The sequence below is a fragment of the Malus sylvestris genome, chromosome 11 (assembly GCF_916048215.2).
Source record: "Malus sylvestris chromosome 11, drMalSylv7.2, whole genome shotgun sequence".
Classification (NCBI taxonomy): Eukaryota; Viridiplantae; Streptophyta; class Magnoliopsida; order Rosales; family Rosaceae; genus Malus; species Malus sylvestris.
Genome location: NC_062270.1, coordinates 30577308 through 30649396, shown reverse-complemented (window position 1 = coordinate 30649396; position 72089 = coordinate 30577308). Strand labels below are relative to the sequence as shown.

General features: G+C 37.2%; 4 protein-coding genes, 1 non-coding gene and 2 pseudogenes across 5 annotated transcripts; 1 reads left to right on the top strand and 6 right to left on the bottom strand.

Moving 5' to 3' along the window:
* Positions 1 to 12444: 12444 nt before the first annotated feature.
* Positions 12445 to 12547, bottom strand: LOC126591672 (small nucleolar RNA R71). The gene has a single exon (XR_007612480.1). It is a non-coding gene; the product is annotated as a small nucleolar RNA R71 (small nucleolar RNA).
* Positions 12548 to 16179: 3632 nt separating this feature from the next.
* Positions 16180 to 18326, bottom strand: LOC126588174 (cytochrome P450 71AU50-like). The gene is made up of 2 exons (XM_050253242.1): positions 17346 to 18326; positions 16180 to 17078 (listed from the first exon to the last, which is right to left on the bottom strand). Exons 1-2 carry the CDS (start codon positions 18228 to 18230, stop codon positions 16464 to 16466), a joined length of 1500 nt encoding a protein of 499 aa, XP_050109199.1. The 5' UTR covers positions 18231 to 18326; the 3' UTR covers positions 16180 to 16463.
* A 5951-nt stretch (positions 18327 to 24277) lies between these two features.
* LOC126591667 (small nucleolar RNA R71) lies at positions 24278 to 24383 on the bottom strand (annotated as a pseudogene).
* Positions 24384 to 24465: 82 nt separating this feature from the next.
* LOC126588182 (uncharacterized) lies at positions 24466 to 27549 on the bottom strand. The gene is made up of 4 exons (XM_050253252.1): positions 27381 to 27549; positions 27191 to 27267; positions 26968 to 27075; positions 24466 to 24753 (listed from the first exon to the last, which is right to left on the bottom strand). Exons 1-4 carry the CDS (start codon positions 27517 to 27519, stop codon positions 24739 to 24741), a joined length of 339 nt encoding a protein of 112 aa, XP_050109209.1. The 5' UTR covers positions 27520 to 27549; the 3' UTR covers positions 24466 to 24738.
* A 6256-nt stretch (positions 27550 to 33805) lies between these two features.
* On the bottom strand, positions 33806 to 35055 carry LOC126588177 (uncharacterized; annotated as a pseudogene).
* Positions 35056 to 37014: 1959 nt separating this feature from the next.
* On the bottom strand, positions 37015 to 39249 carry LOC126588175 (cytochrome P450 71AU50-like). The gene is made up of 2 exons (XM_050253243.1): positions 38161 to 39249; positions 37015 to 37887 (listed from the first exon to the last, which is right to left on the bottom strand). Exons 1-2 carry the CDS (start codon positions 39043 to 39045, stop codon positions 37273 to 37275), a joined length of 1500 nt encoding a protein of 499 aa, XP_050109200.1. The 5' UTR covers positions 39046 to 39249; the 3' UTR covers positions 37015 to 37272.
* A 2329-nt stretch (positions 39250 to 41578) lies between these two features.
* On the top strand, positions 41579 to 48551 carry LOC126590379 (uncharacterized). The gene is made up of 4 exons (XM_050255850.1): positions 41579 to 41694; positions 42531 to 43122; positions 48286 to 48399; positions 48504 to 48551. The coding sequence occupies exons 2-4, from the start codon at positions 42535 to 42537 to the stop codon at positions 48549 to 48551; spliced, it is 750 nt and encodes a 249-aa protein (XP_050111807.1). The 5' UTR covers positions 41579 to 41694; positions 42531 to 42534.
* Positions 48552 to 72089: the final 23538 nt, after the last annotated feature.

The window sequence follows — 72089 nt, the reverse complement described above, 5'->3', positions numbered from 1 at the left end:
GAAATCTTTCAATTTTTTAAATCCTTTAAAATAAATTCTGATTTAATACACCATGAGTTTATAGACTTCTTTAACATCTTGATTGAATACCTTTAAACTTTCATGGATTTATTTAAAATTGTTTGAGTATGTTTTTATCTTTCAAATTTCAAAATCTCAAATCTTTGATAAAATTTGTTTTTAAATAGTTAATGAAGGATTAGTTTAAGTACAAATTATTTAACATCTTTGTGGACAATGATCTCGCATGAGCAAGTATACTACAATTATCTTGTACTCTTGCAAGTATTTGAGTGCATTTAACCCTATTTGTGCAGCTATTAAAAATTCTATTAAGAAATTGGCGTCGCTACCTATGATTGTTTTAAATAAGCCTGTGGAAAGTTACTTCTTCAAAAGCAAAAGTATCTCATATCATATATTCTCCATTTGCTTCTCCTTATCCTTGTTGCTGTTTACGACACAAGTAGAAGGAGAACAATCAACCGGAAGCCGAAGTCGAACCTCCGATCCAGGTTGCTTGCTTGGAAGTCTGATTGCTTACCTTGTCTGTTACCTCTTTCGGCAAATCTCTTAGCTCGGCGACTTGGGGGACTCCTACTATAGGGTTTTGTATCGCACTTAACCAAGCCCAAAACTACAAGTAAGCTTCAAGTGAAATTGATACATTACCTTGTGCATCTTCATCGGTTAAAGATACCACCCCTGGATAGAGGAAAAGTACTTCCAGAGAAGATGCCACATCTATGTATGAGACAGATAAGGCAAGTGAAAATGATACCACACTTCGGTACTTAAAAGTTTCGTGATTACTTAATGGCTTGGATCTTGCAAGTCCCCAACCGAAGAACTTCCCTTACTCGGGAACTTAGGGGAGCACTGTTTGTACCATACTTGACCAATCCCGAAACTACTGAGCACCGATCAACGTTATATCGTCAAGGACCCAGAAGAGTTTCCCTCCAACCAGGAGGGCAATCACAGCGCAACACGTGTCGACATCAGAAGCCAATCATAGCACGACACGTGTCAACATCAGAAGCCAATCACAACACGACACGTGTCAATGTCAAAATGAAACTAGAAACTCTCTTCTATAAATAAAGATCATTCTCTCACAATATTTCCTAATGTCATTTGTACTAAATCATTCACTAGTACTCACTAAAGGAGAGCTTGAACCTATGTAATTGTGTAAACCCTTCACAATTAATGAGAACTCATCTACTCCGTGGACGTAGCCAATCTAGGTGAACCACGTACATCTTGTGTTTGTTTCCCTGTCTCTATCCATTTACATATTTATCCACACTAGTGACCGAAGCAATCTAGCGAAGGTTACAAACTTAACACTTTCTGTTGTACCAAAGTTGGAACAACGTAAATCCGACCGTGAATCTGCAAGAAATGTAAATAACACAAGATGTATCGTGGTTCACCCCAAGGTTTGGGCTACGTTCATACTGATTATTGTATTTCTCTGTTTGTGAGGGAGAAAGATGGAGAGAGCTTCTGAGAGTTAGAGAACCCTTTCATGGCCTAAGAAATTGGCCTCCCCTAATTGTGAGGGTGAGGGGTCCTTTTATAGAATAAGGGTTTCTCACTTATTACATATTTGCCCCTTCCTTTATTACATAATTATATTTGAGTCCCCCGAGTATTTATACGAGATATAAATACGGAGGTCCTAAGTATGGTATAAACAGTATCAACTGTTCTGAAATATTTGCCGAAAGGATTCGTGACCTTGACAACAGTTGAGGATGAGTACTCGAGAGCAATGCTAGGTGAGCAACCAGGCAAAGGTTTTGGGCAATCAGTTACAGATCGGAAGTTTGATTTCAGGTTCTGACTGATTGCTTTCTTTCTCCTTGTCTTACAGGTAAGAGTAAGGGCAAAGGAAAAGATAGGGAAAAAGCATGATATGAGATCCTTTTACTTTTAACCTTGATGATATGAGATACTCTTGCTCTGGTGTGGCTTGTTTGCAGAGGTATTATCGGGGGGAAAAGAAGTTGAGTATTTCGAAAGACTCTGCTGAGAGTGCCCTCTCGGATGTGAAGAAAAGTTGAGCATTTTTTTATTTGCAGGCCTGCCTGGCTGTGGAGGATGAAGGTTGACATAGATAAGAATTGTCCCAACAACGAGTAGTAACGATGTTCCTTTACCCTTTTCAATCATAGCAATGTAGTAGGAGCTGCAAGATTCACGTGTTTTAACTTTGTCAAAGCACTTTGAAAAAGTGGTCTGTGGTATCTGGAAAGCTGATGTTGTGTGTGAAGATTGCAGACAAGCTTTATCCAAGGAAATCTGGCTTTCAAAGTTTTAAGAGCGGTGCCTCTTCGGTTTTCGAACAAGCAATCATGTCGGGGATCAGGCTCTCGAGATTCGGAGAACGGTGCCTCTTCAATTTTGAGAAAGTAATCCTATTGAGAGTCTGGCTTTCGAGATTCGGATAGCGGTGTCTCTTCGATTTTTGAGAAAATAATCCTGTTAGGAGTCTAGCTCTCGAGATTCGAAAAACGGCGCCTCTTCGATTTTTGACCAAGTAATCCTATTAGGAGTTTGGCTCTCGAGATTCGGAGAGCGGTGCCTCTTCGATTTTTGAGCAAGCAATCCTGTTGGGAGTGTTTTCTCGAATGTGAGTAAATTTTGGGCATTTTTGCTAGTCTGCCTTGCCATAGAGCACGAAAGTTGACACACATAGGGACTTTCCAGTTATCAAGCAGTGGTGCCGTTCCTTTACCCTTATGGGTAATAGTAGTAGTTGGACCTTCAAAATTTATGTGTCTAAACTTTGTTAGAGATCTTTGGCAAAGTTATCTGTGGTACCCGAGGAGCTGATGTTACGTGTGGAGATTTTCGACATATTTTACTCAGGAAAATCTATTTCTCGAAATCCGAATAGTGGTTTCTCTTTGATTTTTGAACTAACGGCCATGTTGCCCTTTCTTATATAGGGGCTCCAATTCTGTGCAAGAAGTACGTTCAGAGAGTTATTTCTTGTAAGAATTTTCCCTTTATTTTTGTACTTCAGAGATTTATTGGATCTCATTTCTCCTTCATCATTTCTAAATGTTTTGCCCATCCGACCGTCGTTTTGACTTGAACTTTGGTGAAGAGGCAGGCATGCCTCTTCAAGATAACATATGGCTCTCATCCTTCTTATCCCCTACTGGTCCTCTTACCGTTGGGGACTCTGTGATGAAGAATGATATGACTGCTGCGGTGGTGGCCAGGAACCTTATCACTCCCAAAGATAACAGACTACTTTCCAAACAATCTGATGAGTTGGCTATTAAGGATTCTCTGGCTCTCAGTGTTCAGTGTGCAGGTTCTGTGTCTAATATGGCCCAACGCCTATTTGCTCGAACCCGCCAAGTTGAATCATTGGTGGCTGAAGTGATAGTCTCAAATAGAATATTAGAGGGCTCAAGCATGAGAGTAAATAGTTGCTCAGGCTCGCACATGACTATGCTACAAATATGAAGAGAAAGCTTGACCAGCTGCAGGAATCTGATGGTCAGATTTTACTTAATCATCAGAGGTTTGTGGGTTTGTTCCAAAGGCATTTATTGCCTTCATCTTCTGGGGCTGTACCACTTAATGAAGCTCCAAATGATCAACCTTCGGTGCCTCCTCCTTCTGGGGTTCTGCCCAATACTGAGGCTCCGAATGATCACTCTCCGGTGCCTTCTCTTTCTGGGGCTCTGCCGACTGTTGAGACTTTTCCTAAGCAACCTTTGTGAAGACTCTATCTTGTTTGTTTATTTTGATTCATGTATATGTACATATTTGTAACTTATCGAAGATATCAATAAATAAGCTTTGCTTCATTTCAACGTATTGTGTTAAATACACCAAGGCCTCATTCACTAAGTTCTTTGAATTTTGTCTTTTGTTGAAGCTTATATGTTGAAGCTTTGTGAGTGAAGCATGTAGGTTGAGGTGATGCTCCCTTAATTTCCCGAGTGAGGAAACTTCTCGATTGGAGACTTGAAAAATCCAAGTCACTGAGTAGTCGTGAGACTTCCAAGTGCTTTAAAAAACAAAAGTATCTCATATCATCTATTTTTCTTTTTCTTCTCTGTATCCTTCTTGTTGCCTGCAAGATAGGGAGAATGAAAACAATCAGTCGAAACTCGAAATCAAACTTATGATCTAGGACTGATTGTTGGAACTCTGATTGCTTACCTTGTATGTCCCAAATTTCGGCAGATCTCTTCACTCAAAGACTTGGGGGACTCCTACTATATGGGTTGTATCGCGCTTGACCAAGTCCGAAACTACAAGTAAGCCTCAAGTGAAATTGATACATTACCTTGTGCATCTCCATCAGTTAAAGATACCACCCCTGGATGGAGGAAAATTACTTCAAGAGAAGATGCCACATCTACCTATGAGACAAATAAGGCAAGTAAAAACAATACCACACTTCGGTACTTAGAAGTTTCGTGATTACTCAACGACTTGGATCTTGCAAGTCCCCAACCAAAAAGCTTCCCTCACTCGGGAACTTAGGGGAGCACTGTTTATACCATACTTGACCAATCCCAAAACTACTGAGCACCGGTCAACATTATACCGTCAAGGATCCACAAGAGTTTCCCTCCAACCAGGAGGCCAATCACAGCGAGACACGTGTCAACACCAAGAGGCCAATCACAAGGCGACACGTGTCAACACCAGAGGCCAATCACAGCATGACACGTGTCAAGGCCAAAACAAAGCTAGAAACTCTCTTCTATAAAAGGAGATCATTCTCCCACAATAATCTATAATGTCAAGTGTACTAAATCATTCACTAGTACTCACTAAATGAGAGCTTGAACCTATGTACTTGTGTAAACCCTTCACAATTAATGAGACCTCCTCTACTCCGTGGGCTTAGCCAATCTGGGTGAACCACACATCTTGTGTTTGCTTTCCTATCTCTATCCATTTACATACTTATCCATACTAGTGGCCGAAGCAATCTAGCGAAGGTCACAAACTTAATATTTTTTGTTGTACCAAAGTCCTCACTGATTTTGTGCATCAACAAAATTGAATGTTGTTGGTACCATATTATATTGGGCCTCGTTACTTGGGCTTTCAGACATTGAGCCCATGATTTATGTAAAAGGGGAAGAGCCCTTAGTCTATAAAAGGGACTCCTCACCCTCACAATCCTAAAGCCTCACATCCCCAAATGGAGGCTCTCATATTCAGAGCAACCCTCTCACAAACAGGAAAACTCTCTCAAACTCTCTCTTTCTCTGGGGGACTCCCCCTCACACTTGTAATCCATACATTCATATAGAGAAATACAATTAACATCAGTGTGGACGTAGCCCAAACATTGGGGTGAACCACGATACATCTTGTATTCTTTACTTTCTTGCAAATTCACGATCGAATTTATGTTGTTCCAAGACCCCTCCAGTTTTATGCATCAACATTTGGTCATTGAAGAGAAAGCCCGATGAAAGTTAACAACTTAACAGTGTTTGAATAGTTGTACGTGTGTCAAATCTTAAGGGCGGTACAAATCTGGTACACGGTATTGGGTACAGGGTATTTGAATCCTATCCATCTCCCCACCTAATCATTCATCGTTTCCGTGAAACCGCCAACACAACTAAAATCTCTCTTCGTCTTCTCATGGAGGCAGCAACCATGGCGTCGCTCACTTCGGTGATCTCCAGTAATCCCGGCCATGTGCTCTCCCCCAACATATTGGCTCACGACGCCAAGCCCAGGAAGATCTGCTACTCTCAATGTTCTACATTCTTTCTCCCTCGTTACCACTCTCCCATTTGCAGTCCTTTTTATCGTTCTTCACAGACTACACAATATCGAAGCATGTGGTGTTGGGGTTGATGAGGTCGGCGAGTCTGCAGCTGGGCACGTACAGGATACGCGTCAACTGTGTCACACCGGGACCGGTGGTAACACCGTTACTATGCTCACTTTTCAAGGTGGAGGCTGAGGATGTTGCGAAAATGTTCAAGTCGCACTTTGGGTTGTACAGGATGAATAGGCAGCCGCAGGAGCCGACGAAGCAAAAAGTTACCACCGTCGATTCGATTAAGTTCGAATCCAGAGAATCCAACAACAAATCTACCAGGTCGGTGAAAAGGAAGATGAAGATGTCATGTTTGCTCTTTCCTTCTACAGAGACCCCGAGGAGGCCAAGGAAAAGGAAAAGATGCTTCTACAAATGGTATCATCTTGCTTTTACAAACGAGAAGTGGATGAGCTGGCTGCTTTCCAAAGTGGAAAGGAACAGTGTCATCAACTGGAAGCTAGATCTCTGGCAAGTCGGTACAGTCCGGCAATAAGATTCCACGACAAACTGTAAATAAGATATTAATGCTTAATTGGTGCACCATGCATGACAGCAGCGTAAAGACAGAGACAGGGAGAGAGGCGCAGTGGAAAAAGAAAAGAAAAAGGAAAACTCTCCAGTACTCAGGCGCAGTGCGCACCAACCATCTGCAACTGTCGACCACCCACATGAAAAAAGATAAGCACTTTATCTTTGGGCTGATTTGTTTAAAATTATCATTGTTTATTTGACTAATTATAAAATAATAATTTTATTATTTTTATGTCATGATGACTTATGATTAAATAATAATATTTCTGATATCACATAATTACTACCAGGTATTGATTTATACAACATGTGATTTATCAAACAACTGAATAAATCATTTATTCATGATTATATATATACACACACATTTAGGCAATAGCTAATATATTGTTGATTTATGCAGCATGTCATTTATCAAACAACTGAATAAATCATTTATTCATGATTATATATATATACACACACATTTAGGCAATACCTAATATATTATTGATTTATGCAGTCATTTATCAAACAACTGAATATATCATTTATTCATAATTATATATATATACACACGCATTTAGGCAATACCTAATATATTGTCGATTTATGCAACATGTCATTTATCACACAACAGAATAAATCATTTATTCACAGAAGGCACATAATACAATATTGCCTTGACAAACTTTGTCAATTTGATTTATTCATTATACGGTCGTACTTATCCTGTCATTTATTGTCAGTAATTATTGAGCAACTAGATCCACTGATCAACATTGTTGCTGATTAAAGAAGTCTACCAACTTGTAGACTGATGAGCCATGTGCTCATGGTGATCTCTTGTCTGACCGGACACCTACTTGCTTATCATCAATCAGGTGATCGAAAGTACGTCCAATACTCCAAAATTATTCAGTAGCCTACCGCTATTATCACCAACTAGGTGATCAAAAGTACGTCCAGTACTCCAAAATTATTCAACAGTCTGACGCTATGATCACCAACTAGGTGATGAAAAGTACGTCAAGTACTCCAAAATTATTCAGCAAGCCTGCCGCTATTATCACCACTAGGTGATCAAAAGTACGTCTAGTACTCCAAAATTATTCAGCAGCCTGCCACTATTATCACCAACTAGGTGATCAAAAGTACGTCCAGTACTCCAAAATTATTCAGCAACATACCGCTGTTATCACCAACCAGGTGATCAAAAGTACGTCCAGTACTCCAAAATTATTCAGCAGCCTGCCATTATTATCACCAACCAGGTGATCAAAAGTACGTCCAGTACTCCAAAATTATTCGGCAGCCTGCCGCTATTATCACCAACCAGGTGATCAAAAGTACGTCCAGTACTCCAAAATTATTTGGCAGTCTGCCGCTATTATCACCAACTAGTTGATCAAAAGTACGCCCAGTACTCCAAAATTATACATGAGCATCACTCATGTCAACATCCATGAGCATCACTCATGTTAATCAACATAAACATTCATGAGCATCACTCATGTTAATCAGCTTCGAAAGCTTCATTTACAAAGCTCCAGCTTCGAAAGCTTCATTTACAGAGCTCTAGCTTAGAAAGCTTCATTTACATAGCTCCAACTTCGAAAGCTTCATTTGCATAGCTCCAGCTTCGAAAGCTTCATTTATAAAGCTCCAGCTTCGAAAGCTTCATTTACAAGAGCTCCAGCTTCGAAAGCTTCATTTACAAAGCTCCAACTTCAAAAGCTTCATTTACAAAAGCTCCAGCTTCAAAGCTTCACTTTCAAAGCCTCACATATAAAACTTCACTTTCAAAGCTTCACCTACAAAGCTTCAGTGCATGATATACAAAGACCGCCTCCGAACAACCGCTACTTCGGCCCATACATAGATTGAATTTGAAGTCTCCAGCCAACAAACCCTATTAACTGAAGACTTGGAGGATTACACTATGTACCATATATTGAGCTTCCGCAATTGGGCCTCATGAAAAATACTTGGGGGACTTAGCCCATTATTTATGTACTGAGGAGCGAACCCTTATTCTATAAAAGGGACTCCCTCACCTTCATTAGAGAGCATCGCCGCCAGTTGAGCAACTGCCTCGCCGCGAACATCACTCATAACCCATCACTTATGTATTAAGGAATGAGCCATTATTCTATAAGGGACTCATTCACCATCATTAGAGAGCATCGCCACCTGCTGAGCAACCGCCTCGCCGTGAGCAACAACTCTAACCCATCATTTATGTATTGAAGAGCGAACCCTTATTTTATAAAAGGGACTCCCTCACCTTCATTAGAGAGAGACTTTTAGCCCATCACTTATGTATTGAGAAGCGAACCCTTATTCTATAAAAGGGACTCCCTCACCTTCATTAGAGAGCATCGCCGCCTGCTGATAGGAGCACATTTATGCGACTTAGTTGGCTTGTTCTTGTGCATTTATGTCGTGTTTCCTTAGTTATTTTAATGTTTAAAGTCATTTTCGTGTGTTTTCAGATTTTATGGACAAAGTATGCAAGAAGATGCATTTTGGAGGCCTTTGGAGCATGTTTCGGGCTTGGAATGGATAGCAAATGCATGGGCCAAGTGGATGGACGAATTTGAGAACTAAAGAGGCCAAGAATATGAAGAATTATGGTCCAAAAGATGAAGAAAACAGCCCAAAAATCTGTCACCCCAACTTGCATTCCTTGCCATGCAAACCACATAGAATTCCCTTTGGATTCCATGCCATGCTTGATCACTCTTGTCCCCTACGTAATTTCTAATTTCATGCTTCAATTCATTTAATTATTACACTCAATTGCTTGATACCTCTTGTTCCCTTCACTCATTATATTTTAGACAACATTTACATCCATTGCATGCACCAATTGATGCTCCATCATTCACATTTGGAATCCAATGCCATGTGCAACACATGTTGTTGCACCCTTGACCCATTTGTTGACACATTTCACCTCCCTTTCCATCTCTATGCAATGTACACAATCATTCATGCTCCCTAGCTACAACACCACTCCATTTTACCCTTCACACTTTGCATCATTACTTCATTTTCACCCTTGGACCATTGCACACCACACACACAAATTGCCATGCATTTCATCCTTAACCTAACCTGATTTTCTAAGGTTTTTGGGGCCTATAAATACATGTTTACACCCCTTGGCCAAAGCACAATCCCCCATATTCATCATTTTATCACAAAATTCGTCCATACACACCCTAGGAAGCAAAACACCCCAAAAACACCATTCTAGTGCCTAGAAAACATAACAGCCACTCCACCTTCTTCCACCCTCTTTGCCTAGTTCTCCACCACCCTCCAACCATCAAACACTCCTCCACACTCACCCTAAACCCTTCCATACCATTCCCCATCCATTCTACACCATAAAAACCACCCAAAACCGTCCAAAACCTCTAGTGCCGCTGCTTGCAAGGAAGGAAAGAGAAGGAACATCTTGTGCCGTGCCTATGCCCAAGCCTTGGGAGTGTTGGAGCGTTTCTAGGTGTTTTCTATCTTTGTTTTTAATGTCTAAATTTATGCATCTTTGCTTTGTAAGTATGAGGAACTAAACCCCTCTTAGTTAGGGGGTGATTCGAAACTATGTTCATGCTTGCAATATGATTTGATTACATCCAGTTGTGATTCATAAGTTGTGAATTCAATTTACTTATCCGTTCGTATAAAAACTGATTTGTGTATGTTGGTTGAGAGTGCACGCTTAATTTTCATGCATGAATTTGACGCTAGAATATAAGGGAGTTTCACCTAATCGTTATGAACTTATATTCACAAGTAGTGAAGGTTGCTAGTCACAATCACGTTAAGTAAATTCTTGGCATAAGTTTCATGCAAATCATAGTAACGAGTGCCTCGTCAATGCTTATGTTTTTCATAGAACTTAATGATTCTTGCTTGTATCTCTATTATGCAATTCATGTAGGGAACTTGTAGGGAATGTTTTGGGTTGTCGTATGCGATCATCCAATCCAATAACTTGTGGAAAAACTGAGGGTTAATTAGTGCAATTCACGGTTAATTTGGGGCGTTGAGTATTCATAGCTTATCGAAAAGCAACTGGAAATTGTTTTGTATGCAAGTGTGACATGTGTGGAGAAGAACCTCCTAGCTAGCCTTCCATCCATAAGTTTCATTCAAATTCATTTTACAATCTATTTTGATTCACTTAAATTTGTCTAAGAATTTGTTTACTTTGTTCTTGTCTTAATTTAATTATTTTCGTCCAAAATCAACCCCATCTTATTTCTTTGAGTCATATTAATTAGAACTTGTCTTAGATTATGTTTTTAAGTGTTTTAGTTCATTAGAAAACCAAAATTCGTCCAAGTTTGTGTTAGAGTCCCAAAACTGCCCAGATTGTGTGTTTAAGGTAGTTTTGAGTGTTTAGGGGCTGTTTTGAGTCTTTTGGTTTGTTTTAGTGTTTTAAAGTATAGTTTTGCATTCTTTGAGTCTAGTTAGTGTTTTAAACTTTGTTTTTACGTTTTCAAGTCAGTTTCCAAGTGATTTAGCAATCCCTCCTAATCTCCGGCCTAGAACGATCCCTACTTACATACTTTACTACAATTGATAAAAAGAGGGTTTAATTTGTGTGTTTAGTTATTTTACGCACCACCTGCTGAGCAACCGCATCGCCGCGAGCATCAACTCTAGCCCATCATTTATGTATTAAAGAGCGAACCCTTATTTTATAAAAGGGACTCCCTCACCTTTATTAGAGAGAGACTCTTAGCCCATCACTTATGTATTGAGGAACGAACCCTTATTCTATAAAAATGACTCCATCATCTTCATTAAAGAACATCACTGCCTGCTGAGCAACCGCCTCGCCGCGAGCATCAACTCTAGCCTATCATTTATGTATTGAGGAGCGAGCCCTTATTCTATAAAAGGGGCTCCCTCACCTTTAACGCCACAAGTCGAGTCAACCAAGGCAACATAAGCCACAAGCCAAACAACCTCGCAACATGTGCTACTTCTAGTTGAGCATCACTTCACATTGAGCACCGCCTCATTTCGAGTATTTAGTTCTAGACGACATCTAGTTACTTCAACCTACAGATGGACTGAATTTCAAGTCTCCAGCCAAAAGACTCTTTTGACTGAAGACTTGGGGGACTATTGTTGGTACCATATTATATTGGGCCTCGTTACTTGGGCTTCCAGACATTGAGCCCATGATTTATGTAAAATGGGAGGAGCCCTTAGTTTATAAAAGCGACTCCTCACCCTCACAATCCTAAGGCCTCACATCCCCAAATAGAGGCTCTCATATTCAAAGCAACCTTCTCACAAACAGGAAAACTCTCTCAAACTCTCTTTTTCTCTGGGGGACTCCCCCTCACACTTGTAATCCATACATTCATACAGAGAAATATAATCAACATCAGTGTGGACGTAGCCCAAACATTGGGGTGAACCACGATACATCTTGTGTTCTTTACTTTCTTGCAGATTCACGGTCGAATTTATGTTGTTCCAAGACCCATTCGATTTTGTGCATCAATAAATGTTATGAATGGCTAAATGAGTGAGGGTAGGGCTTGGCCTATATTGACCTATTAGTGCCTCTACCCTTGTGAACGTAAAATAAGATAAAGGCGAAGGGAACGTAATTTGATGTGGGAACCCTCACTACAGGGAATGTTTCTAGAGAATCTGTTTACTGGGGTTTTCGACAATAAGGATACAATAACATTAGTGACACCAGCAGCTGGCCGACCCTTGCCAGAGTCTATAGCAGCCCGTGCTAATGACTTGCTGAGTTGCATTGTTTATCAAGAAAATGAGGAAGGTGATTCGTTTGAGATAGGGCATCACATGTTGGATTTCGCCTACATTTCATGTGTTATCTCATGATGATCCTAACAAGCATATCACTAAATTTTTTATGGGATGCAAGAACATCTTGGTTAAGAGATTTTTAGCCGAATTTATCAAACTTATTTTTTCTTTACACTCTAAAGGAAAAGGCGAAGGCATGGCTCTTCACACTTCTATCTAGCAGCATTACTTCCTGGGAGCTGTTGAATGAAAAATTCATAAGGGAGTTCTATCCGGCCTCTAAGACTTTTTCCATGAGGAGGGAAATTTTGTCTTTTCTCAAAAACCACATGAAGAGTTCCATGAGGCATGAGAGTGGTACAATGAGTTATTCACAAAGTGTCCCCATAATGGCATTGATGGAGATACACATACAAAACTGTTCTTTGACGGTCTAAATCAAACTAGGAAAACTAATGAAAATGGCTTGAAAAATTTGAGTTTTAATGATAAGGACAAAATAAAGGGTAAAGTGAATAGTACCATGTTTGACTTTTTAGTGTAAAAATGTGGTTTTTCGTTAAAGTAAACAGTATCATGGACTTTTCGTTAAAACTCCCAATCAAACTACCAGAAGTTATTAATGCATCATTTGGAGGCGCGTTGATGTTTGAAAATGTCAAAGAAGTGTTTGAGTTATTTGGGAACATTGAATCACAACAATGGACATCTGAAGCAAGGAAGAAAAAATCGATAATATCGGCGATATTTCGCCGATATTATCGTTTTTTTGGAAGTCCGATATTTTTTTAACTATCCAAATGGTTTTCGTCAAAATATCGCGATATTATCGATAATATCGCGATATTTTCGAAATTATCGATAATATCACGATTTAATATAAAAAAATACTTAAAAATGCTGAGAAATCTCAACACATACTACACTTGATCATAGCCCAAAGGCCGAGCAAAACATGCTTTTCTCAGCTTGGGAATGTGGCTTTTATAAGCCTTCTTGCTTGCTCACTGCCCTCGCGTGGGCGATGTGGGACTCGACCCAATGGGAGAGAAAATCGGAATTTCGGCCGGAAATCCACATCCACTTTAAACGGCCATAACTTTGTCAAAACTCAACAAAATCAAGCAAGAAAAAAACGAAAGTTGTAGCCCTCGAAGAGACGAAGAGAATGGTACCTCACACGACGTCTGAATCATCGTGGTTTGGCCGTAAAATGCCTCGAAATCCACTGAGGTCGTCGAAAACTGGGTAAGATTCAAATGAGTATAACTTTTTCAATACTCAACGAAATTGAGTGAAACAAAAAGGAAAGTTGTACTACTCGACGAGACGAAGAGATTGATACCTTGCACGCCGGCCAACTCGCCGTGGTTTGGCCGGAAAACCAAAACGTTTTGCCTTAAGGGCTGGTACATGTGAACTTGTGACTCAAACTAGGTAAGAGCCATATCTAATTTGGGGCCTTCTATCCTATATTTGTGGACAACCATCAAATGCTAAAGCTTAAACAAACATAATATGTTCTACTGCTTAGCAAAAAAAGCTACAAACCCTTTGTTTATCAACAAAAAAAGACAAGTCCTTGCACTAGATATACTTTCAAATTACGTTGAGTAGCAACCTGATATATGTATTCGGACGAATTATAAAACAATTGACACACTCCTGGCTTCCAAAATTCAATTCTTTTACTTTATATAAACTTGAAAAAAACATAATCGGCATCCAAATTAAAGTTTAGTCTTATTCAACGTATTGATTTTCAATCGTTAATTGATATACTATAATTTGGAACTTCAACGCCTAGACGCATGCTTATGTGTAAGAAATTTAAAGTGTCAAATTCGGCACATAATTCTTCATCATTTTATTCACTTCCCTTTTTTTTTTTTAATATCCTAAATAAAACCTCCCAATATTGTACTAATTAATTATATATAAATGATTATGATGTGTTTAAACTTCTTTCATTAATTACTACATATTTTCTACACTCACAATGTTTGCCAGCTCGCTATATAATCAACTTAAATCAGTTAAATCCATCATGCAATGCATTTCCTTCCAATTTTTTGTGATAAACTAATAGATAATTGACTAAATAAACATCTTGCAAAGTTTCATTAAAAATTTCCAAGTTTTTCTTACAATTTCCGTAGTTTCCATGTAAATTTTATCGATATCGATATTATCCCGATATTTCCATCGATATTTCCGTATTTTCGGACTACCGATATTTCCGATATTACCGATATTTTTTTCCTTGATCTGAACTAACACAAAAAGGAGCATTTTTTAAATTATATCACCTAACGGCTTGATATTTGTTGAGAAAACAAAAAAATTGGAAAAAAAAAAGCCAAGGGCCCAAATAAATTAAGCAGACTAGGTAGTTCACTAATTCCTTCATTGACCGCTACCACACATCGCCCGCATTTTCTAGTGTCGGTTCAGTTGGAGTGTTTGTTTGAGTCCACAAAAAACAATAAAAGATTCTTTCATTTGACGGCTACCACATATTGCCCGCATTTTCTAGTGTCAGTTGGAGTGTTTGTTTGAGACCACAAAAAATAAAAAATAAATAAAATAAAATAAAATTCTTATTTTATAGTCAAATTTTCTTAAAATTTCTACAAGGACCTCATAACGTGTCATACTTGGAAATTTCCAAAATTAAAAACAAAAACACGTAATATGTTAAATTTCGCATCACCCATTACTGTCTACGAGACGAATGCCATATTAATTCAAATTTGAGATACGATGGTTGACTACGAAATTTTTATCATTATATTAAGATAACATTTAAAAGAAAGATGCGTGCATCTAAACACTTGAACTTACATAATGGTGTTGCCCCAATGAGAAGTACGTCCACTGACGTATTTGGATTCTATCCGAATTCAAATTGTAGATAAATTTTTAATTGTAACTGGAATACGGATAGTACATCACGTGTTTTTATATAAGTGGTGGAAAATTTTAATTTTTAAGTTATTAACCTTTTAACACACATAATCCACTATTTATATAAAGACTGTATCACTGAAAAATCTCTCCAAATTGTGGAGAATCCTCACATTCTAATCGTTTATCGTACACAGTTTGACTAGAAATCATTTTGATTTTTTTATTTAAAATTAAACACAAATAGTACCTAACGTAAACTGACAGCATGATGTATGATGAATGGTCATGACGTAAGGATATTATGCGTGGATATTAAAATACCCACGTTGCATTCAAATAATTGTAATATCTTAAATCATAAGAGTTAAATCCCCTTCAACCACGTTGCATTCAATCTTTTTACTTAACAATCTCTTTACTTATTTAATAGGAGTGTGATATCCACACACTTTTTTTTTATTTCTCTCACATTTTTTTGGTTTTCGACCGTCGGATCGGATGAATTGAAGAAGATTAACGGACAGAAATTAACAAGAAATGTGTGAGAAGTAAAAAATAGTGTGTGAATAGTACATCTCATTTAATATACCTCGACCATATATATATTTTTTTTGCGTGGATATTATGCGTATATAACAGATGTATCGTTTGTAAGCTTCTTATGGTATAAGTTCAATTTAAAAAATAGCTTGAACCTGGATCTAACTGCCCTTTATTAATTCAACAATTGCGTGGTTTTTTTCTATACATGGAAAGTGATTGAAGTGAATTAGAATAATAGTAATGGCACATCTTTTGTATTTTCGTAAGGGGCCCTTTTCTCCTCTACGCACTTTTTATTTAAAGGAAAACTAATGAAAAGGGCTTGAAAACTTTGAGTTTTAATGATAATGACAAAATAAAGGGTAAAGTGAATAGTATCAGTTTTGACTTTTTAGTGTAAAAATATGATTTTTCGTTAAAATGAATAGTACCGTGGGCTTTTCGTTAAAACTCCCTTTATTTAATTATGTTTGTTGTTTTATTTGATTTCTTTAGTTTGACGATCGAAAAATAAAGAAATGTGAAAGATTTAAAAGGTGTGTGAAAATCAACTTCCTTTCGTTGTAAGCATGCTGTTAGGGTTGTTTCATAACGACTTTTCATTATTGAAAATTTGACACCACTTTATTTAATTTATTACATTGCTTGTTCTCCTCATCAAGTGAAGAACATAGACGTAAGACAGTAGAAACATAGAAAAGATGTCTCCGGAAGGGATAGATAACCGTGGTTTCCCACTAGTTGTCCATCTTAAAAAAAAAAAAAAAAGGGAGGGAAACACAAAAAAGATAGCTAGTCCACGACATATACGTATGACAAGTAGGAAAATATATAGACACTACAGACACATAAAACATGATCAATTCTGAAGGCGATATGAAGGAATAAGGAGCAAATCCTTGGACCTAGAAACTACAAGACCAAACACCTCAGTCATATCCAACTCATTTGGCAACATGTTGTCTGGAAGTTCCCAATCAAAACAATGCACAATCTGTGCCAACACAAACTGTATCACAGTAAGCCCTAACTGCATTCCAGCGCAACGTCTTCTGCCAGAGCCAAATGGTATAAGCTGAAAGTGTTTTCCTTTAACATCAATATTGCTGCCCTCAAACCTTTCTGGTACAAACTTCTCTGCATCTTCCCAAGCACTTGGGTCTCTCCCAATTGCCCATGCATTTATGATAAGGCGCGAATTTTTCGGTATGTGGTACCCATCGACAGTGCAATCTTCGATGGATAAATGAGGGAGCAACAATGGTACCGCAGGATGTAGCCTCAAGGTTTCCTTCACTACCATGTCCAAGTACTCCAATTTCTCCAAGTCTGATTCCTCCACCATTCTATTGAGACCTACAACATTTTCTAGCTCCTTTTGGAGTTTCTTCATAACTTGTGGATGCCTAAGGAGTTCTGAGAACGCCCACAGGATTACTGTTGACGGTGTGTCCACTGAGGCTGCGAACATGTCCTGTCAATAAATTTTTCATTGTTAGATGAAGTATATATATAGTAGTGCGACACATGTACATAGATGACAATTTAATGTACATAATGAATTACAAATTTGAACCATCAACAGTTAATTTAATATATTCAAAAGAAAATCAACCTAATACTTCAGAATCACAATCTTAGACCACATCATGTTAAATCGTATAACAAGAAACAAGTTCTTTTTAATTTGATGTCAAGCAAGAATGACAAGACAAATATACAAAATGATATGTGTACTTACCAACATAAGGGCTTTGACATGCAAGCGTTCGATTCGGTAGTCTGATTCTTCAGACCCCATGTGGCCCAGCAGGACATCAACAAAGTCCTTTGTTCTTTCTTCATCCTTGGATTGAAGATGGTCGTCGATTATGTTCTCAAAAAAAGCATCAAACGCCTTGTTGATAGCCTTCATTTTTTTAGTGAGCCCTTGCAGGTCAAGTGGCGCAAGAAAAGGAATGTGATCATTCAAGTTAGGTGCTGCTACTAATTGGATAGCCTCTTTCATCACCGCTGTGAATCCCCTTTCGTCAAACTCCACGTCCTTGTACTTCTTCCCAAACACCAGCCGACAGGTCAGGTCAACGCCGAGCGATGCGATCTTGTCACTGAGATTGATAGGAACCCGTCGATTATTGGCGTCCTCTTGAACAGATTGAATCAGAAGAGAAACCTCTTCTCTCCTCATGGCCTTGAAAGAGTTGATCTTGTGGTTGCTAAGTAATTCGAGCATGCACATCTTTCGCATATCGCGCCAATACGGGCCATACTCAGCAAAGCTCATGTTCGTTTGCCCAAAGATGACGTGCTTTGCACCTTCATGAGGTGGTCTACTTGCAAAAGTAAGGTCGTGTGTTTTGAGGAACAGCTCGGCCGCTCGTGGGGACGAGATAACAATGTTATGGTGGAGGCCTAACCGCATGTACATGATGTCGCCGTATTTCTGGGCTAGTTGATAAAGATTCCTGTTAGGGACCTTCCCTAACAAGTGGAGGCTGCCAAAGATAGGAAACCCTCTCGGACCAGGAGGTAGCTTCTTGTTCTTGTTCTTGCCTTTTGATATCCATGTCTGCAGGACGTGAACAAGTGCAAGCACCCCAACTGTTGCCCAAATCCAAAGTGCCATATTGCTCTTTGGGAATTTTCAGGGAGGTTTTAGCTGTTTCAGACTTCTACCAGCTCTCAATTTGTTTCTTTGAGTATTATGAATGCTAACCGATGCTTGATTTTATAACCGTGGAGGAGTGGAAAGGTCAAACCAGCTAGATATAAAATATCATTAACTGTATACGTGCAGTCTTGGACCTGTCCATTTTTGCAATTATTTTATTTTCTTGGACTTACCCATTTTTGCCAGTATCGTATTTAAAATCGTTGACTTATTAACCATTGTTTCAAAATTATTATGGTAAAAAGTCAATTGAATGTTACTACAATCTATTAGTATTTTTCTTCATTTATAAGTGAGAGATCTTAATTTTGATTTTTGTTAAAGACGATTTTGAATTATATTATTGATAGCTTATTGTGGGGCTAAATCTACATCTGTAAATGATATCATTTGTTCAAAAAAAAAAAATCAATTAAACCAAATATCAGTTTGTCATCCATATATAATTAATAAATGGACGATTTATAATGAAATGTTGGTTAATATCAAGATAGTCTATTTCTTAAATGCATGTGAATAACTAATGATCTTGAATTTAATTAATTATTTTGTAAAAATGATCTTAAAAATAATAATTAAGAAAATATACAAGTGGATGCAAGTATTTCCCTTCCAAATTATGATTTCAAAGATTGAACGGCCCATTGGACAAGATTCAAGATTGAACGGCGGAAAAGATTGGAAATTCAACAGGAACGAGTTGCAGCTAAGAAAAACATGGGTAGCACTATTGTTGGTCCTATTTTGTGATCACATATTTTGATAGTTTCTTGAAATATATTTTTTTATAAGAAAATTTAGTTGAGTAAAGTCGTAGATGGCTAGGAGCCTAGGACCGGTGAAAGGACTAACCCTCCCATTTAAGGCTGCGGAAGCAGCTTCAATGACCAATACTTTTGAAAAAAACAGGTTGGTATTTGTTTACCAAACACAAAAACACCCAAGTTTTTTTTCCACATGTTTGATAAAAAAAATAAAAATAAAAATTGAGGCAATACGATATTGGTAATAGTTTAATTTCTCATTTTTTTGGTATAGATAATATCGTATATACAAAAAAAATGTTCATTGAGTGTTTTTATTAAGACCTTGTTTTGTTAGGCTATTTTTATTAAATTCCCTATAAGAAAAAAGGGTTTTACTAGTAAACTATTGATAACATTGGCACTAGAGGAGAATACTATTTCAAAAGATAAGATTATGACTCGAGGAAAGCACCATTTCAAACTCAATACTTTTGGAAAAAAACAAATTACTTTGCAACGAAACCAAAGGAATTTCACAATTAAAAATAAAATAGCGCATGTCAACGTGGACATATGATGATTTTTTTGGCTAAATTTCTCAGATGGTTTTATATATATAAAAAAAAAATAGGTTTAAATGTCAAAATAGTTTATGTGTTTTAGCAATTAGGTCAGTATAGTCACTCTATTTTTAAATTGGCCAATTTGATATTCATATTTATCTTTATTAACCAATTAAGGACATTCCATCCAATCATTCTTAAAATTTTCATAAACTATTATAAAGTTGTTTATAAAATTATCTATTTGATTTAAAATAAAAATAAAAAAATTACTCTCGTCCCAACTTCCCGACCTCTTGTCTAACGTTCTATCCTCTCCCAATTTTCTTGCCTCCCTCTTTTTCTGTGTCACAACCTTAATAGCTTTTTAGATTTGAAGTATTATCTCTTATATGTGTTATTTCTTATTGATATGCATTTTTTTGTAACTTAAATTTAAAATAAAGATAAATGGTAGTGTATGGCTCTCTCAATTGCAGTCTGCTTTTTAATTACATAGATGAAGATGAGGAGGTTATGATTAAATTTTTTAGGACTACGATGATGGAACTCGTGCAATGACAGGTGGATCTAGAGACGCGTTCGTCGAGTTGCCTGGTGGTTAAGGTTGGGATTTGGGTTAAGGACAGGACAGATGGCAGGGTGGGTTTGTTTTAATATATTTTCTTTTTATTTTGAAATTAAATTTTTTTTATCTTAATTGAAAAATATCTTTCTATAATGGGTTATAATATTTTTATGAATTTTTAACATAAATTGGATGTAATGTCCTTAATTGGTTAGCGAAGATCAACACGAAGACTAAATGCCAAATTAAATACACAAAGCCTAAATTGGCCAAATGACTATAACTCATCGACCATTTTGACATTAAGCGAAAATTATATAGTTTTGTTGAGGTGTTCTTTTCAGTTTGCTTACTTTTTTACCAATTTGTGGCTTAAAAAAATATGGGTAATACTTGCACTCCTCCTCTTGGAGGGATAAACTAGTTTTTCCCTTGCAAATAACGTGTATCACCCCCATAAAAAGTCATTTCAATCAAAAATCATTTAATCATTCAAATGTATAGAACAAATCGACGATGCTATAGGTACCGAGTAATATATTTATGATGAACCGCATTTATTTTGATGTGTTGGGATGATAAAACAATCTCCAATTCAAATGATATTTTTTGAGTGATCTTTAAGTAAAAATTGATAAATTGAACGATTTTGATCCTTGATTTTATTCAAGGGTCTTGACGACTTGATCTTGAATTAAACGTCGTTACAAGTGCAACAAAGTCTTGAAGGAATCAGCACAAGTGCTTGATAATTTTTCAAAAGAGTGCTTCGACTTTAGTTGTATGTTCTTTGAAGAGAGCTTTGGCAGCATATTAGTCTTCAAAGATTTGGCAAAGGTTCTCATTTTGTGAGAATTTCGGCCCTTCAATGTAGAAATTGTCCACCCTTTGTTTGTCCTGGGACCTTGTATTTATAGACTTCCAAAGTCATGCCTTTGGGCGGATTTGGTTTTGATTTGTGTTTTGTTTCAGCCACTTTCCCTTGCTTGGCCGAATTATAGGGCTTTCTTGCTTATTTTGTGAGCAATCTTCAATTCTGCTTGTTTTGTGAAGATGCTTTAGCTTTTTTTCCGGTTTTGAGAGCAATTTGGACCATTTGATGATTTTAAGGGGTATTTTCCCCTTTTGGCCGAATTTTGGGGAAGTTTTGAGCTTCCTTTGCTTGTTTTGTGCCACATGTCATTGATGACTTGTCTATTTGTGATGAGTCATATGCCACGTGGAGCTTTGTGATGCATAATTTGCATGCAACGAATAGTACCTAATGAAAACTGACCACACGATGTACGACCATGATGTGAGAATCCCTAGAGTCCTCATAAAAAGAATCCGGAGAGATCCTCATCCGTCCACTGACTATTATCTTTTTATTAAGTTTGTGATAAAATTGAAAGTTTCAAATAATTGTAATATCTTAAATCATAAGAAATAAATTCCCTTCAACCACGTTGCATTCAATCTTTTTACTTAACAATCTCTTTATTTATTTAATATACCTCGATCATATATATATATATATATATATATATATATATATATATATATATATATTTTTTTTTTTTTTTTTTTTTTTTTTGCGATATTATGCGTATATAACAGATGTATAGTTTGTAAGCTTCTTATGATATAAGTTCAATTTAAAAACTAGCTTGGATTTTTGAACCTGGATCTAACTACCCTTTAATTCAACAATTGCATAATTTTTTTTTCTATACCTGGAAATTAATTGAAGTGAATTAGAATAGTAATGGCATATCTTTTGTACTTTCGTAAGGGACCCTTTTTTCTCCTGTACGCACTTTTATTTAATTGTGTTTGTTGTTTTATTTGATTTATTTAATTCGATGATCAAAAAATAAAGAAGTGTAAAACGTGTGAAAATCAACTTCCTTTCATAAGAGATGCTGTAAGCATGTTGTTAAGGTTGTTTCGTAAAGACTTTTCATTATTGAAAACTTGAAACTGATGAGTAGATTTTATATTATATATTTTGCCCTATTCTTAGTATATTTTGGTTAATATTTTGAAAGAATTTTGATACTTTAAATTGTATTTTCAATATAGGACTTTCGACTTCTAGAGCAAAACAGGACCAAATGGACGAATTTTGGAGTAATTCTAGTTGTAGGACGTTCGTGAGTCACTAAGCTTGATCGTATCAAAATTTGGGAATTTTCCACCAAGCGGTTATTGTCTGGCGATAAAATAAATGAGCGATGCGCAGTGCTGAAAAATGACGTTTCTGGGCTTAAATTGGGTTTTTGGAACCCAAGATGACCTCGGATGGTTTCGTGGCATTCTGGAGATATGTTCGGAACGGCCTAATCGTTAAAACAAGCTATCTTGGGCCAGATTTGGAGGAGATATGAGGCTAAAACGTGGCTGGACAAGTACTTGGTAGATTCCCCTAGTTTAATTAGGGTTTTATTTTCTAAGATATTTTATTATTTTTCTTAGTTTCCTAATTGGAATAAGAGACCTATGTTTTAGGGTTTGTGGATGGCTTAGCAAATATATTGCTCTGCCGTTCTTTGTTTTTTGGGCTACGCTTTCTTTTATGCAACTTTTGAAAACAGAGAGAATTGCTAGGGTTCTTAGAGATTTTCTACTTGAAGGTGCTTTCAATAATTTTCTTAATAATATTTTCTATGATTTTAATTATGAATATGTGTAACTAATTTCTTTTGCTAGTGCGAATCCCGGAGCCTTAGCATGAATATGTGATTTTTATTTAATTGCTTATGATTGATTGCATGCATACTTTGAATTATTAATTAACGTGATTAAAACTATCTAAATGTCTTAATGCCTGATCACTATTAGGATCTTTAGAAAAGTAATTTGATGCAATTTTGGTCGGAAGGTTCCCTGCAATTGACTCTGGCTTCTTGTGATTAATAATTGTAATTTCATTTAAGATGAACACCACGTCTTAAGGATTGCATGGTTTTTCAAAGGGTTATCATAAAACATAATGAGTCTTTCATGTTTAGATTTGATCCGAACGTCCGGACGGGTTGCATGTTAGATATACGTTCTATGTTGGAGGTTCCAAGTAGAATATGAATTAAGAAAATCTAACCTTCAAAGTGGCATGTGTAGATCATAAGTAATTGGTAGAAGTTTATAGGATTGCTAGATGATGGTGGAACCCTAGTATTTTCGTAATTTGATTTCCCCAAAAACTTTTTTCTTTTCCCTCTAATTTTAATATTGCAGATTATTTTACTTTTATTAATTAAATTCGTGTTTAATTTAAATAGGTTATAAGATCAATCATCTCAATTTCTATTCTACAATAATTAATTAGAATTTGGTTTGTTTCGAATTATTTAATAATCCATGTGGAGAACGATCTTGCAAGATCCGTTTAAACTACAATAACCTTGTCATTCTTGCAAGTATTATAGGAATTTTTTAGCCTGTTCACATGTGTAGTAAAATCCCTATCAAGAAAATGGCACCGTTGCCAAGGATTATTTAAAATAATTCCTTCTAATCAGATTTTCAGCTGGTTATTGTTGTTTATGTATATAAAAAAAAATTTCGTTTTTATTTTATTTTTCTCAGATTACAGCAGTACAGTGCATAAATTGTTTCCTTTTGATCCAGAACTCAAGCAAACTTACTTGAGCAAACTTTAAGGAGACGCAGGGAGAAAAATTTGCAGTGGGTTCCTTCTCTGCAGGGGCTTTTCTGCAGTCTTTAATTTATGGGGATCTTCATAGTAAAGAAAAAATGGCGTTCGTTATTCCAGAGGCGGGTCAGCCTTTGGGTGATTCTTTAACAGCTCATACCACTAACATACCAAGTTGCATTACTTATCCAGCAGTGGAGGAACATTCAACATTCGAAATAAAGCAACATATGTTGAATATTCTACCTACATTTCATGGGTTATCAACCGACGATCCAAACATGCATATTGCAGAATTTTTAATGGGATGCAAGAATATTTTGGTGAGAGGATTTTCAGTCGAATCTATTAAGCTTTGTTTGTTTCCATACACTCTGATAGATCAAGCACGAAGATGGCTTCTCACACTCCCATCTGGAAGCATTACAGCTTGGGCCCAACTCAGTGAAATTTTTTTAAACAAGTATTATCCAGCTTCAAAGACTCTTGACATGAGAACTCAGATTTTATTTTTTGCCCAAAAACCAAATGAAGAGTTTCATGAGGCGTGCGAGTGGTTCAAAGAGTTGATTAGAAAATGTCCACATTTCGGTATTAACAGTACTGATCAGATACATATATTTTTCAGATGGTTAAATATGACAATAAAAACCCTTGTCAACGCTTCATGCGGAGGTTCGTACAAGGATAAAACTGCACAAGAGGCTTGTTTATTATTTGAAAAAATGGTAGCAGATACACAACAATGGGCAGTTAAGCAGCCACAATCTAAGTCTGTTTTTGAGATGTCTAATGGTTCACCATATGTGTCGGCACAAATTGAAAAAATGGAGAAAAAGCTTGAAAGATTTGATGTAAAATTTGACATGTTATTACAAAGAATTCCAGGTTCACAGGTTGCTGTACAGCAGCCCTTACAAGCTGCCTGCAACATTTGAAGCATGACAACTCATGATTTTATGACCTGTCCACATAAAGATGCTTTTCCTGAGTTTTCAGCATAGCAGGTTGGTTAATGCATTCAATAATTTTCAGCATCCCTGATATGACCCATATTCAAATTTCTACAACCCGGGTAGGAGAGATCATTGTAATTTAAAGTGGGATAGAGATCAGCTTGCAAGACCACAATTTCAACTACAATTACAGCAACCTACGGCACCTAAGGCTACTTGGGAAATTGCAATTGAAAAATTAGCTAATACTACCAGTCAAGAAATCCAAAATCTGCATGCATCAATGAAAAATAAGGAAAAACAAATTGAGCAGATTGCGTTGCAGGTTTCAGAAAGAGCACCGGGTACATTTCCTAGTCAAACAGTACCTAATCCAAGAAGACGAGAAGAATGCAATGCTGTACGAACTTTACGGTCTAGCAAAAGTTATGACAATAGATATGAAAATTGCGCTGGAAATTCTCAGGCGGCAGAACAGCCCCAAACTAAATCTGCAATTTATGTAGATTTTGGGCTTCCACTAGATAAATCCGAAAATACTGCAGAAGCTACCACAAAAATTGCAGAACGTGTTTATGTGCCTTCTATGCCTTATCCCGAAAGGTTGAAGCGTAAAGCTAATGATCAACAGTTGACAGATTTTATGAAAACTTTGGCTAAAGTTCAAATTAATCTTCCATTAACTGATGCAATCAAGAACATTCCATATTATGCCAAGTTTTTTAAGGACGTTTGCTCAAAGAAAAAGAAGCTCGTTGATTTTGAAAAAGTGATTCTTACATAACTGTAGCGCAGTTCTATTACATAAGTTTCCCCTAAAGAAAAAAGATCCAGGGAGTTTTACTATCTCTTGCACCATTGGAAATTGTGATTTTAGTAGTACTTTAATTGATTTACGTGCTAGTGTAAACTTAATGCCTTATTCTGTTTTTAAACGTTTAGGTGAAGGAAAGCTAAAGCCAACCTCCAACATTATTCAATTGGCTGACAGTTCAATTACCTATCCTAGAGGGATCATTGAAGATGTTATTGTGAAGGTTGACAAATTATATTTACCAGCTGATTTTATGGTGTTGGATATGGATGAGGATTTGACAACACCCATCATCTTGGGCCGCCCATTCCTAGTAACAGCCCGGACTCTTATTGATGTTGAAGCCGGAACACTAACATTTCGGGTCGAAGATCAAACAGTTGTTTTTAGGTTGTTTGAAGAAAGCATACATTTAGGTGATAAGCAAGAATGCATGCGTGTTGATGCATTAGATGGTTTACCTAGTGCTGATTTTATAACCAGATCATCAACTGACCATCTGTCCATAAAGCCTCCAAATTTGATTCGTGATTGCATTAGTCCTAAAATGCAACAGCAAAGTGTGCAACTTAATGTCCAGCCGATTAACATTAAGAAAAAACATGACAATTTGCCAGGCAGCCCAAATTTTAAGAAAATACAACCTAGTAGAAAGGTGTGGCTATTAAATTCCAGTTTTAAGTTAATTCCAGGGAGACAAGAGTCTCAAGGAAAGGTCATTTTCTAGTTACTAAAGTTTTTCAAAATGGTAATGTGGACATCACAGCAAAGGGCAAAGATTTCCCATTTAAGGTTACTAAACATCAACTTAAACCATGCATAGGGAAATTTGGTGCAAGCGAGTCTTTGACTTTGAAAGAACCAATGATCTGACCACCACACTTTTACAACGTCTAGCTATAGACTTAAAATAAAGCGCTTGTTGGGAGGTAACCCAATTTTTCTAAACTCTTTCCTTATTTTATTTTTCGTTTGATTTTTTTCTATTATTACTTAAATTTCTAGATGCATTTACATACCTAAGTTTTAATAAAAAAATACAGATTATAAAAATTAAAAAATTAAAATGTGAAAAATCCAAAAATATTTTGCTTTCTTTATTTACGCAGTTGATTTTAGCTCCGTTTTTAATATTCGCTTATATTGGTTAATTGCAGGGTGCACTCATGGAAACTAAGGGAAAATAGAGACAGTTTATCCTATGTTGGAATCATGCACCCAGCAGCAAGTTTATATTCACATCAACCACATCTACATTATGCTGGAATTTCAAGCAATCACATAAGCTCAATCAAAGATGCAAGTTTGGGGGTAGTTGTTGCAAATCCAGTACCGAAGCAAAAATTTTGATGCATTCAACAAATGAAAAAAAATGTCACTTATTCAGTTTGGAGGGATGAGTGTATACCTTCCATATCGACAGATCAAGACCTTTGCAAGGTGCCGTGCTTTTTGTCCAGTGGATCCGCACCATCAACATGTCCTTTTTCTCGGATATGTCAGGAATCCAAGTGCCCTGTAAAAATAAAAATAAAAACAACACATTTTATGAGTTATGACACATACATGGGGTAATGAGGAAGCACTTTCAGAAATGGGGTTTCATCACTGGTGGAGAACAACAGTTTTACCTCTGTAAGCCCAGGATCTGCAATGTCGTAGCTGGTTTTCATTTTCCTTGTCATTGTTAAGCTTCTAGATCGAGGACCTGTGCCCACAAACAAAATAAACATACTTACACATGCAGCATGGAGTATCTGAGACATAAAAACAACCGTGTTGAGCTGCTCGAGTAAAGTTAAATAGATGCATGGATCTTACCTTCCCATTTCCATGGTAGAAGCTGAAGGGTTTCGGGTTTCAGCAGAGACAAGCGAATGGTGTAGATCAGCTCGGATTTGCAACCATGAGGGGTCTTCACACCAATAAAACCACGTGCATGTGTTAGTTCTTGTTCCATTTCTCTAAAACAAATAAATCTGACAATGAAACCAAAAGATTGGAGGATGATTTTACCTTTGGGTTTTAGTTTTTCCGATTTTCCACCACGGCTAGGTACTCACGGAGGTGTGTTTGTTGCTGGATTATGGAAGGCTACGGATGCAGCGCTTATAGAGAACGAATGAGCTGCTGTGAAAGGGAGGTTTGAATTGATGGCTGGGTTTGAGAGTTTTGAACATGGGAAGAGCTCTGTGCCTTTCTGAGGAGGGTGGTTTTCAAATGGTGAGGTAAAGAGTCGTTGGCTCTGGGTTGAATGACTGACAAAGACTGAGGACTGATAACGACTTTTCTTCTTTAGACATGGGAACTTGCAAACACCATTTTCAAATTAGGATGCCAGCTACATCCCATTCAACCATCTCATAGGAATCCAATGTTCATATTGGACCTTTGTTTTGCAAGTTGGGTTTCAAACCCAACGGCTGTCACGTGTGTAGTTTGTCAAGGCCCAAAGTTTGTCACGCCATCATCTTTCCCATAAAAGCTCAGGTGTTTTTCTCTCCTTTATTTTCGTTTTGTTTTATATTTTATTTTATTTTCTTCTTATAGTTTTATCGTTTCTTTTTTGTGTCAATTAGGGTTTTTGTGTTTTATTCTATTGTTCATTTCATTTTTCTTTTTGTTTCCACACCTTGAGGACAATGTGTGATTTAAGTTTGGGGGTGGGAAAGTAAATTTTAGGCTTTTAATTTTTTTTGTGTCAGTTAAGAATTTTCATTCTTTTTAAGTTGATATCCATAGATTATTTTAAACGTTAGAACAAATGGACATCGTGAAGATTAATCCCATAGTAGAGTTTTTTCTATTTATCGTTGCTTAGACACTAATTCATGAATTATACTTTGCCTTTGCACTTCACACCAATATGGTTTATGGGGAGTGAGATTGAAACACTTGCTTTTAGTCTAAGTTTATTTTTAATTTTTGTTTTAAGTAAAGTCAGTTATTATTGTGAATAAAGTAATAATTGTCTCACCCGAAACTTTGCCTAGTAACTGGGCCAGTCCTGCCTAATCAGCAGTGATTCTCAAGTCAAACGGTAGAGTTTTGGCATGGGACAGGGTGGTTAGTTGGTTTCGTAGCCATTTCAGCTCGGGTTAATAAGTCCTTAGGGGTGTTCTAGACCTAGGGCCCTAAAGCCCTAGTGGTTTGGGAGTCATTGACCTAAAGCTCACTACATGGGTTAGATCGAAAGCTTAAGTGAACCGACATTGCACAACCACTACTGTTACCAATATATATATATATATATATATATATATATATATGTTATATAAGAGAAAAAAATTGAAAAAAAAATTGAAAAAGAAAAAGAAAAATAGTTATATCTAAAGTTAGTATGTGTGAAATAAAGAAGGACAAGAGGTAAGGGTTTTAGTCGAGTCCCCTTAACTATGTTGGTTCACTTTACACCGAAAGAAGTTTGTGAATTCTTTTCTAATTGATTCTAAATGGCTTTAGACTCTGTGGTGGGATTGGTTGGAACTTTTGAAAAGACGTTCTGATTTTTAACGTGTTCTATGGATTGCAACTTTGAAGGTGAAAATTTTTGTCAGTTAATTTTAGTTAAGTCTTTAGTTTGTTAGTTTTTATTTTTGTTTTCTAGTTTTATTTTGCATGAGGACAAGCAAAAAGCTAAGTTTGGGGGTATTTTGATGAGTAGATTTTATATTATATATTTTACCCTATTCTTAGTATATTTTGGTTAATATTTTGAAAGAATTTTGATACTTTGAATTGTATTTTCAATATAAGACTTCCGACTTCCTCTAGAGCAAAACATGACCAAATGAAGAAATTTTGGAGTAATTCCAGTTGTAGGACGTTCTTGAGTCACTAAGCTTGATTGTATCGAAATTTGACATTTTTCCACCAAGCGGTTATTATCTGGCGATAAAATAAATGAGCGATGCGCGGTGCTGGAAAATGACGTTTCTGGGCTTAAATTGGGTTTTTGGAGCCCAAGATGACCTTGGATGGTTTCGTGGCCTTCTGGAGATGTGTTCGGAACGGCCTAATCTTTAAAACAAGCTATCTTGGACCGGATTTGGAAGAGATCTGAGGCTAAAACGTGACTGGACAAGTACTTCGTAGATTCCCCTAATTTAATTAGGGTTTTATTTTCTAAGATATTTTATTATTTTTCTTAGTTTCCTAATTGGAATAAGGGACCTATGTTTTAGGGTTTGTGGATGGCTTAGCAAATATATTGCTCTGCAGTTCTTTGTTTTTTGGGCTACGCTTTCTTTTATGCAACTTTGGAAATAGAGAGAATTGCTAGGGTTCTTGGGGATGTTCTACTTGAAGGTGCTTTCAATCATTTTCTTAATAATTTTTTTTTATGATTTTAATTATGAATATGCTTAACTAATTTTTTTTTACTAGGGCAAAGCCTTGAGCCTTAGCATGAATATGTGATTTTTATTTAATTGCTTATGATTGATTGCATGTATACTTTGAATTATTAATTACCGTGATTAAAACTATCTAAATGTCTTAATGCCTGATCACCATTAGGATCTTTGGAAAAGTAATTTGATGCAATTTTGGTCGGAAGGTTCCCTGAAATTGACACTGGCTTCTTGTTATTAATAATTGTAATTTCACTTAAGATGAACACCACGTCTTAAGGATTGCATGATTTTTCAAAGGGTTTTCATAAAACATAATGAGTCTTTCATGTTTAGATTTGATTCGAATGTCCGGACGGGTTGCATGTTAGATATACGTTCTATGTTGGAGGTTTCAAGTAGAATATGAATTAGGAAAATCTAACCTTCAAAGTGGCATGTTGATAGGGATTTTATTACACATGTGAACGGGCTAAAAACTCCTATTATACTTGCAGGAATCACAAGGTTGTTGTAGTATAAACGAATCTCGCAAGGTCGTTCTCCACATGGATTATTAAATAATTCAAAGCAAACCAAATTCCAATTAATTATTGTAAAGTAGAAATTGAGATGATTGATTTTATAACCTACTTAAGTTAAAAACGAATTTAAATATTAAAGATAAGAGAATCTGCAATATTGAAAACTAGAAGGAAAGGAAAACAGTTTTTGGAGAAATCAAATTAAGAAAACACTAGGGTTCCACCATCACCTAGCAATCCTATGAACTTTTACCAATTACTTTTGATCTACCCATGCCACTTTGAAGGTTAGGTTTTCCTAATTTATATTCTATTTGGAACCTCCAACATAGAACGTATATCTAACTTGCAACCCGTCCGGACGTTCAGATCAAATCTGAACATGAAAGACTCATTATGCATTATGAAAACCTTTTGAAAAACCATGCAATCCTTAAGACGTAATGTTCATCCTATGTGAAATTACAATTATTAATCACAAGAAGCCAGCATCAATTTCAGGGAACCTTCCGACCAAAATTGCATCAAATTACTTTTCTAAAGATCCTAATGGTGATCAAGTATTAAGACAATTAAATAATTTTAATCCTGATGATTAATGATTCAAAGTATACATGCAATCAATCATAAGCAATTAAATAAAAATCACATATTCATGCTAAGGCTCAAGGCTTCGCCCTAGCAAAAGGAATTAGTTACGCATATTCATAATTGAAATCATAGAAAATATTACTAAGAAAATGATTGAAAACACCTTCAAGTAGAAAATCTCCAAGAACCCTAACAAATTCTCTCTGTCTCCAAAGTTGCATAAAGGAAAAGTGTATGTAAAACTGTAGACGGCCAAGCAATATATCTGCTTAGCCCCCCACACAAACCTTAAAAACAGGTCCTTTATTCCCACTAGAAAACTAAAAATAATAATCAAATAAAATAGGAAACATAAGCCTAAATTAAATGGTAAAATTCACCTAAAATCTGAACAGCCACGTTTTGGATCCATAAGCTGCTCCAAAACTGTCCCAATATGGCTGGATTTAATGTTTGGAATATTTTGAACACTTCTCCAGAAGGCTACGATCCCATCCCAGGTCAACTTGGGCTCCAAAAATATAATTTAAGCCTAGAAACGTCATTTTCCAACACCGCGCACCGCTCCTTTATTTTATCGCTAGAAAATAACCGCTTGGTGGAAAAATCCCAAATTTTGATACGATCAAGCTAATTGACTGGCGAACATCCTCTAACTAGAATTACTAAAAAATTCATCCATTTGTCCCTGTTTTGCTCCAGAGGAAGTCGAAAGTCCTATATTGAAAATACAATTCAAAGTATCAAAATTCTTCCAAAATATTAACCAATATATACTAAGATTAGGGTAAAATATATAATATAAAATCTACTCATCAAAATACCCCCAAACTTAGCTTTTTGCTTGTCCTCAAGCAAAACAAGACTAAAAAAAAAAAAAAAAATTAACAAACTAGACAACTAGCTAAAACTCAACCAAGACAAAACTTCCACCTTCAAGTTGCAATCCATAGCAAATTTTAAAAACTAGAACATCTTTTCAAAAGTTCCAACCAATCCCACCACAGAGTCTAAGCCATTTAGAATCAATTAGAAAAGAATTCACGAATTTCCTTTGGTGTAAAGTGAACCAACATAGTTAGGGAGACTCGACTAAAACTCTGACCTCTCGTCCTTCTTTATTTCACACATACTAACTTTGAATATAGCTTTTTTTCTTTTTCTTTTTAATTTTTTTCTTCAGTAATAGTAGTGGTCGTGCAATGTCAGTTCACTTAAGCTTTCGATCCAACCCATGTAGCGAGCTTTAGGTCAATGACTCCCAAACCACTAGGGCTTTAGGGCACTAGGTGTAGAACACCCTTAAGGACTTATTAACCTGAGCTGAAAAGGCTATGAAACTAACTAACCACCCTGCCCCATGCCAAAACTCTACCATTTGACGTAAGAATCACTGCTGATTAGGCAGGACTGGCCCAGTTACTAGGCAAAACCTCGGGTGAGACAATTATTACTTTATTCACAATAATAACTGACTTTACTCAAAACAAAAATAAAAAATAAACTTAGACTAAAAGCAAGTGTTTCAATCTCGCTTCCCACAAACCATGTTGATGTGATGTGCAAAGTTCAATGTATAATTCATGAATTAGTGTCTAAGCAACGATAAATAGAAAAGACTATACTGTAAGATTAATCTTCACCACGTCCATTTTTTCTAACGTTTAAAATAATCTATGAATATTAACTTAAAAAGAATGAAAATTCTTAACTGACATAAAAAAAATAAAAGCCTAAAATTGTACTTTCCGACCCCCAAACTTATTTTACACTTTGTCCTCAAGGTGTGGAAATAAAAGAAACATGACAAAAATGAAATAAACTTAAACTAAAATATAATAATTATAAAAGTGAAAATGATTAACAAAACCAAAGAAAAGAAAGATATTACCTGGGCTTGAAAATGAAGTTGTTGCACGGCTAGACTCGGAGCAAATGTGGGCCACGATGTGGCTCATTCTAAAACGTCTTAGCCAGCTTGTTTAAGCTTACTCGATGCTCATTTATCTATATATAGAATTACCCTGGCGTCGTCTTCCCATTTCTTATTTCTCCCTCTAGCTGCTTCAGAAAGCTTCTTTCTCTAGATTCTTCTTTTCTCATCCTCGAGCCCACAACCATTTCTATCTTAAAAACCAAACGTATACCCCAGAGCCGCACTATACGCCCAAACTTCATCTTTGAACCAGGACCATCTAAGCGCATCTACCACTCTTTTACGATGTCCTCCTTCATCATCTTGCTGCCTTCGAACCTCAAAAATCGAGCGTCCTCAAACAGTAATATCAACAGCCGCAAAGATGACATCGCAGATCACATCCCTCTCTGATTCCGACACATTCATGGGTAATTTTTATCCACATCTCCCTTCAATTTTTTTATTTTTTTTATATGCTTAGATTTGGGGAAAAAAATGGATGAAAATTATCTAATGCATGTGTGCTTCTGCGGCAGGATTTGCAGAATGCTGATTTGACATAGAAAAGAATGGTAGATGTCTGGAGCTTATTTGAAAAGGAAAGGTATAGAACATAGATGCCTAACTCTTATTTGCGCATCATGCATGATAATGTTCTCCACATGCTCATAAATCTCTATCTGTGTGCTTGCCTGTACCCACTAATGTATATTTGAGCCCAAAAGTGTGGATAACAGAAACTGTATTCTGCCTTGATGAATCGTGTCCTCTGTGCTACTTAGATCCCTCAACTTTGTTTCTGCACTCCACACTGCCTAATCTCATGAATGTAGAGGAATTGATGATGAATGTGCTGGGGGAATAAATGTTGATTGCACCCCCTTAGTTGGGATTAGGCCGAATCAGTTCCGAATGCAACTTGCAATAAAAAAACTAATTAGATAAGTAAAGAAAAATAACAAGAATTAAAAATTGCAATATTTTTTTTCTTTTTGATTTTTGTAATTAGGAATAAAAACAGGAAAATAAATTAAACGAAATAAAAAGAAAAGAGTTAGAAAAATTGGGTTGCCTTCCAAAAAGCGCTTTAGTTAAAGTCTATAGCTAGACGTAGCAGAAAGAATTGTTGATCACGTCACTTGTTCTTTCAAAGTTAACCACTCTTTAATAATGTCATAGAGCACTGTGCTTCCAAATTTAATGGTTGAATTCTTCTTATACGCCTTTCTTTTTGAATGAATCTTTGGAAAGAAATAGGTTCCTTTCCAGCTATGTTTATTTCTCCATCGAGCTGACTTAAATCGTGTATCTAACACCCATAGTTTCCGCACTGGCTAAAATTTTCTACGAGGAACTTGGCTGTCAATAAGCTTCCTCTTTTCCATATAGATCTTTGCCTGTTTGCAGGACTCATCTGGCATTTCTTTGAATTTGAAGGGCTATGCAGGTGCACTGTCCGTTACCGCCACTAAAATTTTCTGATTAGTAAGCAGCTGTCCTGTAATTAGATTTGTCAGAGTATTCATGCATTCTTGCTGCTTAGCGGGTTGCCTTGGAGTCTCGGGAGAGTGCATGAGTGGCACACAGACTTTTGTAGGAGCAGATTCTATGTAAGTTTCAAGGTCATCAGGGGCTGTTTCCTCCTTTAGGTGTGAATAACAGGCAGATGGCTCCTCGGTTCCTACACCAACCTCTTGATCATCATAGCTTCTCCCACAATTTACTGCTTAAATTTGAAATCCTTGATTGATTATTTCTATGTACAATTCAGTTGATTCCAACAATTTAGATAGTTTGTCCTCCACCGAAAGTTCTTGTGGCACATTAAGCCACTCAAAATACTGCCCAATATGCTCTTTCAAACTTTGAGTGTAGAACTCTGAATGGGGATTGTTCCAGTTCCATTTTGAATCGTTTCTCATATTTATATACTCCTGGACATAATCTGGAACATATTCTCTCTTAGGACATTGCAAAATATCATGAGTATTTGAATTACAAAGAGCACAAATCGTAGGCTTAAATCCATAATAACCCGTTTTTGCTAATGAAACCCAAAGAGGTGGTCCCCCGGGTGTTAGATTGAATTCAGGGGAAACTGCAAATTTCATTGTTGCACTGCTAAAAAGAAACAAATTGTAACCTACAAAAATAAAATCAGCAATTAAATAAAAAGATATATACAATAATAATTAATTAAGAGTTGATAGACACAAACTATTTAAAACAATCCCCGGCAACGGCGCCATTTTCTTGATAGGGATTTTATTACACATGTGAACGGGCTAAAAACTCCTATTATACTTGTAAGAATGACAAGGTTGTTGTAGTATAAACAAATCTCGTAAGGTCGTTCTCCACATGGATTATTAAATAATTCAAAGCAAACCAAATTTCAATTAATTATTGTAAAGTAAAAATTGAGATGATTGATTTTATAACCTACTTAAATTAAAAACGAATTTAACTATTAAAGATAAGACAATCTGCAATATTGAAAACTAGAAGGAAGAGAAAACAATTTTGGGAGAAATCAAATTAAGAAAATACTATGGTTCCACCATCACCTAGCAATCCTATGAACTTTTACCAATTACTTATGATCTACACATGCCACTTTGAAGGTTAGGTTTTCCTAATTTATATTCTACTTGGAACCTCCAACATTGAACATATATCTAACATGCAACCCGTCCGGACGTTCGAATCAAATCTGAACATGAAAGACTCATTATGCTTTATGAAAACCTTTTGAAAAACCATGCAATCCTTAAGATGTGGTGTTCATCCTAAGTGAAATTACAATTATTAATCACAAGAAGCCAGCGTCAATTTCAGGGAACATTCTGACCAAATTTGCATCAAATTACTTTTCTAAAGATCCTAATGGTGATCAAGCATTAACACAATTAAATAGTTTTAATCCCAGTGATTAATAATTCAAAGTATGCATGCAATCAATCATAAGCAATTAAATAAAAATCACATATTCATGCTAAGGCTCAAGGATTCGCCCTAGCAAAAGGAATTAGTTATGCATATTCATAATTGCAATCATAGAAAATATTACTAAGAAAAGGATTGAAAACACTTTAGAGTAGAAAATCTCCAAGAACCCTAGCAATTCTCTTTGTCTCTAAAGTTGCATAAAAGAAAAGTGTACGTAAAACTGTAGATGGCCAAGCAAATATCTGCTAAGCCCCCACACAAACCCTAAAAACAGGTCCTTTATTCCCACTAGGAAACTAAAAATAATAATCAAATAAAATAGGAAACATAACCCTAAATTAAATGGTAAAATTCGCCTAAAATCTGAACAACCATGTTTTGGACCCATAAGCTACTCCAAAACTGGCCCAATATGGCTGGATTTAATGTTTGGAATATTCTGAACACTTCTCCAGAAGGCCACGAACCCATCCAAGGTCATCTTGGGCTCCAAAAACGCAATTTAAGCCCAGAAACGTCATTTTCCAGCACCGCGCATCGCTCATTTATTTTATCGCCAGAAAATAACCGCTTAGTGGAAAAATTCTAAATTTTGTTACGATCAAGCTAATTGACTCACGAACGTCCTCCAACTGGAATTACTCCAAAATTCGTTCATTTGGTCCTGTTTTGCTCCAGAGGAATTCGAAAGTCCTATATTGAAAATACAATTCAAAGTATAAAATTTTTTCCAAAATATAGTAAGATTAGGGTAAAATATATAATATAAAATCTACTCATCACATGTGTAGATCATAAGTAATTGGTAAAAGTTCATAGGATTGCTAGGTGATGGTGGAACCTAGTGTTTTCTTAATTTGATTTCTCCATAAACTGTTTTCTTTTCCTTCTAGTTTTAATATTGCAGATTAGTTTACTTTTATTAATTAAATTCGTGTTTAATTTAAATAAGTTATAAGATCAATCATCTCAATTTCTACTCTACAATAATTAATTAGAATTTGGTTTGTTTCGAATTATTTAATAATTCATGTGGAGAACGACATTGCAAGATCCGTTTATATTACAATAACCTTATCATTCTTGCAAGTATTATAGGAGTTTTTTAGCCCTTTCACATGTGTAGTAAAATCCTTATCAGACACCACTTTATTTAATTAATTACATTGCTTGTTCTCCTCATCAAGTGAAGAACACAAATGTAAGACAGTAGAAACACAGAAAAGATGCCTCCGAAAAGCGTAGATAACTGTGGTTTGCCACTAGTTGTCCCTATTTAAAAAAAAAAAGGAGGGAAACACAGAAAAGATAGCTAGTCCACGACATATACTTATGACAAGTAGGAAAATATATAGGCACTACAGACACATAAAACATGATCAATTCTGAAGGCGATATGAAGGAATAAGGAGCAAATCCTTGGTCCTAGAAACTGCAAGACCAAACACCTCAGTCATATCCAACTCATTTGGCAACATGTTGTCTGGAAGTTCCCAATCAAAACAATGCACAATCTGTGCCAACACAAACTGTACCACAGTAAGCCCTAACTGCATTCCAGCGCAACGTCTTCTGCCAGAGCCAAACGGTATAAGCTGAAAGTGTTTTCCTTTAACATCAATATTGCTGCCCTCAAACCTTTCTGGTACAAACTTCTCTGCATCTTCCCAAGCACTTGGGTCTCTCCCAATTGCCCATGCGTTTACGATAAGGCGCGAATTTTTCGGTATGTGGTACCCATCGACAGTGCAATCTTCAATGGATAAATGAGGGAGCAACAATGGTAACACAGGATGTAGTCTCAAGGTTTCCTTCACTACAATGTCCAAGTACTCCAATTTCTCCAAGTCTGATTCCTCCACCATTCTATTGAGACCTACAACATTTTCTAGCTCCTTTTGGAGTTTCTTCATAACTTGTGGGTGCCTAAGGAGTTCTGAGAGCGCCCACAGGATTGCTGATGGTGGTGTGTCCAATGCGGCCGCGAACATGTCCTGCCAATAAATTTTTCATTGTTAGATGAAGATGAAGTATATATATAGTAGTGCGACACATGTACATAGATGACAATTTCATGTACATGATGAATTACAAATTTAAACCATCAACAGTCAATTTAATATATTCAAAAGAAAGTCAACCTAATAGTTCATAATCACAATCTTAGACCACATCATGTTAAATCGTATAACAAGAAACAAGTTCTTTTTAATTTGATGTCAAGCAAGAATGAAAAGAAAAATATGCAAAATGATATGTATACTTACCAGCATAACGGCTTTGACATGCACGCGTTCGATTCGGTAGTCTGATTCTTCAGACCCCATGCGGCCCAGCACGACATCAACGAAGTCCTTTGTTCTTTCTTCATCCTTGGATTGAAGATGGTCGTCGATTATCTTCTCAAAAAAAGTATTAAACTTCTTGTTGATAGACTTCATTTTTTTGGTGAGCCCTTGCAGGTCAAAAGGCCTAAGAAAAGGAATGTGATCATTCAAGTTAGGTGCTGCTACTATTTGGATAGACTCTTTCAACACCGCCGTGAAACCCCTCTCGTCAAAGTCCTCGTCCTTGTACTTCTTCCCAAACACCAGCCGACAGGTCAGGTCAACGCTGAGCGATGCGATCTTGTCACTGAGATTGATAGGAACCCGTCGATCATTGGCGTCCTCTTGAACAGATTGAATCAGAAGAGAAACCTCTTCTCTCCTCATGGCCTTGAAAGAGTTGATCTTGTGGTTGCTAAGTAATTCGAGCGTGCACATCTTTCGCATATCGCGCCAATACGGGCCATACTTAGCGAAGCTCATGTTCGTTTGCCCAAAGATGACGTGCTTTGCACCTTCATGAGGTGGTCTACTTGCAAAATTAAGGTCGTGTGTTTTGAGGAACAGCTCGGCCGCTCGTGGGGACGAGATAACAATGTTATGTTGGAGGCCTAACCGCATGTACATGATGTCGCCGTATTTCTGGGCTAGTTGATAAAGATTCCTGTTAGGGACCTTCCCTAACAAGTGGAGGCTGCCAAAGATAGGAAACCCTCTCGGACCAGGAGGTAGCATCTTGTTCTTGTTCTTGCCTTTTGATATCCATGTCTGCAGGACGTGAACAAGTGCAAGCACCCCAATTGTTGCCCAAATCCAAAGTGCCATATTGCTCTTTGGGAAATTTCAGGGAGGTTTTAGCTGTTTCAGACTTCGACCAGGTCTCAATTTGTTTCCTTGAGTATTATGAATGCCAACTGATGCTTGATTTTATAACTCTGGAGGAGTGTAAAGGTCCAACCAGCTAGACGTAAAATATCATTAACTGCATACTTGCAGTATTGGACCTGTCCATTTTTGCAATTATTTTATTTTCTTGGACCTGCCCATTTTTGCCGGCATCGTATTTAAAATCGTTGATTTGTTAGCCATTGTTTCAAAATTATTCTAGTAAAAAATCAATTAAATGTTAATTAGTACTACAATTTAGTGGTATTCTTCTTCATTTGTAAGTGAGAGGTCTTAGCTTCGATTTTCGTTAACGACGAATTTGAACCACATTATTGCTAGTTTATTGTGAGGCTAAACCTACCTCTGTAAATGATATCATTTGTTCAAAAAAAACAAAAAAAAAACAAAATCAATTAAACCAAATATCGATTTGTCATCCATATATAATTAACAAACGGACGATATATATTGAAATGTTGGTTAATATCAAGATAGTCTATTTCTTGAATGCATGTGAATAACTAAGGGTCTTGAATTTAATTAATTATTTTGTAAAAATGATCTTAAAAATAATAATTAAGAAAATGTACAAGTGGATGCAAGTATTTCCCTTCCAGTTTATGATTTCAAAGATTGAACGGCCCATTGGACAAGATTTAAGATTGAACGCCCCCTCCCGTCGGAAAAGATTGAACGGCCGGCGGAAAAGATTGGAAATTCAACAGGAAGGAGTTGCAGCTAAGAAAACCAGCTGTAGCACTCTTGTTTGTCCTATTTTGTGATCACATATTTTGGATAGTTTCTTGGAATCTATATTTTTATAAGGAGAAGGGAGTTTTTCTTAATAATTAAAAGAAAATTAAGTTGAGAAAAGTCGTAGATGGCTAGGAGCCTAGGACCGGTGAAAATTAAAAGAAAATTAATGCTGCGGAAGCAGCTTCAATGACGTGGAGAGGACTGAGTCTTTGGTCACCCAAAACAGGACCGGGTCTTTGTTTGGGGTCGGATTTGGATCCTCTCCTGAGCTAATGGAAAGGATCCTCCTGACCACTAATCATGGGCCGTTGGATTTTTATCTAACGGTTATAATTATTATAACTTTAAAGAGACCCTCCTGTTTGTAGCCGTTGGATAAAAATCCAACGGTCATTGATTAGTGGTTAGGAGGATCCTCTCCATTAGCTCAGGAGAGGATCCAAGTCCTTTGGGGTCTATTTATTTGTTCTTATCTTTGAAAATATGCCGAATTCAAAATAAATTATTCGGTAGCATATTGTGAAGTTTAGAGTTAGCTTGATATTGTTGTATTTAAAAAAAAAATTGTTTTGTTATATTGTGAAATTAAATAGATATAAATAAAACAGTTGAGTATTTGATAAACATTTTTATATTTATTTTTTTGTAAAAATGAGCTTTCAAATTGACACTGTTCATCCATGTTTTGAAAAACAAAAGAACAAGGATTTATATTCTCAAAGTTGCTATTTGCTACTTCCCCTTTTCGGCTTCAAATGACCAATACTTTTGAAAAAAGCAGGTTGGTCCTTGTTTACCAAACACAAAAACACCCCAACTTTTTCCCCACATGTTTGAAAAAAGGAAAAAAAAATTGAAGTAATACCATATTGGTAATAGTTTAATTTCTCATTTTTTAGTATAGATAATATCGTATATACAAAAAATGTCCATTGAGTGTTTTTATTAAGACCTTGTTTTGTTAGGCTATTTTTATTAAATTCCCTATAAGAAAAAAGGGTTTTACAAGTGAACTATTGATAACATTGGCACTAGAGGAGAATACTATTTCAAAAGATAACATTATGACTCGAGGAAATCACTATTTCAAACTCAATACTTTTGGAAAAAAAAACAAATTGCTTTGTAACGAGACCAAAGGAATCTCACAATTAAAAATAAAATAGCGCATGGCAACGTGGACATATGATGATTTTTTTGGCTAAATTTCTCAAATGGTTTTATATATATAAAAATAAATATAGGCTTAAATATCAAAATGGTTTCTGTGTTTTAGCAATTAGGTCAGTATAGTCACTCTATTTTTAATTTGGCCAATTTGATTTTCGTGTTTATCTTTATTATCCAATTAAGGACATTTCATCCAATCATTCTTAAAATTTTCATAAACTATTATAAAATTATTTATAAAATTATCTATTTGATTTAAAATATTTAAAAATAAAATAAAATCAAAATCAAAAGAAAAATTACTCTCTGTTGTAAACATTCCTAGTTTAATTATGATTGTGTAAATCCTAGATAAGATTTGATTCTAGTTATCCTTTCCTATTACAACTTGTATTACTTGGAGGAGAAGGAATATCTTATCTCCCTTTACTACTATAAATAAAGGCACAATGTAGGAGGGATAACAACACACACATTCCCCTACAATTCTACAAACACACATCTCTCTCCTCTCTCTCTCTGCCGCCGGCCCTTGTCCCTCTGTCAGATAAAATAGACCACAACACGTTATCAGCACGCTCCTACCGCTGCGCTTAGGAATCTGACGTTGGAGATTTTTTTCTGCATCAAACCAGTTCATCCATATCATCACGAAATCAGGTTCTTTCCAAACAACGGCTTTTAACTCGATATTTTGCAAGCCCTGATAGCATGAACATTCACCATGATGCATGACCCAACTTTACGTTTAACGTATTTTAGATTCTACATAAATTGTGTATGCTTCATAATCAAAATTGCTACAATTATGTGAATTTGATATTTGTCATGAATTGAATCCTACATATGTACATGCATTGAAACTATTATTTGCATATGCATCAACGTAAATATGTGATTCATTAAAATTATACATGCATATAATATAATTGAATACAAAAAAAAAAAAAAAAAAAAAAAATTCTGGGCTCGCCTGGAACGGCCCGAGAAAAAAAAAATTTTAGGGCTGCACACAGCAGCCCATTCCCCTCTTCTCACCCCGTGGGCCTGTAATCCCACCCGAGGGTTCTTGGCCTATATTTTTAGGCCTCGAGATTTTATTATTTAATTTTTTTTTTTAAAATAATATGGGTTTTTATATTTTCACCCACACTTTAATTTGGCCCCGAAGACCAAAAATAAATTAATTCACTTATCATTATACAATATCTCTGCATATATTCTTTGCATATTTGTTTGCATATATATTTGTGTTTGCCTGCAGGAATATATGAACCTGAAGTTCATAATTACTTTGAAACCCGAAGTTTCTTCTAAACATGCCTTGTTTGAAAACCCAAAGTTTTCACTTAAATATATCACCCATGAAAACCCGAAGTTTTTCATGCAAAATTAAACCAATACATGTCTATTAGAACCTGTATGTTCTACTCCTATGTGAATGGATTGATTTTTCTCCATTACACTAACCACATCTTGTCCATCTATTTTGATAGGACCATGTCGAATTTGAACAAACTCGACTTCACCGCTTTGGAGGTTTCTGGAAGGAACTACCTCAAGTGGGTTCAAGATGTGAAGCTCCACCTCACTGCAAAGAACTTGCGTCCTGCTATTGAAGAAGCAACAGATAAACCTGTTGGCGAGGCTGAAAAAGCCACTGCTATGATCTTCATCCGAAGACATATCCATGACGCTCTACAAACTGAGTACCTTGCTGAGGAGGATCCACGTGCATTATGGGTCGCTTTGGCTGATCGTTTCGATCACCAAAAGGACATATTCTTGCCTGAAGCAAGACACGACTGGCAGCACTTGCGCTTCCAAGACTTTAAGTCTGTGAATGAATATAATTCTGAAGTTTGTCGAATCCGATCACTTCTCAAGTTTTGCAATGAAACTTTGACTGAAGAGGATCTCCTGGAGAAGACCTACTCGACCTTCTCTGCTTCTAATATTGTCCTGCAGCAACAATATAGAGCTCAGAAGTTCACTAAGTTCTCGGATTTGATCTCTGTTTTACTTCTTGCTGAAAAGCAGAACCAGCTGTTGATGAAGAATCATCAAGCTCGACCTACTGGGGCTACTGTTGTGCCTGAAACACATTATAGCACTAATCAGCACCCAAAACGCCAAAAGAGGCGTGGTAAGGACGGCCAGAAGCCATCCCACCAAGGTCAACAGAGCCAAGGCCCATCCAAAGGAGGAAACAAAGCCCAGAAGCGCCCAAACCTCGCTCCCAAGGCCCCGAACTTCAAGAATAAGGGCAAAGCACCTGCCACAATGAATGACGATATGTGCTATCGTTGTGGTTCCAAGGACCATTGGTCCCGTATTTGCTGTGCTCCCAAGAAGGTTGTGGATGCATATCATTCTCGTCGTACGAAGTTTGAATCAAACTTCCTACAAGTGGACGAACCGGAGACTACAAAGATGGAGGTTTCTGATTTTCAGGAGGATACCACTCCTATGGAAGATTAGAATCTTAGACATAGACTTATTTTTTAGTTAAAATAAGACAATTGGGGCCGAATTCCACCTTGTGGCCGAACCCCACCTTGTTTTTTGGTTGATTTTGAACAATTTTCCTTTATGTTTTGGATTATTAGTTGGCGATTTATTTTGGATATTCAGTTTTTTCCTTGAATAAATGAAATTATTTTGAATTGATACTTGTTTTTATAAACTTTTATGCATGTGACCGATTCAAATTAATTTTTCATTCTAGGTATGACTAGTGGGAAAGTTAGTTGTCTGGCATATAGTGCAACCACGCATACTGTTTTGCGTGAACGCATCTATTTCACTAACTTCGTACCTAAGAATGCACCTCTAACAACCCTCTCAGGCCCATCCAACCTGATTGAAGGATACGGCAAGGCACGTATAATGTTGTCCAATGGTACAATTTTGACCATTGCTGAGGCACTCTATTCTCCACGTTCCGGAAGAACGTTACTAAGTTTCAAGGACATTAGAGATAACAATTACCACGCTAAAACCCACGTAGAAAACGGAGTTGAATTTCTGTGCGTAACTTCCTACGAATATGGCCAGAAGCGTATTCTAGAGAAGATGGAGCGTAACCCGAGTGGTCTGTATACTACGACCATACGCCCCATAGAATGCCACTATGTGGCCGGCCCTACCACAGGGACCGCGCACGAAATTACACTTTGGCATGATCGTTTGGGACATCCTGGACGAATAGCGATGCGCCGTATCCTCAAAACTTCACACGGGCATCCACTAACCCGAAGCTTAGGTTCGATCCATGAAATTGCATGTCAAACATGTTCTATGGGAAAGCTTATTACTAAGCCTTCTTATGACAAGATTCGTTCGAATCCTCCCATTTTTCTACAACGGATTCAGGGGGACATTTGTGGACCGATTCAACCTCCCTGCGGACCATTTAGATATTTTATGGTTTTGGTTGACGCTTCTACACGTTGGTCACACGTGTGCTTGTTGTCCACAAGGAACGCTGCATTCTCCAAACTGTTGGCTCAGGTTATCAAGCTCAGGGCTCACCACCCTGATTATCCGATCAAATCTATTCGATTGGATAATGCTGGAGAATTCACATCTAAAACTTTTGATGACTATTGCATGTCGGTTGGGGTTGAAGTTGAACATCCTGTACCCCATGTTCACACCCAGAACGGCCTGGCAGAGGCTTTCATTAAGCGTTTACAAATGATTGCTCGATCGTTGGTCATACGTACCAAGCTCCCGATCGCTGCTTGGGGCCATGCAATATTGCACGCAGCAAAGTTGGTCCGCCTGAGGCCTGTTGCGACACACCATTTAGTGCCGTTCAGTTGGTCACCGGATGCAAACCCGACATATCGCATCTGCGCGTTTTTGGTTGTGCGGTCTATGTGCCGATCTCGCCGCCCTTACGTACAAAAATGGGGCCTCAGCGAAGGATGGGAATCTATGTCGGTTATGATTCTCCTTCGATTATTCGTTACTTAGAACCTTTGACAGGCGATCTGTTTACCGCTCGTTTCGCGGATTGTCACTTCTATGAGACAGTCTTCCCGTCATTAGGGGGAGATAAGAACGTCAACGTTCCTAATGAACGATGCGAATTATCGTGGACGACTCCCACTTTGTCTCATTTAGATCCCCGCACCGCTCAGTCTGAAGCTGAAGTGCAGCGCATATTAGATCTCCAGAGCATAGCTCAGAGCATGCCAGATGCTTTCACCGATCTAGCGCGCGTGACAAGATCACATATTCCAGCTGCGAATACGCCTGCAAAGATGGATGTACCAAATGTACAACGGACTACCCTCCTGGAAGCCCGGGACGCCAATTCTGGTGATCCACGTACATTAGCGGCTAGCCAATCATCTGCCCCTACACAAAAGCGTGGCAGACCCCTTGGTTCAAAGGATTCACACCCCCAAAAGAGGAAAACCACGGCACAAGGTCCTGAAGAGCCTACCGTGAATCCGACTATCGCTTACTCATTTTACCCAACTCATGAGGAAATTCTAGATTATGGAAGCGTCCTTGAAGAGACGAATCCTCCTCCCGAGAATCGTGAGATTTCGGTCTATTATGCTAGCTTAGATGATGTGTGGCGTAGAAATGAGATGATTGTCGACGATGCATTAGCATTTGCAGTAGCTACTGAGATCATGTTGAGCGATGACATTGAACCGCGTTCCGTTGATGAATGTCGACGTATAGCTGATTAGTCAAACTGGAAACAAGCAATCCAAGTCGAACTTGATTCACTTGCGAAACGTAAGGTGTTTGGACCTGTAGTTCCTACTCCTCCACATGTGAAGCCCGTTGGCTACAAGTGGGTTTTCGTTCGGAAGCGTAATGAGAAGAACGAAATTGTGCGTTACAAAGCTCGTCTTGTAGCACAAGGTTTCTCACAACGCCCCGGGATTGACTATGACGAAACTTACTTACCCGTTATGGATGTGATTATTTTTCGATACCTTATCAGTTTGGTAGTTTCCGAAAAACTGGATATGCAGCTGATGGACGTAGTAACCGCGTATCTCTATGGGGATCTTGATACGGAAATTTATATGAAAGTTCCCGAAGGACTTACATTGACTGGTTCAAATATTTCCAAACCCCGGAACACGCTCTCAATTTGGCTGAGGCGTTCACTATACGGTTTGAAACAATCCGGAAGAATGTGGTATAACCGTTTAAGTGAGTATTTGACTAGTCAGGGATATGTGAATAACGAACTATGCCCTTGTGTGTTCATTAAGAAGTCACATTCCGGATTTGCGATTGTTGCAGTATATGTCGATGACATGAATCTCATCGGAACTCCTGAAGAGCTCGCGAGAACTGCTTCGCACCTGAAGTCGGAATTTGAGATGAAAGATCTAGGTAAGACTCGATACTGTCTCGGCCTCGAGATAGAGCATTGTTCGGATGGAATCCTAGTACATCAATCGAACTACACCCAGAAGGTGTTGCGCCGTTTTAATGAGGATAAAGCGAAGTCTTCGAGTACTCCTATGGTCGTTCGTACGCTAGATGCAAAACGAGATCCCTTCCGTCCGAAGGAGGATGATGAAGAGATTTTGGAGCCTGAAGTTCCTTATCTAAGTGCGATAGGCGCTTTATTGTACTTAGCTCAATGCACTAGACCCGACATCTCCTTCGCTGTTAATCTTTTGGCAAGATACAGCAATGCACCAACACGCAGACATTGGACTGGCGTGAAAGACATCTTCCGTTACCTTAAGGGTACTACGGATTTGGGCTTATTCTATCCCTACGAATCCTCGAGTGATGCCGCACCCTATGCTCATCGGGTTGATTCTCGCCTTGTTGGTTATGCCGACGCTGGATACTTATCTGATCCGCACAAGGCGCGTTCTCAAACGGGTTATGTCTTTACCGTTGGAGGCACCGCAATATCTTGGAGGTCAACTAAACAGACCTTAGTTGCCACTTCGTCTAACCATGCTGAAATTCTCGCCTTACATGAAGCAACTCGGGAATGCTTTTGGTTGAGAGCAGTAGTGGGCCATATTCGAAGCTCCTGTGATCTTCATCCCGCCGTTAATGCCCCGACGACGATTTTTGAAGACAACGCAGCTTGCATCGAACAGCTCAAGAAGGGTTACATCAAAGGAGACAACACCAAGCATATTGCGCCGAAGTTCTTCTTTACACATCAACAACAAGAGCATCAGAAGATTGAAGTCACGCAAATCCGATCACAAGACAATCTGGCCGACCTCTTCACCAAATCACTACCGAAGGCGACGTTTCAGAAGCTTGTTCATGGAATTGGTATGCGTAAACTTTCTGAGTTGTAACTTTGCTATTTCTCTTTGGAATTATGTCAAACTCAGGGGGAGTATCTTCTAGATACTTGCTTGATCTTAATGTACTCTTTTTCCCTACGATTAGGAGCATTTTTCCCACTGGGTTTTTGCTACCTAACTAGGTTTTAACGAGGCACCCACCTTGGGCTGGTCATATCCCTGATGACGTCCTGTAGACGTTTCTTTTGACTTTGCATTTCTCACGCATTTTTCCTTAGACTATGGATTTTGTCCCTACTTGGGTTTTTGCCATAGCCTTAGGGTTTTTTAGTGAGACTTACTACTTATGCAAGTTCCTACCTTATTGAGAATAAGCGTTGTTCCTTGGAATCAATGCCAACGAGTCGACTTCCTCAACTTCTGCATGATGCTGAATCTACCTTGAGTATTTACCCACTCAAGGGGGAGTGTTGTAAACATTCCTAGTTTAATTATGATTGTGTAAATCCTAGATAAGATTTAATTCTAGTTATCCTTTCCTATTACAACTTGTATTACTTGGAGGAGAAGGAATATCTTCTCTCCCTTTACTACTATAAATAAAGGCACAATGTAGGAGGGATAACAACACACACATTCCCCTACAATTCTACAAACACACATCTCTCTCCTCTCTCTCTCTCTGCCGCCGGCCCTTGTCCCTTTGTCAGATAAAATAGACCACAACACTCTCATCCCAACTTCCCGATCTCTTGTCTAATGTTCTATCCTCTCCCAATTTTGTTGCCTCTCTCTTTTCTGTGTCACAACCTTAATAGTTTTTTAGATTTGAAGTATTATCTCTTATATGTGTTATTTCTTATTGATATGCATTTTTTTGTAACTTAAATTTAAAATAAAGATAAAGGATAGTATATGGCTCTCTCAATTGCAGTCTGCTTTTTAATTACATAGTTGAAGATGAGGAGGTCATGATTAAATTTTTTAGGACTACGATGATGGCACTCGTGCAATGACTGGTGGATCTAGAAACGCGTTCGTCGAGTTGCCTGCGTGTGTGATTATGGTTGGGATTTGGGTTAAGGACATGACGGATGGCAGGGTGGGTTTGTTTTAATATATTTTCTTTACATTTTGAAATTAAATTTCTTTTTATCTTAATTGAAAAATATAATGGGTTATAATATTTTTATGAATTTTTAACAGAAATTGGATGTAATGTCCTTGGTTAGCGAAGATCAACACGAAGACTAAATGCCAAATTAAATACATAGAGACTAAATTGGCCAAATGACTATAACACATCGACCATTTTGACATTAAGCGAAAATTATATAGTTTTGTTGAGGTGTTCTTTTCAGTTTGCTACTTTTTTACCAATTTGTGTCTTAAACAAATATGGGTAATACTTGCATTCCTCCTCTTGGAGGGATAAACTCGTTTTTCCCTTGCGAATAACGTGTATCGATCATACAAATTTATAGTCGGAACCCTTTAGTTTCTTAATCTTCATTTGAGTATCACCCCCATAAAAAGTCATTTCAATAAAAAATCATTTAGTCATTCAAATGTATAGAACAAATTAACGATGGTATAGGTAACGAGTAATAAATTTATGATGAACCACATTTATTTTGATGTGTTGGGATGATAAAACAATTTCCAATTCAAATGATATTTTTTGAGTGATCTTTAAGTAAAAATTGATAAATTGAACCGTTATGATTCTTGATTTTATTCAAACAAGATAGAATTTACAATTAGGGATATGTGGGGATGCAATTAGCATCCAAAAAAATATTCATTATTCTAGTCTCTAACTTTAATATATAAACAATTAATGAGCGTAAAAATCGCTTCCACATTAAAAAAAAACATAATCACCAATCTCAATGAACAGTACCACGTTAATTAAAAAGAAACAATCGGGTGGCGAATTCAGGGCTTTCACTTTCATGGGTTGGTGAATCAAGATAACTTTGTATAATGGGTTGTTTTAATATATTTTCTTTTCATTTTGAAATTAAATTTCTTTTTATCTTAATTGAACAATATCTTTCTATAATGGGTTATAATATTTTTATGAATTTTTAACAGAAATTGGATGTAATGTCCTTGGTTAGCGAAGATCAACGCGAAGATTAAATGCCAAATTAAATACACAAAGACTAAATTGGCCAAATGACTATAACACATCGACTATTTTGACATTAAGCGAAAATTATATAGTTTTGTTGAGGTGTTCTTTTCAGTTTGCTTACTTTTTTACCAATTTGTGGCTTAAAAAAATATGGGTAATACTTGCATTCCTCCTCTTGGAGGGATAAACTGGTTTTTCCCTTGCGAATAACTTGTGTCACCCCCATAGAAAGTCATTTCAATAAAAAATTATTTAGTCATTCAAACGTGTAAAACAAATTAACGATAGTATAGGTACCGAGTAATAAATTTATGATGAACCACATTTATTTTGATGTGTTGGGATGATAAAACAATCTCCAATTCGAATGATATTTTTTGAATGATCTTTAAGTAAAAATTGATAAATTGAACCGTTATGATTCTTGATTTTATTCAAACAAGATATAATTTACAATTAGGGATATGTGGGGATGCAATTAGTATCCAAAAAAATATTCATTATTCTAGTCTCTAACCTTAATATATAAACAAATAATGAACGTAAAAATCACTTCCACATTAAAAAAAAAACATAATCACTAATCTCAATTAACAGTACCACGTTAATTAAAAAGATAACAATCGGGCGGCGAATTCAGAGCTTTGACTTTCATGGGTTGGTGAATCAAGATAACAATCGTATCTATCTTTGAAGGAAGGGGAAATGGATGATTTCCAGATTTCTTTCCACTAAATCCACCTAATTTAGGATCGGATTGTTAAAATTTAATGTAACGGTTACAAACAGGGGCCACTTTAAAAGTTATAATAACTGTAGCCGTTGGATCAAAATCCAACGGTCCGGATCCCGACCTAGATGGATTTGGTTGAAGGGGATCCGGAGAGTATCACTTTCCGAATGAAGGGATGTCCATTTTTTCAAAGTAGGGATTGGTTGTGGGGCTTATATCACATCGAACCTCAACAATCCGAATAATTTATTTTTCAAGTTGCAACTCATTGATCTTCCTTACAAAGTACTAGCCAAATAAAAAATATTTGAAGTATCTAATTGAGTTTAAAGAAACTGATGAACATCATGTATGTTCTAAAAAACATTGAAATTTCATCGTAACAGTTAAATGACAATGCCTAGATTGTTCTTTTCCCATTAGAATTTCAAAAAATTTACAAAAGTTAACTTTTATATATAAAGAATTAATCAACGTAAAAATCACTGTTAGTTTAGTATTTTTCTGTTTTATAAAACGATAAATTTTATTAAATTAGATGTTAGATTGGTTATTGACTGAGTTCAAACCTACATCGTTATGCAAAGATCCAATATATTTTCATCACTATAGTCAAAAGCCACCTGCATTTAGTATTTGTTTTTTTGACTAATAGCAGTTAACAATACCACGTCGTTGATTAAAAAGTAACAATCGGGTGGCGAATTCAAAGCTTTCACTTTCATGGCTTACCGAATCAAGATAATAATTTTACTTTACTGGGTTGGTGAATCAAGATTACGATCGCTCGCGCGCGTGTGTATATATATATATATATATATTTAGAAAAATAAATAGTTATGGGTATAACCGTTTATCCATGAAATTTAAATTGGTGGTTATAGGTATTAACCACGGTTATAAATGGGTAACCGTTTACCCATTTATTTTATATATGTAATTGCTGTCAATATTTTATCAACTTTGTTGTCGACCTTCTACTTTTAGGGTTCAAGATACGGTCCTACATAATGCAGAAAAACTGCTTGGGACAGGCGCTGGAGGAAGATATTGATTATTGTCATGTATGTCTTTTAGATAAATGACATGAAAATGTTTACTGCTGAAGCTTGCTGCGACCACAATATAGGAAACCACTAACATGAAACCTTTATGCTTCTCTAGAGTCTAGACCGTTATACGATAGCATCAATAGCTGCGTTTATGCTATGGTATAAGGACTTAAAAAAAATTAAAATATGAAAATGTATAATGAATGTACTTATAACGGTATTTAATTGTCATAACAAGAAAATTATGACAACTTTTTCTTTTTTAATTTACAAGTTTTAAAAAAAAAAACATGTAGATGGATGAAAAAGAGGTAAATGGTAAAAAAGAAAGGATAAACGGAACTAAAAAAGCGTAAATGGGTAAACAGGTACTAAACGGTTACGGTTAAATGAGTACGCGGTTATGGGGATGGTTAACCGTTTATAAACGGTTATGGGTATGAGGATAACCGTTTAGGTAATTACCCAACGGATAAATAGTTATGCGGGTATGAGTATAAACGGTTATGGATAAATAAATGCGGTTCCCCGTCTGCCATAACTGTTGCTCATCCCTAGTTAGGAATATGCACCTCTCTCCTTGGGGTTTTCAATGATGTGTTTTAATAGAATTACAAATCTGAGTAATTAGATTTTTCAATGCTGTTATTTTTTTTAACAATTTATAATGCTATTTGTAAAAATTGGTCAGGTATTTTTTTAACAACTATAATATCATTTTATTTCAATTCATAATTACTTCTTTTGTTAAATTTAAGCTTGATTCTGTTAGTAAATTTTTATACGTTATGTCCAAATACATATATAGTATTGTATACGTATAATTTATTAAGTTTTATAATGTTGCTGAGCATTTTGAGTGTGTTATTTTTGTGTGTAGAGTAGACCTGAGATTCGTGTTGTGTTTTTCGTGTTCGTGTTGTTTTCTTGTCATATCCGATATTTTAACGGGTCGTATCGTGTAACATCCATTAAAATAAACAGGTAAAATGATCCGACTCGAAATCGACCCGATAATATTAGCAGGTAATATGATTCGACCCGTTACCCGTTAAGGAAAATATATTTTAAACCAATAAATAATCAAATGAAAAACATAATACTAAATAAGTATATACATGCTATATTCTCACATCCAAAACATAAAAACACAATTTTCTTATAAGTATATTTTCGCTTACCTAAATTGATTGCTCTAGCCTCTTTCTTTGCTAGACTCGTATTTGTACTGTCTATACTTTCACTTCCAAGATCTCGTTCCATTCCCATTATAATCTCCACGTTCTATTAGGGGTGGGCACGGTTTGGTTCGGTGTGGTTTTGAGTGAAACCAAAACCGAAACCGAATTTTTTTACGGTTCAGTTTGGTGCGGTTTTGAAGCCAAAACCGAAATAAAACCAAACCGTTTGGTTCGGTTCGGTGCGGTTGCAAATGGTTTCGGTTTGGTTTTTAAGAAAAAATGTACAATTTGCAATTTGACATATTAATAAGCATTTCCCAGTAGCAATAGGAAAAAGACATTTCTTATATAAACAATTAGCATGTTGCATGCAGTTGTGATGTTAAAATATATTTGTGCAACAAAAGGGTGTCCCATCCAAGGTATAACATAAAACAAGTTGAATAACTTTGAATTCATTAAACGTGAGCGAAACTTTCATACTATAATATGTGATATCATGCTTCAAATGAGTGGACTTCATTAGATCATTGTTCGACTCTTGATAACAACATTTGTCCACCCTTGTACATATGTGTGTGTGTGTGATGGTATAAAATAACAAAGGTCCTTCGAGTTAATGAACGAAAGAAAGTGATGAATGATGATATTCTAGTGTGGTTGGGTCCATACTACATGTATGGATTCTAACAAACAACCAATTAAAACATGAAATCTAAAGTGGACATTTAATTAAATGTTTATTAATTTTGCGGTTTGGTTTGGTTTCGGTGGGGTTTTCAAAAGCTAAAACCGAAACCAAACTATTTTCTATGTTGCGGTTCGGTTTCAGTACTGAAATCGTTTCAAAACCGCAAAACCAAACCGTTCGGTGCGATTCGATTTGGTTCGTGTTTTGGTTTCGGTTTTCGGTTCTAAGTGCCCACCCCTACATTCTATTACCAAAAAAATTCTAATAATATAAGTGAAATAGAATCCAATGGTACATATTTACTCTCATTTATCTCACTACTGTTATTTAAGTAAAGTTTTTAATAGTTTTTTAATTAATGTAGAAATGTAAAAAATATAGAAAAAATATATATAAACGCTCGTAATGACAAGCTATACAACTCTCATGAAGAGCTTAACTTTGAAATTGACGACTATAATCATATAAATCATAGATCAAAATTTAACCGTCACTACTACAAAACTACCCATTACTGGCACAAATAAAAACGACAAGAAAAGTCATTCTGACGGATAAAAGATTTCCGACACATAATTTATTTACTGTCGGATTAAAGTTACTTTTTGTCGGATATATCCGACATAAATTCCTGACGGATTTTTCCTGGCGGATTTAACCGCCATAAAATTATTATAACCCTCAGTATTTTTGAATTCTCTTTTTTTGTAATATTTTTAAATTATTCTGACGGTTTCTAAGTTAATGGTGGCGGTTATAACCGACATAAATTGAATATTTTATTATTTTAGATTCTGGCGGTTATTATTTTAGTATTCTGCCGATTATAACCGACAGAAATTGACTATTTTATTATTTTAAAATGTTACATTGATTAAAAATAAATAAACAAATGGTGTGAATATTTTTTTTTCACTCACGGTCCCATTACCTAATCTCTTAATGTTTTTTTTTTTTGTGATTTTTTACACATGCTATCTCGGAGTATATACAAACATATTTGACGGTTGAATCGTTGAAACTAGTTTCGTAGAATGCATATCCTATCAAATTGATAGATTTAACAAACACTTAAGAGTTAATGTTATAGTTCCATTAAGTATAAAAAATTATCCACTAGTGCAAATATTTTAAATTGAAGATCGAGGAGTGTAGTTGTAAAAAATCATCAAAATCGAAGCTAAAATAACCGTTAAATTGTGATTTTTCGTTTATAACTGTCGAAAACTTTTGTTCCGTTACATAATCTATGAATGTTTGTTTTTTACGATTTTTTACGTATACAATCTCGGAGTGTGTAAAAATAAGTTTGATGGTTGGATCGTTGAAAAAAGTTTCATAGAATGCATATTGCATCAAAACTGTAGATTAAACAAACACTTAGAGTTAATATTATACTTCTATTAAGTATAAATAAGATTTTGTGGTATCCACTAGTGTAAATATTTTAAATTGAAGATCAAATTTATTCATTACATTCTTATAGGGTTGAGGAGTGTAGCTGTAAAAAATCATCAAAATCGGGGCTAAAATAACAGTTAAATTGTGATTTTTCTGTTATAATCTCTGAATGTTTGTTTTTTACGTATGCAATCTCAAAGTGTGTACAAATAAGTTTGACGGTTGAATAATTGAAAAAAGTTTCGTAGAATGCATATCGCGTCAAAACGGTAGATTAAACAAACACTTAGAGTTAATATTACACTTCTATTAAGTATAAAATAAGATTTTGTTAAAGATCGAATTTATTCATTACATTCTTATAGGGTCGAGGAGTGTAGCTGTAAAACATCATCAAAATCGGAGTTAAAATAACCGTTAAATTGTGATTTTTCGTTTATAACCGTCGAAATCTTTTGTTTCGTTACGTAATCTATGAATGTTTGTTTTTTACGATTTCTTACGTATGCAATCTCGGACTGTGTACAAATAAGTTTGATGGTTGGATCGTTGAAAAACGTTTCGTAGAATGCATATTGCGTCAAAACGGTAGATTAAACAAACACTTAGAGTTAATATTATACATCTAGTAAGTATAAAATAAGATTTTGTGGTATCCACTAGCGTAAATATTTTAAATTAAAGATCGAATTTATTCATTACATTCTTATAGGGTCGAGGAGTGTAGCTGTAAAAAATCATCAAAATCGGAGCTAAAATAACCGTTAAATTGTGATTTTTTGTTTATAACCGTCGAAAACTTTTGTTCTGTTAACTAATCTCTGAATGTTTGTTTTTTACGATTTCTTACATATGCAATCTCAGATGTGTACAAATAAGTTTGACGGTTGAATTGTTGAAAAAAGTTTCGTAGCATGCATATTGCGTCAAAACGGTAGATTAAACAAACACTTAGAGTTAATATTACACTTCTATTAAGTATAAAATAAGATTTTGTGGTATCCACTAGTGTAAATATTTTAAATTAAAGATCGAATTTATTCATTACATTCTTATAGGGTCGAGAAGTGTAGCTGTAAAAATTATCTATTAAACCAAACAATTATTTATTTAATTTTTAAAAACATATTCTATTTAAATACATATTATTTATTTATTTATTAAATCGTAACAAATTTTTTTTAGGGGGGTGGGGAATTTTAAAATTTGGGGGGAAGTTTAAAATTTTCAGAGGGAATTTTGGGGGGAATTTTAAAATTTGGGGAGAAGTTTAAAATTTTCAGAGGGAATTTTGGGGGGTTTTTTGCCACCTTTTTTTCTGTCGGTTATAGCCGACATTAATGAGAAGTTTATGTCGGTTTTTATTATTTTAAAAACATTTCTGTCGATTTTAACCGACAGTAATGAACATTTCCACATTATAACCCCTCCATATCTTCCTTGTGCCGGTACTTCTCCCTTCCCCATTTTCCCCACTCCTCATTTCCTTCTTCTCTTCTCTCCTCTCCTCATGTCAGGAATAAAAAACCGGTTGCTGAGAAAATTGAACGGAGTGGCGTGGTACGGAAGCAAAGTGAAATGGAAGGTACTGCAATACATGAACCTCTATTCTTACAGTTGGATTGGGTACTCTGACGTTGTAGATTCTTTTTAGAACTTATTTTGTCATATAAATCAATTTTGAGCTTTATTTACAATTTATATGGGATTTGTCATGTCTAGGATTTACATTCAACTCATATGGGGAGCTTTTTGCAGGTTCTGTTGTAGGATCATTGCTTACTGTGCTGTATGAGGTTGTTAAGGATGTCAAAGACAAGACTATGATGTTTAGAGAGCTCCGCTCGGAGGTCTCGATTCCACGCTAGAAACGTTGAATCCGTTGATCAAAGATATAGAGAGATACAAAGAGGTGCTGGATCTGTTTGGATCAAAACTTGAACTTTGGGCTCAAGAAAGGAGTTGGCCCAAAAGGAGGCCTGAAAGGGAAGATAGCCGAAGCCCAGTCAAAGCTCAGAAGGCAGGAAAAGGCCTTTTCTGACTTGATGCAGCTCATGAAGACCACTTGCTTACCTACCCAAAGGCCAAGTAGTGTAGGCTGGTCAGCTACACAGCCCATAAAGTACTTTATGGTGGCATTACATGTAAAATAGCTGATGAGTCATCACACTCAAACCGCATTCGGGCAAAGCTGCTGCTACTAAAGGCCAAGCCAAGTTGTCTATATAAGAAGAAAGAAAATCAAGGATTAAGGACACTCAATCAAACAAACAAATGCAAGCACAAACTCTGCTCAAAGCCAGATTTTCCTTCAAAACAAAGCTGTAGTCAGCATTCATCCCTTTCGGGATAAACCTCCATCCCTTTCGGGATAACCCTCTCTTCAACCTTTTGTAATAACTCTGCTACCTTGTTCAACCTTGCTGTAGTATCGATTCATCTTTTGTAATCTCTCTCTCTACCCCTCTAAGCTTTCAGACCTTTGATAAAACTACAAAGATAGGGACCTGCAAGACGAGCAACCTTACCCGATAAGGTTTAACCTTGTCCGACCTTCTTTGCTTTAGTTTTGTCTTTTCAATATGTTGTATACTTCCAGTTATATGCAAGTTATTTCTAGCAACATGATTATTAAGAGGCTTTCTCAGTACTTGAATCCGATTTGAATATATCGTCAGTGTTCAAACCAGATCTAAGTCCTAAGCTCTCGGGCATGTAAATCTGATCAGTTAAAAGTCCTTGGCCTCAAGGCATAAAAAAGAACCTTATGTGGATTTAACCCATCCATGACAGTCCTTGATAAACAAGAAGTCCGAAGTTACTTGGGGCGTAAGTAATCAACCTACTTTCTAGTTTTCTTTCTATTATGCCATGATTATCATAGAACGCTTGAGCATGGATGGATTCTAATGGAATGCCTCAAGGCCTACACCTAAGGCCCCACAAAGGCATCCATTTGGATTCATTCCGTTCAGCGACCTAAAGAGTCCAATTATAAGAATGAACTCTGATGGGAAGCCTCAAGGCCTACATCTAAGGCCCCACAAAGGCACCTATTTGGGTTCATCCTACTTCTTGGATTCAGGTAATCAGAAGTATAATAGTTAGAAAACTCCTACAATCACGAGAATGAATATGATGCGTTCGAGCACTGGTTTAGTTATTTATGAGAAGCCTCAAGGCCTACACCTAAGGCCCCACAAAGGCACTTGTTATAACTAACACGGTTTCTTGGATACATACATACATACAACTAAAGCACGACTGCTATTTTACATCTGCCATGCTAAAGATGGCAGTGGCACGCCTAAGCACCTAAATGTTAACCTTGATTGTGAGCCTCAAGGCCTACACCTAAGGCCCCATAAAGACACCTCTTAAAGTTAACGCTGTCCTTCTCTTTCAGCCTTGCTCGAAGAGTCTTGCCCGACGAGACTTGCCCGACAACGCCCGACAGTGAAGCAGAAGCCCGACAGCAGCCCTCAACCGGCGCCAACCTCCAGGGGAGCTGTGTGCTCGTCGGCCAGGAAACATCCCCGACGGAAATTCCTGCCACGAACATAGTTTTGGCACGCTCGGTGGGACTCCCCTGATCAGAAGATATATGTCAAGATGCCAGAAGGTTTACAAACTATGTTACTACAAATGTTGAAAAGGTTGGAGAAAGCTTCCACAGGCTTCAGAGAAGAAACAGACCTGGTCCCTCCCGAGGGAAAGAGACTTAAAACCAGCCCGCCTGAAAAGCTGGTGGTAGACAAACCTGCAGTTCCCTTTTCAGAAGTCCCTGTAAATATGATCAATATGACATGGGCTGAGAAAGGAAAAGAAAGAATTACAAAGGAACCAGAAGAGAAGAGATTGGCTGAAAAACCTACAGGAGGGGTGATTAAAACACCCGAATATCCAAAAGCAGCCATAATCAAGGGGATGGTCATGTGCAGTAAGTGCCAGTGCGAGTGTGAGCTTGAAATTCCCCCGGCCGGAGTACTCATTGACCATGAATTAATCAGGAGAAAGGAAGAAGATGTCAGAAGAGAAGCCCGCGAAAAGATTAAGCAGGCAACGAAAAAAGACACTTCCCGAAGCGTCTTTCAACGACTAGGAGGTGATTCCCAACCTAAAGCTTTGTCAGAGGTATTTCGAAACCATGAGGTTTCTGATGAAGCGGAAGACATGGAAGCCAAAATACGACGGAGTGTAGATCATCCTCAATGTGGCCAGATGGGGAGGGAAATCAAGAAGATTGATAGCATGATCAATCCTAGTAGAAAAGGAAATCCTGCCCACCTCGGGCGAAAATGGTATGTAGTCGGGAAGAACAGACAGCCTGCTAAACCAATGGGAGTCTCTATGATCAGGAGGGTTCAAAGGCAGCACAAAGCCTACATGAATTCCTTAAAGACCCCCACAACATCTGAAGCCTCCAAAAATCAAAAGATGGAGAAAACAGCATCTGGAAGAAGTGGTCAGCTCCGTTGGAGAAGCAAGAAAGAGGTGGAAAAAGCCGACAGCAAGACAGAAGGCAAGGGGAATCACGTGCCGCAGAGCCAACACCCCGGGAAGTACGGGATCTTGAGGAGACCTCAAGAAGATCTAATCATGATGCCAACTCCTGGGTGGAAGCCAGGTCCTAACCATGCTGAAAATATTTCATTTGAAAGGAGACCACCTTCTCTGTCATTGGTGGATCATTTTGGTGAAGTCCCAAAACAAACACTGTATGCGGGCATGAATCAACAGCAACAGGAGGGGGCACCAGAACCATTACTTCCAGCTGATGCGATGACTTGGTTGGATGAATTTATGGACCAGATTGGGGACAATAAAGAAGGTCCGCCCGAGCCTAATAATTTCCATATCAACATGACATATGTGTTGTCCGCCACGTTTGGTGCCAGACCTGATCAACCCGCTACTATAGAGGGTGATTACTTGACAACTGAGCCAATGATGGCACATGTCAATATAGAGGTGGTTGAAGAAGAAAGCTCAGGCAAGGCTGAATCCTCAAAAGCATCCAAAGGTGGTCCTCTAAGGATTTACACGGACGAGATGGTGTTTAGCCGCCCGAACAGCTCGTTGGCCAATCATCTGAAACCTATATACGTTACAGCCCACTTGGAAGGTGTGCCCGTCAAAAGAATTCTAATTGATGGAGGAGCAGCTGTTAATGTGTTACCAGCCAAGCAGATGAAGAAAATGGGAAGAGGTACAGAGGATCTTATTCCCACAGACCTCACAGTCTCTAGCTTCTCAGACGCTATCACTAAGACTCATGGAATATTGCCTCTAGAGGTGGATCTGGGATCTAAAAAGATAATGCTGGCGTTCTTTGTGGTGGACTGCACCTCCACTTATGGGGCCTTAGTCGGAAGAGATTGGATCCACCAAGGTTTGGCTATACCCTCCACTCTTCATCAACAAGTGGCTGTCTATCATGAGGCGGGCGTAGAAGGACCAGGCTTTTGGGAGATGGTAGAGGCCGAATCACGGCCATTTCTCCCCACAGCCAATATTGTAGAAGCAAGTTTCTACAACCCCAATGTAGGAATCTTGAAGTGTTCAGGAGCTGACGAGAACGGCCGCCCTACCAAGGTGACAGCCCAAAAGCTTTTAGAACAAGGAATGCTCCTTACTAGAGAGGAGTGGGATAGACCTATCCTCCCAAATCCCCTACACCATCAATGAGTGGACAAAAGAGAGAGATCAGGTAATGGCAGTTAGATCCCTGATTAAAAGACTGCTGATGTACGGGAAGGGAAGAAGACAAGAAAGAGAGCTCTTGGACAGAGAAGAGCGTGAATGGCAGGAGGAAACTTCAACCAGCCAGCATGAAAGCAAGGAGGAATCTTGCAGTGAAGAACTGGATGGGGCCATTCGAATGGCCGAGTGCATATATGATCTGGATGGGCCAGACGACTTGCCCGAGAGCCCGGAGCTGGTCGAATTTTTGTGTACAGAACCAGATAAGCCACCATCAGAAGTCCAGGATCCTCTGGAAGTCATTAATTTAGGAACAGAGGAGGACCTAAGGCCAATACAGATCAGTGGTTTATTGGGGGTTGATGATCGGGCAAGGATTGTTTGTCTTTTGCAAGAATTCAAAGATTGCTTTGCTTGACATTATACCGAGATGCCAGGGTTAGATCCAACCTTGGTGGAACATAGAATGCCCATCAAGGAAGGATATAAGCCTGTCAAGCAAGCACCACGGAGGATGTCAAAGGAGATAGAAGAAAAGGTTAAAGAAGAGATTGAAAGGCTAGTGAAAGCTGGCTTTATCAGACCAGCCAAATATGTGGAGTGGTTGGCCAACATCGTACCCATTTTAAAAGCTGTAAAAAAAGCGGTATGATGTTGTGTGGATTACAAAAATATTAATGGCGCTACACCAAAGGATGAGTATCCCATGCCCATGGCCGACTTATCCATAGATGCAGTGGCAAAACATAAAGTCCTATCTTTTATGGATGGGAATGCCGGTTACAATCAGATAAAGATGGCTTCAGAAGATATACATAAAACAGCTTTTAGGTGTCCCGGTCATGTGGGGGCATATGAATATCTGGTCATGCCATTCGGGCTCAAAAACGCTGGTGCAACTTACCAGAGGGCAATGAATGCCATCTTTCATGATCTAATTGGCCAGAGCATGGAGGTATACATTGATGACATAGTGGTCAAGTCCAAAACAGAAGAACAGCATCTGGAAGATCTCAGACAGACATTAGCAAGGATGAGGATCCACAAATTGAAGATGAATCCAAAGAAGTGTGCATTTGGAGTAAGAGCAGGCAACTTCTTGGGATTCCTGGTGCATCAAAGAGGTGTAGAAGTGGATAAGAACAAATCTCGGGCAATAATGGAGTCACCTTCACCTACCAACAAGGTGCAACTCCAGAGGTTACTAGGCAAAATCAACTTTTTAAGGAGATTCATTGCTAATTTAGCAGGCAAGATCCAACCACTAACTCCTTTGCTAAAGTTGAAAGATAAAGAAAAGTTTGAATGGGAGCCACCGCACCAACAGGCCTTTGACAGCATCAAGGCCTATTTAACTTCTCCACCAGTGTTGGTGCCACCACAAAGGGGAAAACCCTTGAAGCTGTATATCTCTGCCTCTGAAAAATCAATCGGAAGCTTGCTAGCCCATAATAATGAGGGCGGGAAGGAGCAGGCAGTGTACTACCTCAGTAGAATTCTGACCGAGGTAGAAACAAGGTATTCCCCGGTAGAGAGATTATGCTTGGCTTTATATTTCACTGCCAGTAAATTAAGGCATTACATGTTACCTTGTCACGTGCACATCATCGCCAAGACAGATGTGATAAAGTACATGTTGTCAAAGCCAATGCTCACAGGAAGGATTGGGAAATGGATTCTAGCTTTATCAGAATTCAGTTTTCAATACGTACCCCAAAGGGCAGTCAAAGGTCAAGCAATTGCCTACTTCCTGACCGAGCATCAAGAATCTTCAAGTGAGGTGATCAATATCCCTGGAAGCTTAGAAGTTACTAGCATTTGGATCCCGCCGAGAAAAGATATTTCGGGCAAAGAAGACTGGATCCAGTAAGAGATAAGAAGAGTGGCTGGTCTCTGGATCACTCCTTGGAAGTTGTATTTCGATGGATCCCACACTCAGAAGGCTTCAGGAGCAGGAATTGTAATTATAAACCCTCAGGGAGTTTATCATTATTATTCATTTCTCTTGGATTACCAGGGGAATACTAATAATCGAGCAGAGTATGAGGCCTTAATTATTGGTCTGGAAATCTTGATGGATCTAGGGGCAGAAGAGGTAGAGGTCTTTGGAGATTCAGAGTTGGTAATAAACCAGTTAAATGGGGAGTTTAAGTGCAGACATATTACCATGGCGGGGTATTACTTGGCAGCTACGCAATTATTGAATTTTTGGGATTCTGAGATATCGGTCAATCATGTTCCCAGGGAATCCAATTTAGCGGCCAACGAGATGGCACAACTAGCCGCAGGAGTGCCAATACAGGAAAGGAAACATGGGGTAGATGTTGAAATCCAAAGAAGAAACCTCCCTTCCATCTTAGAAAGGGGATTCAGTCTAGATATAATGGTGCTAGAGGCCGAGATAGAAGATTGGAGGTCACCTATTATTCACCATTTGAAGGATCCTTCCTCGCCTACCAGCAAGAAGGATAGACAGCAAGCAACTAAGTATGTCTTATAGGCAAATAACTTACTAAGGAAAACTCCAGACGGGTTACTATTGAAATGCTTGGGCCAAGAAGAATCCATGAGGGTAATGGCCGAAGTACATGAAGGAGTTTGTGGAGCACATCAGGCTGGAACAAAGATGAGATGGTTGCTTAGGAGGTATGGTTATTTCTGGCCCGACATGGAAAAAGATTGTAAGTCTTATGCCCGAGGATGTGAAGAATGTCAAAGGCACGGACCTCTCCAGCATGTGCCCTCAGTACCTTTAAATCCAGTGGTCAAGCATTGGCCTTTCAGAGGATGGGCAATGGACTTTATCGGGCAAATCTATCCAGCTTCTAGCAAAGGGCATACCTTCATAATTGTGGCAACGGATTACTTTACCAAGTGGGTGGAAGCATCAGCAGTAAAATCCATAAATTCAGCCACAGTCAAGAATTTTATCGAGACCAAAATCCTGCACAGATATGGAGTGCCCGAGACCATAGTAACGGATCGTGGGCCATCTTTTATTTCAAAAGAAGTTGAGGAATTTGCAGGCAAGTACAAAATAAAGATGATCCAATCCAGTCCGTACTATCCTCAATCAAATGATCAGGCAGAAGCTAGCAACAAGATCCTGGTCAACATTATCAAAAGGATGGTGATGGATAGTCCAGAAAGATGGCATGAGAATCTGGGAAACACTTTGTGGGCATACAGAACTTCTAAGAGAGCAGGAACAGGGACAACTCCTTATGCTTTAACTTTCGGGCAGGATGCAGTGCTCCCCGTGGAAATCAATGTGAGTTCTTTCAGAATTCAAAATCAATTTGGATTGCATAGCGAAGAGTATGTCGAAGCCATGTGTCAAGGAATTGAAGACTTGGATACCGCCCGAATTGAAGCCTTGAACCAGATTCAAGAAGGGAAACGAGCTGTTGCTCGAGCTTACAACAAGAAGGTGAAGATGAAATCTTTCAAGGAAGGAGATTTAGTATGGAAGACAATCCTCCCTCTAGGAGCTCAGCTCAGGGGTTTTGGAAAATGGAGCCCGACATGGGAAGGTCCTTTCATTATTGGTCGTGTTCTAGATAGAGGGGGATACTACCTGGTGGACCTTGAAGGAAACAAGCATAAACATCCAAGAGGATGCGATGTCAGAGATTGTTATATCGAAGAGGATGCGAAGTAAAGCGAGCTTCGGGATATCATTATGCAATGCGTATTTATCAAACATTCAAGATGGAAAGACAAGAGTTGCTGAGATAATGTATATTTCATTTCGACAAATTGATGAAATTTACAAAAGATTCAAGGCCAACGTATTACAATCAATTCTCTTCCTGGATGCAATGGTATCTTCAGTTGGTCTTCCAATAACTTCATGGATGGAACCAAATCAGGTGATCGGGTTGTGCGGCCAACATGAGCCTGGTAGAGGTTCCTCAGACAGGACCATCAACATATGTAATGGTCAAGCCCGATTTATCACCGCAGCAAGCAGGGAGACAAACCGTCAAGAGGAAACCGCCTGACCAAGGGTGTTTGAGATAGCGGGGCGTTCGACCAAGGGTGTTGGAGATAGCATTTCTTTGATGAAAGCCTTTTTTCTCACGGAAAGGAAGTTTTAGGAAACCCCACTCAAAGTTTAAAGAACCCATTTCTCAAAATACTCGAGGAAGATGGAAGAAAAGAATGAAGAGGATTTGATGGCTTGATAGAAGAGTTTCTGAGCCAGAATTTATAGAAAACCAGAGGGTAGTTCAAAGGTCGTGAGAAGCTCAAGGGACACGGGGTTGCCTTCATCCTGTCGAAGGAACACGAAGTTCCAAAAGATTGAGATACACGCATGCGGGTATTCAATTAATGTTGGCGCTTGGGATTCCAATCTTAACATTGATTGAAGGGGGCACTATTTGGATCAAAACTTGAACTTTGGGCTCAAGAAAGGAGTTGGCCCAAAAGGAAGCCCGAAAGGGAAGATAGCCGAAGCCCAGTCGAAGCCCAGAAGGCAGGAGAATGCCTTTTCTGACTTGATGCAGCTCATGAAGACCACTTGCTTAACTACCCAAAGGCTAAGTGGTGTAGGCTGGTCAGCTACACAGCCCATAAAGTACTTTATGGTGGCATTACATGTAAAATAGCTGATGAGTCATCACCCTCAAACCGCATTCAGGCAAAGCTGCTGCTACCAAAGGCCAAGCCAAGTTGTCTATATAAGAAGAAAGAAAATCAAGGATTAAGGACACTCAATCAAACAAACAAATGCAAGCACAAACTCTGCTCAAAGCCAGATTTGCCTTCAAAACAAAGCTGTAGTCAGCCTTCATCCCTTTCGGGATAAACCTCCATCCCTTTCGGGATAACCCTCTCTTCAACCTTTGTAATAACTCTGCTACCTTGTTCAACCTTGCTGTAGTATCGATTCATCTTTTGTAATCTCTCTCTCTCTACCCCTCTAAGCTTTCAGACCTTTGACAAAACTACAAAGATAGGGACCTGCAAGACGAGCAACCTTACCCGATAAGGTTTAACCTTGCCCGACCTTCTTTGCTTTAGTTTTGTCTTTTCAATATGTTGTATACTTCCAGTTATATGCAAGTTATTTCTAGCAACATGATTATTAAGAGGCTTTCTCAGTACTTGAATCCGATTTGAATATATCGTTAGTGTTCAAACCAGATCTAAGTCCTAAGCCCTCGGGCATGTAAATCTAATCAGTTAAAAGTCCTTGGCCTCAAGGCATAAAAAAGAACCTTATGTGGACTTAACCCATCCACGACAGTCCTTGATAAACGAGAAGTCCGAAGTTACTTGGGGCGCAAGTAATCAACCTACCTTCTAGTTTTCTTTCTATTATGCCATGATTATCATAGAACGCTTGAGCATGGATGGATTCTAATGGAAAGCCTCAAGGCCTACACCTAAGGCCCCACAAAGGCATCCATTTGGATTCATTCCGTTCAGCGACCTAAAGAGTCCAATTATAAGAATGAACTCTGATGGGAAGCCTCAAGGCCTACACCTAAGGCCCCACAAAGGCACCTATTTGGGTTCATCCTACTTCTTGGATTCGGGTAATCAGAAGTATAATAGTTAGAAAACTCCTACAATCACGAGAATGAATATGATGCGTTCGAGCACTGGTTTAGTTATTTATGAGAAGCCTCAAGGCCTACACCTAAGGCCCCACAAAGGCACTTGTTATAACTAACACGGTTTCTTGGATACATACATACATACAACTAAAGCACAACTGCTATTTTACATCTGCCATGCTAAAGATGGCAGTGGCACGCCTAAGCACCTAAATGTTAACCTTGATTGTGAGCCTCAAGGCCTACACCTAAGGCCCCACAAAGGCACCTCTCAAAGTTAACGTTGTCCTTCTCTTTCAGCCTTACCCGAAGAGTCTTGCCCGAAGAGTCTTGCCCGACGAGACTTGCCCGACAAAGCCCGACAGTGAAGCAGAAGCCCGACAGCAGCCCTCAACCGGCGCCAACCTCCAGGGGAGCTGTGTGCTCGTCGGCCAGGAAACATTCCCGACGGAAATTCCTGCCACAAACAGGATCAATCAAACAAGGAAGTGGAAAAGATTGTGAGACAAATAGTGAATAGGGAAGAGCTGGTTCTCAAGTGCTCCAAGCTTAGCCCGTGGAAAGGCTTCAAAAAGTATAAATACGCCAAGCAACTTCTCGATCTGGATAAATGTCTAAACAGGTTGCTGAAGATACTGAATGGGGAGGGAGTAAGGACCGGGTTTGAGAACTTGGCTATTTCGATGGAGAACTTGGCTGCTGTCCAGAAAAATGGTTTGGTAGGAAACAGAGAGAATATTGTGATACAAAAGCAAGAAAAATTTCATTGATTTGGGTTCAGTTCCTGAACCTCCACCCATTGCTCCTTTGCCTAGGACTTTAAGGGTCCTGAGGTTTTCGAGATGGAGCTCCGACGAGGTTTCGGATGGTGAATGCAGAAATTTGTTTTTATTATTATTAATATATTTTCTGTCGGTTTTAGCCGACAAGAATAATTTTATTTATTTTTATAATAACTTTTCTGTCGGATATAACCGACAGTATTTCTGTTAGTTTTACTATTTTCTGTCGGTTTTATCTGACATAAATTCTAATAAATATATATATACTGTCGGTTATAACCGACAGTATTTCTGTCGAATATAACCGACAAAATTTCTGTCAGTTTTAGAGTATTTTCTGTCGGAAAATTCATTTCCTGACGCAGGCAATTCTGTCGCTTATTATATCCGTCACTGCATCCATTTTCTGTCGGATTTTACTTAAAATCCGACAATAAGATACGTTTTTTGTCGGTTTTTGAACCGCCAGTTATAGTGAATTTTGTAGTAGTGCGTTGATTGTTGTTTACATTTAAGCTTCATTGTTCTCATCAAATTTTGTTTTTTTTTTCCAGATTTTCTTTATTGAAAACATGACCTATTAGAGGATTCAGGAAGATAAACGGTTTGGATCGTTGATATTATATTCAGAGTTTTATAGTTAGTGAAAATATTGCTTGATGTTTATAAAGTTTCTACAAATTATATGACATCGACTCATATTTTAGTTAATCGTAAATATCGAAACGTGATATCAAAGATCTGAACCATTCATCTTCTTACATCCGCCTGATGATCATATTTTTAAAAAAGAAAATTAAAAAAAATGAAATTTAGTAAGCAGAATAAAGTGTAAATGACAATCAATGGTTAAATATAAATTTAAGGTTTATAGATTATAGTGTTGGATTTCGAAGCTGACCTTTTCATGAAAGTTGTAAAACTTGTTACTATGAGTGATTGTATATTATTTTATTTTATTTTTTGCACCTCTACAATAATTGTTATTAATTTTGCCCTCAAATAAAAAACATTATTCATGAGGGTTTGGAGGATTTTAAAAATCTAAACGATAATGTAGGTGAAATCATTATCTACTCATGCAGGTATAATGATGAATCACGAGTGTTTATATATTATTTCACATTTTTCATACTTGTATGTATGTCTTCTTAGTTCTTACCTATACAAATACTATACTAGTTGACTTTAATTTTGGACAATATGTTAAGTAAAATTTATCATAGTAATGATGATGAGGAACTCTCATAATAAAAATAAATATTGACTAAAACTTTTTTTTAAACTTATATAGAATAATAATACAAAACTATATATTTAATATAGAATATATTATATATATTAATATGGCTATTGTATTTTATAATAAATCTTTTAGTAATTAAACTTTAAAATTATTAAAATAATTTTTTTCTTAACGGGTCGAAACAGGTTACCCACGTGTATACCTGTTAGGAACCCGTTATTAACGGGTCACCCGATAATGACCCGATTAGTTATCGTGTTAACATGAAACCCGTTATTTTCATGTCGTGTCAGAAACTGCTAGATCTAGTGTAGAGAGTGAAAAGTGCACTGTTCACAAAGGCAAAACAAAGGACATCTTCTACATTGGGAAGAAGATAGGTTAGTTTGATCGTGATTGATTGGGAAGAAGTTAGCTTGCGTCTAATTCAGTCGTTTGCTTGCACATGTTGAAGTCACTAGCTTTCTAAATGGTGGTAACCGAAATCAACCCAAGTTCATGTTAAAATGATATCATAATTTTCGTTATGATGAGAATTGAGAACTTGGACCCTTTTTTTATCTTTACCATTTTTGAAATTTAGAAATTGAATTACTTTTTTATACCTTTTTGTGATCATGTACTGAGAATTTGTTAATTGTGTTAATATTTATGGGGTAGAATTTATACTTTCTAATATCCATTTCTCATGTTTAGAAATTGCTCGATTTCATATTGTCAAATAGTTTATGAATTTCCATATTAAGTACGTTAATATGTTGTTGCAATAATTTAATTAGATGTGATATAAGTTCATGTGTTTATACATTTGAAACATAATTTTTCACACAATTTCTAATCACGCAGCAACGTGCGGGCAAAACTTTCTAGTATGTAGCAAAAAATGTGGACAATTTATCATGAAATGTTGCTTGGTACGAGGGCTCTCTACTTGTTTGAGGCATATAAATAAATAATCATCTCGAATATGATTAAATTTTTGTAAAGATGATCTTGAAATAATGGTCAAGAAGATAAACAATTGTTATTAAAAAAAGTTGAGGCTTTACCATAAAACTAATTGATAATATGGGGAGTAGCCTAATTATTCATAAGTCCGTGCAAGATCCCTCTTCCTATCAATATGGGATACATTCTCAACATACCCCCTCACGTGTGGCGAATTTTCAAGCCTAATACGAGAACAAAAATTAGGTGATGTAGAACACGTGTGGATGTTGGGCTTCACACGTTGGACAATATGTTCTGATACCATAAAAAAAGTTGAAATTTCACCATCAAACCAATTGACGATATGAAAAATAGCCTAACTTACTTATAAGTAAATGTAAAATTTCTTTCCATCAAAATGTGAGATCTATTTTCAACAACAATCATAAATTTGTATTATAATAATACATTAGTCGTAAAGAGAGAAAGTAGTGAACCTAATCCGGTGGATGGCAAATATTTCCCTACTGGTTGGTGATTTCAAACATTGAACGATCATAAGAGAAGATAGCATTTTGATTTGACAAGCAAAGAAAAACGAGTTTAAAATTCAACACTCAGCTTAAGATTTGGAGTACTCCGAGGGGGCGGATCCCGAGCAAGATTAGGGGGATCCGAAGTAAAGTGCTTTTCTTAGCGTTACTTGGTCTGCATAATACTTCTTTCCCATTCAAGGCGCAACTCATCTATAGTGGTAGGGTTTGATATAGGTGGCTTAGCTCCAGGCATCAGTGAAATCTTGTGGTCATGTTCTCTAGGAGGTGGAAGTTCAGATAGAATTACAAATATTTCTTCAAATTCCCCCAAGACTTCCTGCCATTCTCCAAGCTGTTGAGTAGTGAGATCAGAAGCTTCAAGTTTCCCTGAGTGCATAGAATACAAAAGCATGCCTAAGTTTGAATCATAGACTCCTTGTCAAGCTGTTGGAGTGTCATCTCTTGTACCAATGGTGGTGTTTTGATGGCACTATGAATTAGTTTGTATGTTCGAGAACCCTTAGTAAACTCCATGGTCCGTAATTAAAAATCCCATAAGATAGGACTGACAGTGGATAACCATTGAACTCCCAAGACTATATCATAACCCTAGAGACAAAACACAACTTCTTCACTAGTCTAGAATCCACAAAATTATGAGTGCTACCGAAATCGAGCAAAACTCTCACATGTTGATTCTTAACAAACCCATAAACCTTCATAGTTTGCAGAGTCTATTTAGCAAGAGTACCATAGAAGGCACATTCACTCAATTCCGGTGGCATTTCATCCCCTTCAATCACCTCTTCTACACTGTCCATGCCTATCACATCTAACATTAGCAATTATGTGGGGACATTTGTGACCTCTGGCCCATTTCTCCCCTATATTTCTTGCGTTGCATCTCTTCAGGGGTTAGTTTCTTCGAAGGTAAGCAATATGTTTAGGCTTTGAAACACGCAAATAGAGCAATATAAGTGGTTGTGACTTAGGTACTGATACTGAACCAGATAGGTTTAAGATCATTAAGCTTAGCATCGATTTGTACACCAATAGCAAAAGCATCATTAACAGAAAAAGGTCTGAACAATTTTACATCATATTTTAATTCACGTTTCAACCTTCTCAAGAAGCAACTCTTCAACAAAATTGGGCCAACATCAGTAGATCTATTAGAAAGTTTATGAAATTCCAATATATACTTTTTTAAGAGCATCTCCGCCAGTCACCCAATTACGAGGACAATTGAGTTGAGTTGACCCTTCACCCCTAAAAAAGTTTGCCAACAGTCCACAGAATAGAATGCAATTGGATTGAAGGCAGCTGCCCCTTCAACAATTGCAAGGGCTTGTGCCCTACGTTAAGCCCAACAAACAGGGGGCCCATGTGAAGCCCATATTTGTTGCAACCCATGAGTTGTTCACCAGCTCTCCCACTTCCCCCACGTGACTTTTTGTGAGCCTTTGATTTCAACAAGAATTTCAATTCAATGACTATGATTAATCCAACTCTAAATATTAAAAAAAAATCATAAAAATTTTAAAAATTAAAAAACTTGCAAATTAAACGTTTAAAACTACTCAAAAATCTATGGCAAATTAAAAGTTTAAAACGACTCAAAAATCTACGGCAACAATGATATGTGGGGATATGACAAAGAAAATATTAAAATATTAAAAAATATATTTGTGAATAGTAATCGCTTTTGTCTTTGCTTTTTTTTCCTCCCCACTAATGGACTTGCACAAAAAAAATTATTGTTTAGAGCAAAAAGTAAGAATAATTTTATCGCATTTGTGGCAATTGCTATTGCCCTCCACCACTAGGGCTGGGTTCGGTTCTTTTCGGTTCGGTTTTTTGCCAAAACCGAAACCAAACCGAAATTTCGGTTCGGTTCGGTTCGGCCCATATTTTTTTCGGTTTTTTTCGGTTCGGTTTTTTTTTCGGTTCGGTTTTTTCGGTTCGGGTTCGGTTTTTTTTCGGTTTTTTTTTTTTTTTCTCCAAAAAATGCAAAACAACCACAACATAAGATAGAAATAGAAAATATGACATGTTTCCATCTCTCCAGGACGGTTTTTCAATATTCATAAGGGAAGTTACTACTTACTAATTAATCTAAAAACATAAAGTCTCATAAAACTAAAAGTCTTCAAAAAATGAAAATAAACATTTAAAGTCCAACTAAAAATAGAATCAATCATCAATCAAGTTTAAGTCTTCAAAAAGTCCAAATTAAACATCAAAGTTTAAGTCTTCAAAAAGTCCAAATTTAAACATCACACAAGTCAAATAAACCTTCAAGGTTTCATCACTTCATGTCTTCCACAAATAAAATCTTCCAAGTCTTCAAGCTCAAGCTCAACGCATAGGCGGCCTAGGAGGCAACATAACAAATTGCATAAGCTCAGAAGTTCACAACCATGTAAAACAGGTAAGATTAATACAACAAGCATAACGCTATAAAGGACAATACTGAAGGCTAAGAAGAGATGAATGTAATGATTTAAAATGAACTCTCACTCAACCTAAGGCTATATACAATCTCCTTATTAATTTTGTTTAAGTGTCAGCGAGGTAAGACAACCATACCTCTTCAAACCGCTCAGCTTCATTAGCTGATTCAGTTTCAGCAACCACGGCAGGTGGTGGAGGTCCTATAAAATATTCAGAATCTTCTTCCAACTCAGTTTCTCTATACATATGTAATAAAAACCACAACATTTCAAGCAGTCACAATGAGAAAATACTATAATCCACCACCACGTCAACAGGTAACCCAAATTATAACTGTAATTCAAAATAAACAAGACTAGAGTAATTGCAAAGTTGT

Coding starts and splice junctions, on each gene's coding strand:
- LOC126588174 (XM_050253242.1), bottom strand. CDS start 18,230: ATGGCACTTTGGATTTGGGCAACAGTTGGGGTGCTTGCACTTGTTCAC. Junction 17,079..17,345: donor ATGTCAAAGCCCTTATGTTG/GTAAGTACACAT, acceptor ATTTATTGACAG/GACATGTTCGCAGCCTCAGT.
- LOC126588182 (XM_050253252.1), bottom strand. CDS start 27,519: ATGGAACAAGAACTAACACATGCACGTGGTTTTATTGGTGTGAAGACC. Junction 27,268..27,380: donor TCTACCATGGAAATGGGAAG/GTAAGATCCATG, acceptor TTGTGGGCACAG/GTCCTCGATCTAGAAGCTTA. Junction 27,076..27,190: donor CAGATCCTGGGCTTACAGAG/GTAAAACTGTTG, acceptor TTATTTTTACAG/GGCACTTGGATTCCTGACAT.
- LOC126588175 (XM_050253243.1), bottom strand. CDS start 39,045: ATGGCACTTTGGATTTGGGCAACAATTGGGGTGCTTGCACTTGTTCAC. Junction 37,888..38,160: donor ATGTCAAAGCCGTTATGCTG/GTAAGTATACAT, acceptor ATTTATTGGCAG/GACATGTTCGCGGCCGCATT.
- LOC126590379 (XM_050255850.1), top strand. CDS start 42,535: ATGTCGAATTTGAACAAACTCGACTTCACCGCTTTGGAGGTTTCTGGA. Junction 43,123..48,285: donor CTCGACCTACTGGGGCTACT/GTTGTGCCTGAA, acceptor TAAATTTTTTAG/GACTACGATGATGGCACTCG. Junction 48,400..48,503: donor AGGACATGACGGATGGCAGG/GTGGGTTTGTTT, acceptor AATTTTTAACAG/AAATTGGATGTAATGTCCTT.